Source organism: Barbus barbus, assembly GCF_936440315.1.
Source record: "Barbus barbus genome assembly, chromosome: 28".
NCBI classification, from domain to species: Eukaryota; Metazoa; Chordata; class Actinopteri; order Cypriniformes; family Cyprinidae; genus Barbus; species Barbus barbus.
Window position 1 is genome coordinate 2,867,722 of NC_136756.1, and position 72,089 is coordinate 2,939,810.

General features: G+C 39.1%; 4 protein-coding genes across 4 annotated transcripts in view; all 4 read right to left on the minus strand.

Annotated features, from left to right (window-relative positions):
- Nucleotides 1-3,723, minus strand: part of LOC306847943 (choline dehydrogenase, mitochondrial-like) — a 34,071-nt gene extending 30,348 nt beyond the window's left edge. The window contains exon 1 of the mRNA XM_079382195.1: nt 3,648-3,723. The gene's annotated coding sequence lies outside the window, so the exon portion shown is untranslated. The remainder of the gene's footprint in view (nt 1-3,647) is intronic.
- Nucleotides 3,724-29,529: 25,806 nt separating this feature from the next.
- On the minus strand, nt 29,530-47,228 carry actr8 (actin related protein 8). Its single transcript, XM_079382348.1, has 13 exons — nt 46,950-47,228; nt 45,471-45,641; nt 44,946-45,056; nt 44,767-44,871; nt 43,479-43,652; nt 43,275-43,368; nt 41,603-41,735; nt 36,670-36,823; nt 35,470-35,565; nt 35,242-35,382; nt 32,434-32,695; nt 31,687-31,850; nt 29,530-30,740 (listed from the first exon to the last, which is right to left on the minus strand). Exons 1-13 carry the CDS (start codon nt 47,055-47,057, stop codon nt 30,597-30,599), a joined length of 1,857 nt encoding a protein of 618 aa, XP_079238474.1. The 5' UTR covers nt 47,058-47,228; the 3' UTR covers nt 29,530-30,596.
- Nucleotides 47,229-48,854: 1,626 nt separating this feature from the next.
- Nucleotides 48,855-53,132, minus strand: selenok (selenoprotein K). The gene is made up of 5 exons (XM_079382504.1): nt 52,452-53,132; nt 51,329-51,419; nt 49,494-49,571; nt 49,311-49,403; nt 48,855-49,220 (listed from the first exon to the last, which is right to left on the minus strand). The coding sequence occupies exons 1-4, from the start codon at nt 52,468-52,470 to the stop codon at nt 49,316-49,318; spliced, it is 276 nt and encodes a 91-aa protein (XP_079238630.1). The 5' UTR covers nt 52,471-53,132; the 3' UTR covers nt 48,855-49,220; nt 49,311-49,315.
- A 2,711-nt stretch (nt 53,133-55,843) lies between these two features.
- parapinopsina (parapinopsin a) lies at nt 55,844-59,327 on the minus strand (the record flags this gene model as incomplete). The annotated part of the gene is made up of 4 exons (XM_079382571.1): nt 55,844-56,456; nt 56,881-57,123; nt 58,488-58,816; nt 59,060-59,327. 4 exons carry the CDS (start codon nt 59,325-59,327, stop codon nt 56,331-56,333), a joined length of 966 nt encoding a protein of 321 aa, XP_079238697.1. The 3' UTR covers nt 55,844-56,330.
- Between the last annotated feature and the right edge of the window lie 12,762 nt (nt 59,328-72,089).

The following is a 72,089-nucleotide window of genomic DNA, read 5'->3' on the forward strand; positions in this document are numbered from 1 at the left end:
ACTCAAACCACCCCACCCCCCTCTGAAACCCCATGCAAACCCCTACCTCCTGAACATGGACCACCCCCCACCCCAAACCTTACCACACCAAAGAAAAAACTGTATGGAACTTAATTTTTTTTTTATTTATTTTATTTTTATTTTTTGTGCAATTCAAAGTGTGCTACACACAGGTGAGTGGGCCTGTACAAACCACCTGTAGTAACACACTCTCCTCTATGTGCACTATGGACACTTTACACTATGGACACTCTCCTCTATGTGCACTATGGACACTTTACACTATGGACACTTACTCTTTAGACTATGTGCACTATGGACACTTACACACACTGCTGCGAGTGCACAATCTCACAAAAGACTCAGCAATATATGCATGTTTACATGCTCATGCACTACAAATCATCCTGCACTGTTCCCCAACCAGCTGCTGACTCAAATGTCTCTCTTTGCACATGTACAGTATTTGTGAAGCATTCGTATAGTTTGTATTTTTTATCTTCTATTTTTTAGTTTGTATAGGGTAATATTTATGTGAAGCATTCGTATAGTTGTATTTTTTATCCTTTATTCTTTTAGTTTGTATAGGGTAAATACTTATAGTATACTTATAGTTAAATCTGTCAGTAGGTTAGTTGTGTATAGCTTTATAGTGTTTTTTACTTCATTGTTGTATGTCTGTATTTATGTAGCACCGCGGTCCTGCGAGACACGACATTTCGTTCCACTGTATGTCCCCACATGTAGCAGAATGACAATAAAGCTCAACTTGACTTGAAGACATGATGCATGGATCCGATAGCCTATACACATGCGTTTTCTTTCTCAACTGTTCACATTTACTTAAGAAAAACCTGGATACTCGCCAGGACGGCCATATGTGTGTCATTTTGTGTGTATTTGGCCACTTAAGCTCAACAACAAACTACAAAAAATAACTCTATATGATACTCGCTATAGACTTGGTCGGCATTGCTGGGAACGCCCACAAAAACGTCATATCATTTTATGCCGTAGGGGAAAACAAACCATTCGAATTAATGCGCAGAGACCTTGTTAGGCGCTTGATCTTTATTTTTTGTTATGATTTTGATTGATTTTTGCTTGGTGCAATGCCGAAAAGTTGCTGTGTGGCGTTCTGTACCTCTAAGTAAAAAAACAAAACAATCTGACGCTGTATATACTGCCGAAAAAACAGACGGAGGTAGAAACCTGAGCGGCTAGCACACAACATCAGAACTCTGACAGCAGTTATGGATATACAGCGTATGAAACATATCAAGCTTAATATTCATATTTATATGCACTCCAGATAGGCTAGACTACTTACCCTTCAATGACCTGTCATCAGTCCTGTCCCCCTGCACCGTCCGCAACCCAGTTCTGATGGGGCGTACAGTAACCCTACTTCACATCAAGTAAATGTCACGCCCTGATATTTTGTGATGTAAATGTCATAATCTATTAATCTATTACTATTTTATAGTAAAAGTAGGCTAACCATGTTTTTGGGCGTTTTTATTACCAGTTGTAGCCTATAACCACAGTTTCACTTCAAATACCATGGTTAAACTATGGTTAGTGTTGTAAAACATGTTTAATTTGTTTTTACCATGGTTTACCTATAGTAAGCTATTTTTTGGTTGTAACCATGGTTAATCTTCAGTATTTTCATGGTATATCTTTTTATTTTACGGCGTGTATTTGTGAAAATGATTAAGCTATACGTTTAGCACACACCACATAATGCTGTGCACTTCAAGGCACTTCAGTAGACTTTTAAATTAAAGAATTTAATTAAAAATAATTTTAACATTGACAAAACATAGGTAACATTACAGGCTTTAACTCTAGTCTTTATCACTTTATTAAAATGAAGCAAAAACAAAACGACAAATGTTTACTTTCACAAGCCCTCACGTATAGGCTTGTAGTAAGCTGCCTCTTGCCTGGAGACTCAATTAAGTAACAAAAAGTGTCGGGAAACGACACCTCTGGCCATTCCGTTGGGTCGTTTGGCCAGTCACAGATACCGTACGGACAGTCCCACCCAATACGGCTCAGTTTTATCTTTATTGTTAGACACTTATTTTCATATAGTGGTTTTTATTTAATATTAGATTATAATTAACATTTTTTCCCCATTACTTGTTGGACAATTTCAAGACACACTTTGATAAACTTTGCTGTCATCCATTCAAAACTGCTGAAAATTATACCATTTTAAGCTGAGTGATATTTGTATCTCCCCATTGCAATACTCTACTGGTTTTTTTTTTTTTTTAAGATATTTTGAGATAAAAACTGTGGTTCTTTTATGTGTCACATCACCATATGACATGACATCACACTAAAGGACAGAAATGGTAGTTATTAAAGTATTTCTATTTAACTTTGAACATATCAAAGGAGAAAGAAAGTTTAACTTTAATATAAACAATATCAACATGTTTTTAAACATCAACAAAATTCAGTCTCTTTCAATCAGTGTGTTACTAAAACTCTTCTAGCCCCCCGCTGCGGCACAGCTAAATATGATTGGTATTCAAACTATATTCTTTAAGATGTGAATTACTTTTTTTTTTATACTATACAGCTACACTTTTTAAGGCATTTACTTTCTGCGTTGTTTTCTTAGGATCTCCTCCCTTCTGGTATTGTGAATTTGCACATCATACTTAGTTACTTACAATAGAACACAGCCTCTTGCATCTTCAATGAGTATAATATAATATATCATATAATGATTTGTATAATTAAGAGCACATTGTTTAATTTAGGCAGGGAATTGAAGAACTGAAGACATCAACACAATATATGCTGAGTGGTTAATGATTTATTTCGAATGATTTGATCTGAACTGGAGAAATGTGACTGTGGGTTGAGCAGCAGTCAAACAAACATGACTGGATCAGTTTGATCACAAGGATCCTTACAGGATCAAATAAGAATAAGACTGTGGTGGATAAACTAAAATGACAACATTGCAATTCACTAATTCACATTCAACTCCTATTGCATATTGTGTAATGTTTATCAGAAAACCACATGGACTGTTTAGCAATGAGGTCTTGCTATTGAACAATAAGAAAAACACAGAGGATGCTGTGGGAGTTATTTTGTGGGAGTTTTGTTGTTTGCGATCCAGCAAGGTTTTGATATTCTACAAAGGCCTTGGTCAGACACATAACAAATGCAGCTTTTGTTCTATGTTGGATCCCATGAGCAAATGATAATAAATCCTTCAGGATTGATCGATAGGATTCCAAAAGCGATCCTGCGCAAATTCCTGGGATTGTTTGACTTAATGAGATCCGTATGATTCCCAACAACACGCGTCCAGGCCACCTCCTTCTATGTTATTTATTTCTAAATATTCTGCCATTTGTCGACGGTTTTGAGCCGTTTAGTGCTTGTTTCTTTTTATATGGCACAAAACAGTGACACATTCCACGAGTGCGTTTCCAGCGTCTGAAACTAACGTTACTGTCTGGTGTTGTTTGTTGTGCCACTTTTCCGGTCAAAACAACAGCTTTGAGCTGACAGTACAGCGAAAGCCGCACAATCACAACAGCTCTCGCTGATTTGTATATCGGGAAGTTAGAAACATGCAGTTACAAGTGACCACAGACTGAAAAACATCTTACCGTGTAGTGCTCTTGACGCAGCGCGCGCAGCTGAACTGGAGATGTGTGGAAGGACTCCCACTTCAGGGTCCTGCCGCGCGCTGTGGGCGGAGCCCGGGGCCCTGGACAAATCCTCCAGCTCCTCGTGAATGATTTACTGGGCTATAGGGCCTTACTTTGGAGTAAATAAAACAGGACAGAAACAAACAAAGATAGATATTACTGAATTCTTAATAATGAACTTAATGCATTTTTGTCACATAGAAAGGAACTTGACTGTAAAGCAATGATTTTGAGCTAAAATGCTGAAAATGTACTGCTATTAAATTCTGTCATCATTTCCTCTCTCATGCTGTTCCAAACATGACTTACTTTCTTCTGTGGAACACAAAAGAAGATCATTTGTAGAATATTATCAAACCACGTTGGTTACCCTTGATTTCTACTGTATTCTACTGTTTGTGTACTGTACAGAAAGCTCTTGAAATTTTGAATGACATGATGATGAGTAAATGATGACCATTTTAATTTTTGGGTGAACTCTCCGTTTAAGAACTTTAACATTAGTAAATAGTTAGCATCTAATTTATATAAGACACCATTTAAACATTTAAAAAGAAAGAAGCTATTAAAGCTATTCTGTTAAATTATCCTTTGCCCTAATGACATTTAATATAGTTCATAAAATCCTATTAGTAATAATAGTCTATTAGTAAGATGGTGGTCACAAGTAAAACCATGGTCCTCATTACCATATGGTTTTTAAAATAATAATAACAAACTATGGAATTTGTAATAAAAAAAAAAGTAAACATGTAGAAACTACAAAAACAACTTCTCCAATTCCCCAATATTTAATATAATAACATGAGCCAAAACACAATAGGCTATTTGTACAGTGTTAATGTCTAAATAGGTGCTGAATTGACAAGTAATTATGAATCTGCGTTTTTGGTCAGTTTACATATTCGTGGCTGCATCACTACAGAACCTTTAATGTTCTCATATCACACGACTGTATAACAATTTTGTGTGACATCTGAATTGCGTTTATTATTTTACACCCGTTCTTCAGCGCTGTGGTGGAGGCTCCTCACACTTTTGGAGTAGACTATTTGCTTTTTGCAGTTTTGCATGAGCTGTAATTTTAACATTTATGCTAATATGACTTTGCAGCATAGACTGTAAAAAAATAAATAAAAAACAGTCCTAATATGGGAGAGGCCCCTCGCTTCTGCGATCGGCCCACAGGAGTGTCCCGGTACAGGGCTGCGTTCAGACCCGAAAAAAAAACAGTGCAAAACGTTTATTAAACGGAAACGGTGATGTTTGTAATCTTTGCAAATTTATTAAAAATAAAAAAACAGAAGGAAAAAAAAATAAATCACATGTACATAAGTATTCACAGCCTTGGCTCAAGACTTTGTTGAAGCACCTCTGGCAACAATTACAGCCTAAAGTATTTTTAAGTATGATGCTACAAGCTTGGCACATCTATTTTTGGACAGTTTCTCCCATTCTCCTTTGCAAGACCTCTCAAGCTCCATCATGTTGGATGGGGAGCATCGGTGCGTCTGTGTTCAGATATCTCCATTCACAGAGTTGTCCCGTAGCCACTCCTTTGTTACCTTGGCTATGTGCTTAGGGTTGTTGTCCTGTTGGAAGGTGAACCTTCTGCCTAGTCTGAGAATCATTATCATTAATGCTATCTCAATATTTTGGTGCACTGAGCTTTTTTTTTAATACTCTAACGAGTCCCTTATTCCCTGCCACTGAAAAATACCCCCACAGCATGAGGCTGTTTCCAGCACACTTTACTTTTGGGATGGTGCTTTGCAGGTGATGAGCAGAGCTGGTTTCCTTCAAACATGATGCTTGAAATTGAGGTTTATTAGACCAGAAAATCTTGCCTGAGGTAGTCTGAGCGTTCTTTGGTTGTTTTTTGCAAATGCCAAGTGTGTTTTCATGCGTCTTCACTGAGGAGAGGATTGAGTTTTGCCACATTGTCATAAAGCGCAGTTCGGTGGAGTGTTGCATTGATGCTTGTCCTTCTTTGGGTTTCTCCTATCTCCACGTATCATAGAGGTGGAGGATGATCAGGTTCTTGGTCACCAGTCTAACCAAGGCCCTTCTCCATCAGTTGCTCAGTTTGGCCAGGAGGCCAGCTCTAGGAAGAGTCCTGGTTGTTTCAAACTTCTTCTATTAAGGATAACAGACATGCTTCTGTGAACCTTCAATGCTGCAGAAATTTTTCTGTACCCTTCCCCAGATCTCTGCCTCGATACAATCCTGTCTCGGAGGTCTACAGACAATTCCTTGGACTTGGATGATCAGTGGAAACAGGATGCACCTGAGCTCAATTTTGAGTGTCATGGCAAAGGCTGTGAATACTTACGTATATGTGAATTATTTTGTTTTTTATTTTTAATAAATTAGCAAAGATTTCAAACAAACTTCTTTCACATTGTCAGTATGGGGTATTGTTTTTAGAATTTTGTGGAAAATAATTTAATCCATTTTGGAACAAGGTTGTAACATACAAAATGTGGAAAAGGTGAAGCGCTGTGAATACTTTCCGGATGCACTGTACAGGGGTGTTGTATGTTGGTGGAAAACCAGAGCTTACGTGCTTCATGTGCTTCTCCGTGTGGAGATCTTGATGTGGGCCAGATACTGAATGCCACACAAGTTATATGTTTTATTCTGATGACCTATTCAGTCAGTTTAAAATCTTCTAATGTATACTATGTTATTGTTGTTTTTCCTGCAGTCAGGTTAATAAAACTCAGTTCAATTGCAATTTATATCTGTTGTCTTGGTCACATAATTAAATGCAGTGTTTATAAAAAATTGTACAGCGAATTTGAGTAAAAAGCAACTATTTATATGTTAAGCTGTATTTGTCTCTTCAACCCCATTACCATCTTATTTTTTTAAGTTTATGAAAAAGTAATTTAATGTTTGTTGAACCTAGTCAGAAATGTTCAGAGCAATCATAAGAATACTGATTTTAGTTCAAATTCTGAAGTTAACCCACTTCTCTTGTTCAAAAATGATGAGGTTGCTGTCACAAAAAAATTAAGTTCAGGCTTTAGTTTAGCAAAAGTGTGAGATTTTATGTAACTTTTATATTTGCAAATACTGAATTAGTGCGAGGGACATCTGATTAATAGGAAAATGTTGATTTCATTACAAATACATTTTATGATCATCTTCAGAGAGCTCCCATAGTGTCCATAACGGGGTTGAAGATTAATAGTGAGCATATCTTAAAATAATGACCAATAATAATAGGGATTTTATGCCTGAGGTGGGAAATATGTTTTTTAGGAAGTTAAATATGTCATTAATGCTGTGGGGTGTTCAGAAAAGTAATATTTTTTTGTAAAAAATCTAAAAATGTTTAAGCCCAAATCGTACCGGTTTTGTGGAATGACTCAATTATTGGGATCCGACATTTGCCTCGCATTTTCGAAAAGACAAATATTTCAGGTGAAGGATAACCCATTTCTTACCTCAGAGACTGTGTTATGATCTATATGACCTTATTATTTGTATTGTGAGTATTAGGCTTATCATTATTGCTGATCACTGCTGTTGTGGTATGATATTTTTATATTTACCATTATATAATCAGAGGAGCATAGAAGTGTCACTCCACAATACAATAGCAAAATATATAAATATGTATAGTATTTTTATGTTACATTAATCAGTGTCTAGCACACCTTCCTGAGGAAAGGATATGGACCAGAAAACATTGCAATTACTACATATTTAGACAGACTTCAAGTTCCAGATCTATACTTGTGCTCTTATTATTTCAGTTATTTTGCCTTTAATGTAAAAAAAAAACAAAAAAAAACGTGCAAACAATATACTTGCTCTTGTGAATTTATTTTGATGTTAATTACATTTACTAGTCTCTGCTCATTTGTTGTGTGGTAAATTTATATAGTACTGCTGCAGTACCACAGGATTACCACAGGACACTTTTGTAAGGGATGGCATCACAATGGTACTTATCTTCATATTCATGAATATAACTGGATATGTACAACTTAAATCCTCTTTCCCGTTTGCTGGACGAAGACTTTGAGTTTGCCTGTATAATTTATATTCACTTCTGGTAAATCACATCTTCACCGAACTGACAGTTGACCGGAAATGACTGAGCTGGCTTATCTAAAACACGGAAGTAACCGTGCACAAGGTCAATTGCTATAAATCTTTCTTTATGCTATATTATCACCAAATATTGGATTCAATGTTTTGTGTTTCTATTTGCATCTGATTAATTGTAAGCCTCATTTATCCGAAAGTAGGCACCTCATTTTTTGAGTGAAAAAAAGATTATTTTTTTCACTCAAAAAAAATATTTTTTATGAATAATTTTCACAATATTAGATCAATTATGAAAATTTGCACTGTTTCTCACACTAGTGTGCTTTAATGTTTAATCAGGAAGTTTGCTTTTAAATGCTTTTATTTTTTACAAAATTGCACTTGTCAAAAATGGCCGGCTTCTGGTCGAAGGATGGAAAAAAAGATTATTTTGAAGTCAATGCAGGCCAAAGACAAGGCAGTTTGAGCATTTGTGTGAGAGAGAGAGATAGAGAGAGGGTTATAATATCAGATTCATAAAAGCATATTGCATGCAGTTCAGGGTAGGATGACATAGGTGTAATACTCACAATAGTTTGTATGCATAGGTGTGTGTGTGTGTGTGTGTTCCTGCGTTTTTCAGTCAATTTCTTGACTTTTACCCCCTTACGAACAACCCCCCTTAATAAAGTTAAAAAAATGCCATTACAAAGGTAAAACCAAAATTCCCTGTAAATCACTTTAAGCAGTCAAATATCACCTCGTAATGGGAAGATTAATTTTTGATCAGAATTTTTGATTATTGACTTGAAGGTGCACAAGTGCTCCTAAAAAGAAAAGTAAGTGTAGAGCCCTGATGTATGCCACACTATAATTACTTATAGTAAAGATGTATGTTCTCAGTTAACTTTTCTGGCAATATAAAAGTTACTCAGTAACATGGCCTGTCCTATGTTTGTGTACAATAAAAGTATGTAGAAAATAATTGGACTGTAAAGTGTTTTTAAACTAAATATTGTCCCTTTTTTGGTTTTGCGCATATATTTGCTGATGTATAATTATTTAAAAGACCTAGACTATTTAAAGAGTAAGTAATTAATTGCTAATTTAAAATCATATTATTACATTAACCAGAACCAAAAGTAAATACGTATAATACACATTAAGTGGAACTTTTAATCATTTTATTTTTTTATTTCATTATTTTGGTGTGCCACCCCAAAATTTGCTGTGGCCTCATCTGGCCACCCCTATTAAAATTTTCTGGGGGTGCTGGGAGTATTCACTGTGGATTGGTTCGTGTTTATGGCGTGCGACAGAAAGAGACCAAGATGCTCCAAAAGTGTTGCATGATGTTGTTTTCTTTCATTTTCACGGCATGAAATTTTGTAGTTATTTTGATTGTACACAAATAAAATGATAGAGCATTTAGTTATTTCCCCTGTTGAGGAAAAAAATCCAAGTGAACATAAATTAATACTCAATATTAATCAAATAAACCACTTTAAAATGACTGTTGCATATTTCCTGTGCACTTCAATACTGGTCTGTGCTTGACTGTAGACGCGTTTGTTGCTTATTGATTTAAGCCATCCCAATGTATTGGAACAGTGTGAACTTTGAACTAGGGCAACTCACCTGTTCTAAAGGCTATATACCTTCTTTTTTTGAAACACACACACACAATATCCTGCTCGCACTTGCCCATTTAATGGCAGAGAATGCTCTCTTTTTTCTTTTCTTTTTGAAGCGGATGCAAATCTGTCAGAAAATAACAATTCCGTTCTGAGGGTATATTTGGTGAGAAACAACCGAAATGAGAAGGGTCTGGCTGCAGACTTGCACTTGCACTCTCAGACTCTTGCGCTTCAGCGAGTAGCGCCACTTGCAGTCTTTTTTCTTTTTTATTTTGTTCTATTTATTGATTCATTTTTGTTTGAATCTCTCAACATTTTACAACAGTAGCCAGGTGGTGAAGACAAGAAAAAAGAAACTAAATTACAATGTCACTTGCACTCTCCGCTACAGACGTCACTTGCATTCGACACGAATCGTGCGCGTTGCCAATGGAGACGAGACGCTGTGGTGCTTAAACGATTAAAACTAATTTAGTACAATAACGAACAGGGTCTTGCAAGTCATCTGTAAGAGAAAAAGACAAGACCTGCAGATCCGTGGCCACAGAACAGCAGAATATGAACGCAATGTGCAAAGTTCCTCGTTAAGCGTTTTCCTCCCGTAGAAAACCATAAGCGCAAGTACTGAGAGTGCAAGTACTGAGAGCGCTGAGAGCGCAAGTACTGAGAGCGCAAGTACTGAGAGTACTGAGAGCACAAGTACTGAGAGTGCAAGTACTGAGAGCGCTGAGAGCGCAAGTACTGAGAGAGCAAGTACTGAGAGCGCTGAGAGCGCAAGTACTGAGAGTGCAAGTACTGAGAGCGCTGAGAGCGCAAGTACTGAGAGCGCAAGTACTGAGAGTACTGAGAGCACAAGTACTGAGAGTGCAAGTACTGAGAGCGCTGAGAGCGCAAGTACTGAGAGCGCAAGTACTGAGAGCGCTGAGAGCGCAAGTACTGAGAGTGCAAGTACTGAGAGCGCTGAGAGCGCAAGTACTGAGAGCGCAAGTACTGAGAGTGCAAGTAACTGAGAGCGCAAGTACTGAGAGTGCAAGTACTGAGAGCGCTGAGAGCGCAAGTACTGAGAGCACAAGTACTGAGAGCGCTGAGAGCGCAAGTACTGAGAGAGCAAGTACTGAGAGTGCAAGTACTGAGAGCGCTGAGAGCGCAAGTACTGAGAGAGCAAGTACTGAGAGTGCAAGTACTGAGAGAGCAAGTACTGAGAGCGCAAGTACTGAGAGCGCTGAGAGCGCAAGTACTGAGAGCGCTGAGAGCGCAAGTACTGAGAGCGCTGAGAGTGCAAGTACTGAGAGTGCAAGTACTGAGAGCGCTGAGAGCGCAAGTACTGAGAGAGCAAGTACTGAGAGTGCAAGTACTGAGAGCGCTGAGAGCGCAAGTACTGAGAGAGCAAGTACTGAGAGTGCAAGTACTGAGAGAGCAAGTACTGAGAGCGCAAGTACTGAGAGAGCAAGTACTGAGAGAGCAAGTACTGAGAGCGCAAGTACTGAGAGCGCAAGTACTGAGAGAGCAAGTACTGAGAGTGCAAGTACTGAGAGCGCTGAGAGCGCAAGTACTGAGAGTGCAAGTACTGAGAGTGCAAGTACTGAGAGCGCTGAGAGCGCAAGTACTGAGAGCGCAAGTACTGAGAGTGCAAGTACTGAGAGCGCTGAGAGCGCAAGTACTGAGAGTGCAAGTGCAAGTCTGCAGCCAGACCCTACTGACCGAAATGGCAAGGTTTTACTTTTCTGAAAATCTCGCATTCCTATGTGCCTTTAGAACACAAGTCACTGAAGGATAACAAACTCCCGTCCTCATTCAATAAATGAAGTCGATCAAGAATACATAGCTATTAGATACATCTGTATGCTTACACCATCAGTCACTGTCTTGTGATTGTAGCTTTCAGCCAGGGGAAGATGTCGTCAGATGGCGTCCAACTTTCCTTGGACGTTTCGACCCTGAACCACAACGTCCTCCAGTAGGCGGGTTGGCAGTGATGGCCAGTCACTGCCCATCTTCTCCTGGCTTCCAGCTCAACTCCTCCTGCTTACTCCAGAGCCAACAAGAGGCCCTTTCCACTGCCTCCCCCAACCTGCGAGCAGCTATCTTCCTCTCCCTTTATAATATTATGGATGTAAAAGTACAAGCAAATAATGCCTGTGAAGTAATATGTTAGCGTAGCACACAATCTTATCCAGGTAGTCAGCTTACTGTGTTCTGTAGCATCTCTGCTATGTTGCTAAAACTTATCAGATGTGCTACTATGTTGCTAAAAAATATTTTGGATCTAATGTAATTATTATATAGTGCCGCATGTTTAGCCGATTTTGGCTGAAATGCGGCACTGTCGGCTCAGTCTCGGCATCGGTGAGAAGATAATGGGCCAGAGCCGCGCCGACTCTACAAACACTTCTGGCTGACAGACAGCTTTCTCTATCTGGGCCGATCTCAGCTGAAAGCGGTTGTATATGCGGCAGGTCCACACTCGGTGTAGTTGTGTGTCTCTATCTCTGGCCCGAGTTAGTTTAGTGTATCTATCTCTGGCCCGAGTTAGTTTAGTGTCTCTATCTCTGGCCCGAGTTAGTTCAGTGTCTCTATCTCTGTAGTGTCTCTATCTCTGGCCCGAGTTAGTTTAGTGTCTCTATCTCTGTAGTGTCTCTATCTCTGGCCCAAGTTAGTTTAGTGTCTCTATCTCTGGCCCGAGTTAGTTTAGTGTCTCTCTATCTCTGGCCCGAGTTAGTTTAGTGTCTCTATCTCTGGTCCGAGTTAGTTTAGTGTCTCTATCTCTGGCCCGAGTTAGTTTAGTGTCTCTCTATCTCTGGCCCAAGTTAGTTAAGTGTCTCTATCTCTGGTCCGAGTTAGTTTAGTGTCTCTATCTCTGCCCCGAGTTAGTTTAGTGTTTAAACCTAGTGTTTAGGTTTATTACCTTACAATATATATTTATACATATATTTCAAGGCTGCAATTTGGAAAACCTTTAATGCTGCTGAAATGGAGGTCAAGGGGACTATGAAGAGGTGGCAGATAAAAAGGGTGGACTTCAGGAGGCAGACACACTCTGTGAGTTTAAAAGACCCATCTCTTTACCCTTCCATACACATGAAACACTATCACATTTCTATAATTCAAATTCCTTAAAGTATTTTTATGCTGCACCAATTAGTTTAAGCAGCAACACTTCCCATAATATCTAAAGTACTTGTTAATTTGTAAGAAGAATGATATCAATGCTTATATTAGTCGCTTATTTACTGTCTCACCCTTATCCCTAGGTTACAGTAATCAGCTGATCCAGCCGGTATCCAGACCAGACGGTGGACCTGCTCCTGGGAATGACCACAACACATCCCTGAATATCAGCGGAGACCATGTCAACAAGATGACAGATCCCTGTGAAGACCTCATTGATGGCCCCAGCACAGATCCTCAGCAAAGACTACGAGAACCAGACAAGCCCTCTGCACAGACCCTTTATACCAGCTTCACCTACTGGCATGATGTTTCTTCAAGCAGAAGAAGTTGGATGAAATATTCTGAATGGTATCAATCCACAATCTGACTTGTGATGCAGCCTGGAATAATCACACCATGTTCATTCGTTCATTTTATAATAAAAGCCTTTTTAATGTTTTTAAATGGTTGTATTTGTGTTTCACTGCTGAATTACATTTAGCAGTTTCTGGGCCACATTTGGCCCGGGGACCAAGCCGAGTCTCAGCCGGATCCTGGCTTAAAGTGTCTGGGCCAGACCCGGGCCACATTAAATAATAGAAGTCACAGTATGCGGGCCAGATCTGGGCCACATCAATCAATAAGAGGCATTTTACAGGGCGTGAGCTGCATCTGGGCCAGAGGAAATTGTTTGTGTCTGTTTTCAGTGTGTGGGCCAGTTTTGGGCCGGGGACCCAGCCAGAACTGGGCCAGAAGTGACGCAAGGTTGTGGCCCAGAGGTGGGCCAGACAAATTTTGCTATCTGGGTTGGATGTATTACATTCGTTCCCAAATCTAGAATATTAGTAAATCCAGATTAAACATAGTTTAGTCAAGTGTCAGAGAGTCACAGCCACAGTCGCCGCTGTCAACCTCAATCACTTGTTCACAGTCCCCGCCGTCATCAGCAATCACCAGATCCCTGTCATCTAAGTTTTGATCACCTGCACCTGCGGACCCTCATCAGCACTCCTATAAACTCCACACGCTCTCTGACACTCATCGTCCGGTCTACGGTTCACCATAACGAATGGTACCTGACTCTGTATGTACTTACCGGTGTTTACTTACCTCATAGAATCTCCAGCGAATCTCCAGCGTATGTTCCAGCGATTCCCCTGTGATTCTCCAGCGTCGACTCCCGCTCTCCCAAGCACACGGATTCCACTCCCCGTGAATGATAAGGATATCAGTTCTCACACAGATCTCCATATCAAGACAAATCACAAGATAGTCACCTGCTCCTCACTCTCCTCACTCCGCATTCAAGTCAATAAATATTCCATTGTGTTACTTACCTGTTGTTTCCGGCTCTATTTAATTACATCTTACATATATTATATGAACTCTGTTTTAAATCAGTTCTGTTTTTTCCTCAATATTTTGTTCTCTGATTGTAATCAGTCATACATCTGTATGTGTCTCTTTTCTCATTGGTGAATATATATTTCTTTCTGGAATTCACAAGAAATGGTCATTGTTGGGATTATGGGTGGCATTCACTTCTGAACATATTTCAGAAATGAAACACACCTATAATAGACTAAGTCCACTGTGCTACACAACACAAAGCCTAGGAACTAAGATTCATTTGATGTAAATTATAATTTTAAAACACATTTGGTAGAAAAAGTTGTGTATTTTTTTAAATGGCACTGCATGATTTTGTTAGTAAAAGCAATTGAGGCTTGAATGTATTATATTAGCTAAATATTATCTCGACATCAGTCAGATTGCTTGTTACAAAATGTTTCTTCATTTTGGGTTTTTCATTATCAGATCATTGTAGGATGTCTGGTAGAATTCTGGTAAAACAAGCCTTAGGTTATCATTGGTCCTGTGATAGAGCTAGTTTTGGTGAGGGAGGAAGGGCTGCTCAAGATAACGACTTGCGTCTGGTTTGAGATGACAGAAGGACTGCAGATGAGACAGAGATGAGTTTATGATGTGTTGCTGAGTGTCATCAGATGCTGGGATCGACTTAAGCATCCCAGCAGGGTCGTCAATGATGGGAATGGCATTGTTTTCAGAAAAATGTTCCTGTGGTAAAAACCTAAACGGCAATTTCTGTCATGAAACTCTAGATAGCGTAGGCTGATGGGTTTTTAACATAACTGATGATATTCTCAGTGTTAAATGACTTGGTACAATCTGATTGGTTCATGTTGCCTACGCAGCCAATGAGCTTGTGGCTTTACATTTAAATGGCTGGTTAGTATCCACTCGAGCATTTTGCAGCACGCTAGTTCCTCTGAAAGCCTCCACCTTCCCCAGCTCCACCTGTATAGATCTGCTATTATTCTATATGCTATTTGTGCAGCAGCCGTATGTCTTAAATACTCACAGCACCGTATCGGCTAATATATTGGCAGTAGCAAGTTCTTCTACTTGTTTCGCAGCAGCAGCAACAATCTACAACAACAGCAATAACCAACATATCTATTTCCATGCTAAAATCTTTAGAGATTTATAACGATTTAACTATATTATTCTCACATGGCTACAATGACGTGTGACATTTTACAAAGCAGTTTTGTCTGTGTTTTTAATGAAATTGTAAAATTACACAGTAAATTACTTTACGTTGAAAAGTAACAAGTGATTAAACACTGCAGAATCATGAAAAATGCTTCTCACAATGCAAAGGAAAAGAGAAAATCCTGATCAGACGGCGATTCCAGCTGATCGCATTATCACACCGCACTACTACTATGACTTCAGCAGATGGTTTGCAGTTAAGATGAAGTCTGTTTTATGGGTTCGGACAGTGGACATCTTGCATTACAGCTTTTCATGATGTGTATTGTTTGTGTTGCATGGGAAGCCAGTGTGAATGACAAGGAGTTTGCTGTTTTTTTGAAGATCTATGTTATAAATGAAGCTATAAATTACAAATGTTAATAGTGAAGAATTAATTGGTTAAATATTTTGGTGTTGTACATGAGTGTGAATTTGAACATTGTCTTCTTAGGCAGCATTCGCAGTCTTACTGGCACATGGATATCGCTTCATGTTGGAGAGAATGAATCATATCAAAGATGTCAATACCAGCCTCCATTTACCTCAGAGCAAATCAGCCTGACTGGTCAAGAACAGGTAAAGAAAGGACAGTAATGGTGAACTGAACTACTATTCATCAATGCCTACAACATCACAGACTACATTGTAAAAACAGTCTGTACAAATACAGTAAAAATGCGAACAACTTTGTAGAATAACCCTTTTTGTATTTTTTACAGGTTTTTTTTTTTTACAGCCTAAAACTATTAAACAAAATAAATAAATAAACCAGTAAAACCACCAGCAGCCCTTTTCTGCTGAGCTAGCATAACCACACTGCTAGTAAACTCTGTTCTGATCCTTTAACATATACTGACAGCCACAGCTGTCCACATGATGAATCAGAGCTCATCACAGCTAACTTTTCCACAAGCTGAGGGAAAAACTAATATATGTGACCATATATGTGACCCTGGACCACAAAACCAGTCTTAATTCGCTGGGGTATATTTATAGCAATAGCCAAAAATACATTGTATGGGTCAAAATGATTGATTTTTATTTTATGCCAAAACTCATTAGGACATCATTTACATTTATTCATTTAGCTGACGCTTTTATCCAAAGCGACTTACAATTGCTATATATGTCAGAGGTCGCACGCCTCTGGAGCAACTAGGGGTTAAGTGTCTTGCTCAGGGACACATTGGTGTCTCACAGTGGATTCGAACCCGGGTCTCTCACACCAAAGGCATGTGTCTTATCCACTGCGCCATCACCACCCAATTAAAGATCATGTTCCATGAAGATATTTAGTAAATTTCCTAATGTAAATATATCAAACTTAAATTTTGATTAGTAATATGCATTCCTAAGAACTTCATTTGGACAACTTTAAAGATGATTTTCTCAATATTTAGATTTTTTTGCACTCTCAGATTCCAGATTTTCAAATATTTGTATCTCAGACAAATATTGTCCTATAAATCTGTTAATTCAACAGTATTTTCACATTTAAATGTTCTCTTCGTCCCGTTACAGTTTTTCCACCGTATATTATGGGAACATACTGTTAACCAATCAAAAGTTTTAAAAAGTTTTCTTCTGTTTTACCATTAAAACTAATTTTCTTTTACAGCGTAATTGATTCTGTGTCCTAATCTATTTCTTCTCTTGTTTGAAAGTTATGGTTCAGTTTCACTGTGCCAAATATACCTGTTTGTCCTTCAACCAGTTATGGTGTAAAAGCCTATAATTTACTAACTCCATTAGAAGCAGCAAATGAATATGCAAATGATGCCACAACAGGTTAGAATAGCCACTCATTTCATCTTCTCTGTTCTATGTGGCAAAACTTTTGATCATTTGATCTGTCTTATTAGAGACAGACAGGAATGCCACCAAATCTATGAGCTTCCACCCACTGTGTTTAAAGTTTCATTTGAGATCTACAGTTACTTCCTGAAATATTATGTATTATTCCCTGTCTAGTCAATGTCATATAGTCCTTTGCATTCACTTAACATTGCAAGGCTCCACCCATCTGGCCCAAAGAAGGTTTCCGGTGGTGGATGAAGGTTTCCTGCGTGTTCGGTCTTTCCAGTGTGCAAAGTTCTTCAATTTTAGTTAAACTCTAATCTGACTCCATTTTATCATTTAATCTGACTCCATGTTATTATGACCTCGTATTTAACTTGAAATACAAATTGATTGCTTGTCCATTTCTAATTTATTATTCTGATATTTGATTATTCTAGTTAACTCTTGACTTTATATTTACTCGTTCATTCGGTTGCTCATGTCTTTAACAAGGATGCAACGTAATCTACTAGAGTCAATAATTACAGAGTAAAACAGAATAAGGTCAAATGTAACAATTTATTCTCAGTCAGGTAAATACTGTATGTATTATGTCAATTCCACAGCAATTCAAAAAGATCAAATCATATCAATACAAAACATCGAATTCTCAAAGATAAATCTATGAGTAAAGAATGCATACCTGACTTTATAGTAATACATAGTGTGAGCATTGAGACCCACACTACGGGCTTCTGGTTACAGAATCGCCCTGATCCTTTTGCCAAATTTCTTTAAGTATTTCAGACCAGAATAAACATCCCCCAAACTCGAGACAGGAACTAACAATTTGGATTTGCTTTGATCAAGCCGAGTTAGCACCTTTTTGGGACAGAAGGTAATTTGCATGAAAACCACTAGGTGTTGATCCGCCCTCTACAGTATGCAAAATATCTCTGAACTCTTAGGATCTGTATTCCCTTTTAGTTTACTTCTTATAAGAATGAGACCATTGTACCAGTCACCCTGAGACAATTCAAATGATACCAAACATGACTGTAAATAACACTTGCATTAATGTAGAATATTACATTCTGCTATTGACCATTCTGAGTGAGTTGAGTGAGTGAAGGATGGGGGAAGGAAGGGGATGAAAAGGAGAGGCATTTTCTTGTATTCTCTCTCAGTGGGATGTGGAGACAGATGTCTGTATGTTAATGCACTGTGTGTGTGTGTTGTCCATCTCAGGAGTTCAAAGTGTCTGAGTTTCTGTAATTCTTACAACATACACACGCATTCACTCTCACACCAACGAGTGATTTAGCGTCTTTAGTTCACCTGTGTTGCATATCTTTGGATTGAGGGGAAACCGGAGGACCACATGGCCAGCGTGCAAACTCACTTCTAAGTGTGCTATGTTTATTATAAATGTGAATCATAATCACAATGTTCACTGTGGTTTCAAACATCAGTACAAAATGTCTAAAATAGTGCACTACATATGGGGATGGGGCATTTGAGACAGCTCTGCTGTCAAGGGATGCTTGTGATTGAGGTGGAAAGGTGATGAAGGTGAAAACTGTGCATCTGATGAGTTAAATAACCACAGCACACAGGATTTGTGGAATCATATCTGAACACAAACACGCAATGAAGTTTAATACTCACTGCTAGAGGCTTCATCACACACTGTTCAACGTTTTGGCGACTGACTGTTCTCCATCTGTTTGACTGATTTGCTAGCTGAAGTTCAGTGGAATGCTGACATTTATCCAGTGTGTTATGCGTCGGTGGTTGTGGTGAATAAGGCGCACGACGACGGAGTAAACAAAAGGAGTATTTTTTATTTAGTGGCATCAACACACACTTGACATTATTAACTTAAGAACGGACAAACACTGAAGGGAAACTCAGGACTTATAAAGGGACTAGAACAAAGGCACAAACGAGATAATTAATCAAACACAGGTGATGGGGATGATAGATAATTAACTAATGACTGAGAAAAACCAAATATGGGCAAAACAGGGAACTAAACAGAAACAGAACCGTAACAGATATCGCCCCCCTCCCGGAAGGTGCGTCCCGCACCGTAACAGTAACATCGGGGAGGGGGGGGGCGGGCACCCTGGGGGCTAGAACAGGGCCAGGACAAGGAGACTCGGGAAGCCTCCAGGGCGGATCAGGAGACTCGGGGAGCCATGGCTTGACTGGAGACTCGGGAGGCCATGGCGGGTCAGGAGACTCAGGGAGCCATGGCGGGACTGGAGACTTGGAAGGCCATGGCGGATCAGGAGACTCAGGGAGCCATGGCGGGACTGGAGACTTGGAAGGCCATGGCTGGACAGAACCAGCGGAGACGAAGGAGAGCTGGACGGGACCAGCGTAGACGCAGGAGGGCGCTCTTGTAGCGCGGACACCTGAGGGCGCTCTTGCAGCGCGGACATTAGAGGGTGCACGGGAGGCACGGAGCTGGACGGGACCAGCGGAGACGAAGGAGAGCTGGACGGGACTAGTGGAGACACAGGAGGGCGCTCTTGCAGCGAGGACACTTGAGGGCGCTCTTGCAGAGCAGACTCTTGAGGGCGCTCTTGCAGCGCAGACATTTGAGGACGCACAGGAGGCGCGGAGCTGGACAGAACCAGCGGAGACGAAGGAGAGCTGGACGGGACCAGCGGAGACACAGGAGAGCGCTCTTGCAGCGCGGACACTTGGGGGCGCTCTTGCAGCGCGGATTCAATGGGGCGCTCGGGAAGCGCGGACACTTGAGGGCGCTCGGTAGGCGCGGAGCTGGATGGTGCCAGCGGAGACGAAGGAGAGCTGGGCAGAACCAGCGGAGACGCAGAAGAGCTGGGCAGAACCAGCGGAGACGCAGAAGAGCTGGATGGGACCAGCGGGAACTCAGGAGGGCTGGACGGAACCAGCGGGAACTCAGGAGGGCTGGACGGAACCAGCGGGAACTCAGGAGGGTACTTGCGAGGCGCAGGCACCGGAGGGCACCGGCGAGGAGCAGGCATTGGAGGGCACTGGCGAGGATCAGGTTCTGGAGGGCACTGGCGAGGAGCAGACACTGGAGTCCATGACATTCCCTCAAACTCAATCAGAATTCCCACCGGCACCTGACTTTCCTCCCTCGGCGGCTCGGGGTGAGCCGTAATAGGTGGCGGAACCATCTTCGCCACGGGCGGAACATTCATCGCCGTGTACGGCGGGTTCCATTCTTTCGCTTGTTTCCTCTTTCTTATGTAAATCTCGTGAACGCAAAAGACCACTGAACAATAGGCGAATCAGAACATAACACCGAATGTGACGTTACAGTCGGGATAACTAATATGTACGCCCCCAACATTTGCATATACCCGCCCATGTTCTAGGCTAGCCGCCAGCCGAATCATCAGCAGTTCTGCAGGTATTGTGAAGAAACAAGCGAGGACAACAGCAAAAATGTCAGATCATGGAAATAAATGTTATTTTAGAGGCTGCGCAGTGGATGTGAAGTGTTACATGCACACAAGAAACCCTCGAGACTATTCAAATGCGCATGGGAATTTTTTTGCATGCTTATGCATTACAATTTCTAGTTTTATATAACCTATTTCCTCTGTGCATCACTATGAATAAAACAAGAGCATGGTTGCACATGAATTAACAGAGATCTTTGCTCAGAATTTGGCTTTTCTTATTGTATTCCCTCTAATATCAAGGCATAATGTCCAATTTAACACATCCTCTGTGGCAGTGCAGAAACTGACACGAAATGGGCTGATGACATAAAATTTGCCAAGTTTAAGGGTCTATAAAAAAGACTGGTACTGTAAAAAGTGTTTAAAATTTGGCTTTCATTAGGGCAGTATACAATATTTCAAGGACTCTTTAATGCATATTCTGTGGCAGCCAAGACACCACCATGAAATGAGCTGATGGCACAGTAGGTGGCTCAGTATGCATCGTCCTATATACGAAGTTTAATGTTTTCTTGTGCGCACATGAAAGTCTTTATATTTTTTATTTTGTAAAGGTCCTTGAGGCTATGTAATATGGTGCTAAGTATCTTGTGAGAAGAAACCCAAAATGCTTATAACCTGCATTTCACATAATCAAAACTTGCACATTTGACAATCACTAAAATTAATTAACTAAACTGCCATGAAATCTCACTTCTTGCACAATAAATCTATTTTCATTAAATTCTTAATTTTCTATTATAAAAAAGTAAATAGGGGCAAAAGTCTGGAAACACAAACATTTTTCCAGACTCTTCTTTCTTTTTTCCATACTTTTACAGACCTGGAAACTACTTAAATCAAATTCCATACTTTTCCAAACCATGTAGGAACGCTGTTAAGTAATAATTAATATAGCTTCAACAAAGAGCATGTAATCTTATTTATTTTAAAAGCTTTATATTCTCTATAACGTTTATAGATGTAAATATTTATTTGAATTTAAATTAAAAGTTTAATATTAATCATCAAATATATAATTCTTAATGTGTAATGCCATAATATATAACTGATATAAAATAAATATAATACAAAATTAGCAGCAGATTTGGTCTCAAATGATGTCACTGTGAAGTGCTTTAATTTGGTGCAGGAGATAAAGGTGCAGTCACTTTATTGCATTAAATCACTAATATATCACTTTGCTCAAAAACCAATCCACCTTCAAACTCAAACGTACCCAAGCTGTCACTGAAACTGGTTTTGTGCAACAGGCCTCTGGACACATCCAGCAGAACAATACGAGTACAATACAATACAACACAATGCTTATTTATAGAGCACATTTAAAAACAACCGAAGCTGACCAAAGTGCTGCACAGAGTATGCAAAATAAAAGATTATAAACAATAAAACAAACACTGTTAAATGGATGAGGTTGAGCAAAACAGAATCATTGCACAGCAAGTCAAGGAATATTGTAACCCATGGAAAAGAAATATGTTTTAAGAGTAGACTTAAAAATCGATAAAGTTGAGGCAGATCCAACAACGGAAAAAGCACGATCACCCGTTTTTTAGTCTTGCCCTGGGAACTTGCAGTAAAACACACTGTAAAAAATGATCGTCAATTTAATAGTAAAATGCTACAGTAAACAACTGTTAAATGGTTAACGGTAAGTTCCCCTACTATATATGGTGAAAAACTGTATTGGACATTACAATGGTAGTATACTGTTTTTAGAAGTGAAAAAGAACATACAGCGAATAACCTAGAATTCCCTGTGTTACATTTACATTTGTTTTGTTGTTGTTGTTGAAATAACTGTTTCTTCTTAGTTTTTTCTTATCAGTTGTGTACATTAGGGTTGTATGTTACATCTAATGTTGTTAAATGAATTTTTATTGCATTACTGCAGTTTCATATGTGTTACCATGATGGTGATTAGTGTTTGTGAATGACACTGTGCTCCTTCTATATACGTTTTAATATTTAAAAGCTGCTTGTGATGGGCTTTGGTTCGTCATGTGACTTTCTCATCACCACCTGCTTTTGGTGGTTATCAGTGCATCACAAAGGTACAAAACAGATTTCAGTACTTCAATAGGTTGGTATATTAACATTATATCAGTTAATGAAATTACGGTATTTAAATGTAAATTTAAGTTAAAACCGTAAACCTAAAATGTTGCTACTGTATTTTTTACAGTAAAATTCTGGCAACCACAGCTGCCTTTTGTTACTGTAGATTTTATGTAACTTTTTTTTTTACAGCACAGCATCAGCAGATCTGAGTGATCTTGACTGAGTGTATGGGTGCAACAAATCAGATGGGCACTGTGGAGCCTGATTATGGAGAGATTTATAGACGAACAGTAAAATTTTTAAATCGATTCTATATTTGACTGAAAGCCAGTGCAATGTGATCAAAACTGGTGGGATAGACTCATGTTTACGCTTCCCAGAGGAGCCAGAGCCGCTGAATTCTGAACCAACTGCAGACATGAAACACATGACTGAGGAACACAGATCGAATCCAATCGAGAGTAGTGTGTTGGTATGTTCCTGTGATCTCTCTCTCAGATCAGATCTTCCGGCGTGCTCGTGGCGCGAGGCGTGCTGGGTCCGTGCGAGCGCTGCTGGTCTACCCTGCTGTAGACAGTGTGTTCCAGCGCTCTGTGATGCTGCTGGCTGAACGTCTCCAGAGTCGTGGTGGTGTAAGCGTCGTCATCGACGTGTGGGAGAGAGGAAGTCTAGCAGAACAAGGGCCGCTCCGCTGGCTCAACTCACAGGCCGACCTCGCCAAGAGAATCCTCATCGTCTCACCACCTCCACGCACACAAACTGGTAAGAAAATTGTTTTTAAGCCCCAATGCATTTGGCTCATCCTTAAGAATCAGTGGCACATGCATCAGAATTCAGCACTTTTATTTTTTTAAAGAAATCTTATTTTTGCCACCTCAGGTCTATCTCCTAAACCAGGGGTTCTCAACTCTGGTCCACGAGCTCCACTTTCCTGCAGAGTTTAGCTCAAGCCCTATTCAAACACACCTGAACAAGTTAAGCAAGGTCTTCAGATTACTATAAAGTTACTGGCAGGCGACTTTGATCAAGGTTGGAGATAAACTCTGCTGGAAAGTTGAATCCGAGGGCCAGACTTAAACCATACTAGATGCTGATAGCACCTTTTGTTTTGTGCAAAGAAATCTGAATACTTCTTTCTCTTTCATACTTTCGTCATCGAATACACATTATTGCCAAAAGTATTGGGACACTCCCTTCTAATGAACAGGTTTGACTACTTCAGTAATTTTCATGAGTACAAATCTTAATGTTAAAGCATATAATGATATTCTAGGGAATCGTGTGCCTCTAATTGTATAGCAACAGTTTGGACAGAACCCTTTTCTTTTCTCACCAATGACTTGTACATACACTATATGGACAAAAGTATTGGGACACCCCCTTCTTTAGAACAGAAAAAGGCACTTTCAAAACTGTGGCAACAAAGATGGAAGCATAATTCACGTATTTAAAAACTGTATTTCCATCTCTGTTGCAACAGTTTTGGAAGTGTCTAAAATGACTGTATCCCATATGTACAAGTCATTGGTGTTTGGTGATGTTGGTATTTTTGGCTCAAGGTCTGCATTTAAAGTGACAGCAGAGGTTTCTGCAGACCAGTTAAGCTCTTTTTGAACCTTGCCTTATACACAGAGGCACTGTCATGTTAGAATAGAAAAGGGTCCTGTCTGGAGGTCTTTCTTTCCCTAATTTTAGACTGTATGCTCAAGCCTTTTCCCTCTGCCTTTTAGCAGTTTGGTTTGATCCTGATGGTTCTGTGTCTTGGAGAGAAATTGATGAATCTATTGTTTGTCCTTATAAATTGAAGCATCTTGTTTTTTCCGGAGTTCCGCTTAGGCAGTGTAAATCTCGCTTTGGTCCCATTGTAACCCACCTCCTCTCCACATGGAGGGATGTTGAAAGACGTTCACAACTAGTTACAAAATGGCATAGGCATTCGCCTATTTTCCACAATAATAACCTTTTGTCAGGCAGTACTCCATTTCATTGACTCATAATAAAGTAAACACTCTGGGAGATATCTATGATGATAGTAGTTTAAAATCCTTCCAGAATCTTAAAACTCAATATAATCTGCCAGGCACCTGCCACCTTCCTTCTTTATGTATTAGATCGGCCCTACAGGCGTATGGGGTGCCTTGGAACTCTCTGTCTGTTCACCCTTTACACAAATAGTCCTTCCTTCTGAGGAATCTCCCTCCTCTTCTTCAGTCATCCATCTCTTTCTTCTTAAGCATTCATACAAACCTTTATCTATTACTACTGTTTGGACTAAGGATCTTACTGAGGATGTGCATGTTTTATTTTCCGATCAGGTATGGGGTGTGTTTAAATTGTCTTCTAAAAACCCTAATCACCAAACGATTCATTGGAAATTGCTGCATAGGGTTTACTTGACTCCAATTAAACATTTTTATATGAATCTGCCGTCTTCTCCTAAGTGTAATCTCTGTTCCCAAAGAGTTTTAGGCACGTTTTTGCATTTTTTTGGGAGTGCCCCTCTCTCTCACCTTTTTGGACTCAGCTCTCACAGGACCTATCATATTTGTTGGGTACAGAGATATGTTTGACTCCGCGCCATTTTTTCATGAATGACTTTTGGGACTTCACCTTGTCCATCCAACAAAGATCTTTACTGTTAGCTGCTCTCACAGCAGCAAAAACATTGCTAGTCAACCGCTGGAATCCTCCTCACACAATGGACAGATGAACCTGGACGGTGTATTTGTTGGACATTATCTCGATGGAACTCTCTACTTCTCGTATACATGGATCTAACGTGAAAACTGTTAATTCATGGCATTCAGCTTTTAATGTTGTCTTCTTTTCTAAAATCTTTGCAAAAATTATTTTATTGTTATTTGTTTAGCTATTCATATTAATTAATGTGTTTATTATTATTTATTTATTTTCTAAGTCTACCAAGGGGTGGGTTTTAAATTTGTACAGTTGCTTTTTGTTTTGTACTACTGTTCCAAAAAATAAAACTCAAACAGCTGTTAACAAGAAAAGGGTCCTGTCCAAACTGTTGCTATAAAATTAAAAGCACTCAATTCCCTAGAATATCATTATTTGCTTAAACATTAACCCCGGGTTTCACAGACAAGGCTTAAGCCTAGTCCCTAGACTAAAATGTAAGTCTGAGATGTTTCAACTGAAAGAAACTTGCAATGACTGATCTTAAAATATATCAGTGCCTTTGGTTTGTCTCAATATGCACACCAGTAATGTTTTTCCTAAGCACATTTATACAAATTACTTAAATGTCCTAATTGAACTATGGCCTAATCCTGGCTTAGTCTAAGCCCTGTCTGTGAAACCTGGCCTAAGATTTGTACTCATGGAAGTAGTCAAACCTGTTCATTAGAAGGGGGCGTCCCTATACTTTTGGCAATATACGTAGAGTATGAAATCCTTTTGCCTGGTCGATTTTTTTATACAACATACAGATAGTAAAAGTGTATTTTCATTTGAATAAAAGCCAAACTTGGGTTTCTATTTTTTCCAATTCTAAATCACTTTGTAAAATGTGATTGAGGATATACAGACTGGTTGAAATAACAATGGAAAAGGACTAAATCAGTAACAAGTCGGGGATGCTCAGTTGAGTTTTCTAATTTGTTTGTGTCTCGATCAGTATAAGACAATTATTGATAGACTCATTGTCATATACAGAAAAGATACTGAAAACGCTTGTTTTGCTCAGACTTTAATTCTATACTCCACTTTAAACATTGGCAACACTAAATAACACTAGTAACGCTCTGCACCATCATGCCAACTAACTCTCATTAGAGTATTGGTAGACTGTCTGCTTCTTCTCTGCTAAATCTTTATTGTGTGACATTCTACTGACTATAAGTAACTTTGCAACTATATTAACTACAGTAACTCTCATTAATGCATTAGACTGCTGCTTGACATGCCCTTGCAAACTTGCTTATAGTCAGTATTATGTCTGTTGAGGAACCATCAAATTAAAGTGTATTTTAAGCAGACAGTCAAAATTACTCAGCAGATCTAAGGTGGACTATCAAATAAAGTGCTAACTTTTTTTCTTTGAAAACTTCTCTTTGCAGATGACTTTAAATCCAAACTAATTCCTTGCGTGCCTGATGACACCGTTTCAGCTTCCGCCAGCAATCTTTTTGCCCTGGCCCTCAACCTAGTTACCAGTGCTGCCCATGACCCGCATGGCCGGGACAAGTTCTGGGCCATCAACCTGCACCACGATGAGAAGAGCGTACAGACCGAACTCAGAGGCTGCAGGACGTTTGTTCTGCAGAGAGACTTGAAGAAGCTCCACAGGCAGCTGTTGAGTGGAGCGGTCCAGAGCCCAGCGCTATGAGATGCTTCAGGTCCTTCTACTGCAAAAACACCTTGGAGCAGCTAGAAATAAACGCAGACTTCCCGTCCTGTGCATGTCAGTCTGGCTGAATCCAACAGCCTGGACAAAAATCCTCATCTCTTGTCATAATAAGTCACTTTGTGTTTATTTTTCTTTACATTTGTCCCTAAAGATATGGAACCAGACCTGCTCCTGAGGGGTTCTCCTTCTCCTCCAGCTATGTTCAAGTAAACAGGAACACCTTGATTAGCTGGTTCTGGTGTGTTTATTTTGGTATGATAGCCCTTCTGGAGCAGAGCTGGCTATACCCCATCCTACATTTATGAGTATATAGACAAATAATTTCTGCTACTTGCCATTTAGTTTGAGTTTTATTGATGCAAGTATACTGCACAGATTTTTTCTCAACTTATTACTTCATTTGTTTTCTCTTTTTGGACATCTGTCATTTTCAGGGAGTTACCTCATGAGTTGGGGGTAAAATGAGATGTGACTTAAATTTTTTTAAAGTGTTAATTTTGCTTAAAGGTTTATATATATATATATATATATATATATATATATATATATATATAATATATAAGGATCTATCTACAAGCCCACAATGTGACAAATGTTTCTGAAATTGTTCTTACATAATATACATTTATAACAAAATGAGCAAATGTCTTATAAATAAAAAAAAAATCACCAATAATTCAGTTATTGCACAAATTACAATGAAATTGGGGGGGCTGAGAATTTTTGTTGAGAGTTTAGCGACACAAAATATAACATTCATTTTGAGCATCAGAATCAGATCAGCATCAGAATTATGAAATCTGCTTTTATTTGTATTCTGAGTTTATCTGGTTTGCAGTGACCTCTGCCTGCAGTTCTTGTGCTGCTTTGTTTAGTGTGATGTGTGGACTCTGTCCACTTCACCAAACATATGATCTCCTGCACATATATTGTTAGAAGGCATAATTGATCCATCTCTTCATGGTTTAATAAAGGAACACTGTTCCTTACTTGAGCTGTGCCTATGGAAGCATTCTCACACTGGTATAGAGGAAGCTAATGATGGTCTGCTTACTCAAATAAAACATCCCATAAAGTGCTGACATACCACTCCATGCTAAAGGTCAGGTGGCTAACCACAGCACTTCTGCAAACATATGTGTCACAAATGAACAGCTAAACTCAGCCCGTTTCTTGCTCCCTTTGGATTCTGGATTCACTTGCATTCACACATCCAACTTGTGCTTCTGAAGTGACTTACTCAGGGTCATTTTGGAGAAAGTTACTTTCACAGTGCATGGATAATTATTATGCAAGTCGATTTTCTGTTTGAATATTTTTCACGCTGTAAAAATAATGCATTACAATATTGCATTATTCCATAAAAAGTAACTAATTGCTTTACTTTTTTTTTTTTAATGGAAAGTTGTGCTTTATGTTACTTCTGCGTTACTTTTTTCTAATCTGGGATGGACTTGTTAGTTTTTAAAATATAAAAAGTTTATTTTTGGAAGATGTAAAAGTCAGTTTTGCTTATTGGTGTGGTTGAATTGTATCATCGAAGGTCAGCAGCAAATGTTGACATTTAGTCTAGAACTACAGCCTCCATTATGCTTACACAGCACACACATCACCTCTGCACTTGCTCCTGATTTCTCTCAGCATGGGGACTGTAAATAAATGAGAAAAAGAAAGACTTTTTCTTATTTGAAAAGTAACTAAGATATCTTCTTGTAAATTAAAAAGTAATGCATTACTTAACTAGTTATTTGAAAAAGTCAACTTGCATTACCCCCAACACCGTTCAGGGTACACAATTCATCGGTAGCAAAACAATGTCAAATTAACAAATAGAATTTGTATCAATGTCTCGGAGGACTAACTCCATATAGCTATTATGTGAACTGACTTCCTGTTTGGTGTTGTATGTGCCAGTGTGAACACTAATATAGGAGATCTTTGCCTATAACGGCATGGTTGAATAAATGAAACAAACAGAAACTGTACTATCCATCTAATATGTTTTTAAATGAATAATGTCGCCATCATCTCCAATACCTTCACCGTCTCTGCTCCTCTCTGGTGGAAGACACAGCTCTTCTTCAAGCACCTATTACACACAGCCAGAAGTGGACAGTAACAAAGTACATTTACTTGATTACTGTACTTAAGTACACTTTATCTGTACTTTACTTGAGTATTATTTTTTCTGGACACTTATGACTAACTTCACTACATTTGAAAGACAAATATTGTACTTTTCACTCCACTATATTTCTATCAAGGTCCTTGAAGTAGAAAGTTGTTAGCAGCTTTGAAAGCCAGTGGGTGATTTTTTTCTTCTCTAAAATGTGACTTTTTTTAGACAGTCTATCAGTAATCACTCTTGTAGGGCTACATGAAGTGATTTCACAGCATTTTTTGAACACTGACCAGTTGTAAATGTGATATTTATTTACAATTCAATAATAAGAAGTTAATATTGTGATATTAGACACAGTATTGTCTTATTTTGCTACATTGTGTAAGTGAAATATTAGCTATAAAGCCACAGAAGAACTATTGTGTGTGTCTCCTAACAAAGCACAATACTGTAGGTGTTGGACTTGAAGTAGCAGCACTGCACAGACCGTTCTGTATAAGACATTACATTACCACAAGAGTGATTAGAGAGCGTTTTTGAAATGTCTTTTTTGATGTCAAATCTGTTGCCGTTTTGCTTTTTTGTTAAAGCAGTGTTGCTGTTGTAAAGTTATAGAGCTAGAATTGTGTTGCTGGGTTTAGTTTTTTTCTTTCTTAGTCTGTATTTGCAGCGGTCTCACTGTCCACTCGGTTCTAATGTGGATAAATGGTGCACATAGATATTAGTATTGTAAGTTGCTTCAGAGAAGGTATTGCAAGTATTACATACAACAACAAAACAGTAGATTGACAAAGAAGGAAAATGTACTTTTAGTATTTAAGTACTTTTAAAAGCAAGTACTTCTGTACGTTTGTCTTTACAACATTCACTTGTAATGGAGTAATATTTGACCAGCAGGATCTGTACTTTCCCTCAAGTAATGGAGCTGTGTACTTTATCCACCTCGGCACACAACTATCCTGATAGTCTCTGAATCGCTCCACTGCTCTATAGCAGGTTTACTAATCAAGCAGTCTAATAAACCTGGCATTGAATATTACAAATATCGTTGGCTCTAAATTGCTTACGTTTCTCTCTACTGTAAGTCACTTTAAACGTCTGCTAAATGCAGAAATGTAAACAGTGTCATGGTTTCTCAGCAGTTGCCACATCTATGATGTCTAGAAAGGAGTCATTCTTTTTGAGGGTTCTCATAAAATAACTTACTACATTATGCAACAATGTAATTAATTACCTGATACTGTTTTACTGTAGATTCTAATTAATATTTATAACATTCAACTTACAAGATGTTTTGAGAAAATTAGACCATTATGAACACTACAAATAACTTGCTTTTATTACATTATGAGATGCTACAACACCACCGTTGCTCAGCCAATCCGATTCCAGGACTAGAACTGCTGTATAACACTTTAAAGGAAAAGAACAACTTTTAATATGAATCTTTTAGATTTTAGATTTTTGTAAGAAACTATTTACATCAACTGTTACAGTGCATGGTTTTGTCCTGGTTAGAGTGGAGAAAATTGAAAATATAAAAATGCAGAATTTTTATGAAAAACTGCCACTGTTTTTTCATAAACATCTACTATGATTAATATTATTATATTATTATCCAAAACAAAGTACTTGCAAGATGATTGCATTGTTTATATCATTATACAGCTAGATTGACATGTCCCAAACATAAGAACAAAACATGGCTCGTGTTGTCTGGGATCACCAGACAAAGGCGGCCCGCTCACGGAGCATACGGACACCGAAGCGCTGCCACTCTCGCTGGTGAATCCAGAGCTCCTGCGTGGTGTCCAAACACGCCAGCACGGCTCCACCCTTCCACGCGATCACACGAGAATCCAGGTCCTGCGTGGGAATATTCTGTTAACTATCACAGTGCAGCAAGTCACTTTACACTACAGTCGGTGACTCCTGAGTAACTCTTATTCAAACTTAAATTTGGATGTAAATTTCACACTAGAGGCTACTAGCTAGTAGGTACAGTAAGAAATGTAGTGTAGTTCTTTAGTTTGTCAATGATACAATAAGAAACCATCAGATTTGTAATTTTCGGTTCATCCTACATATAAACTGAAAAAGTTTTAGTTTCTTGCACAGACGACCATTTCACTTCATAAGTTCTGAACATATCATCAGGAGCCATGGGTTTTGATTTTGTGGTTTTGCTAAATATGCCTTTTTTTGGTCTCAAAAATAGGCAGCCACACTGTAAAAAAAAGAAAGTTGGGCAAACTTAAAGGTTTAAGGCAACCAGCTTATTAGACTGCTTGTTTTAAGTTAATACAACAAAAAGTTGAGAAATTTCCTAAAAAATAAGTTGAAAACTCAAAAATCTGCTGAAGCTGGTTGCCTTAAACTTTTAAGTTGGCTCAACCTTTTTTTTTTTTTTACAGTGCACTGACTTGCATTTTACGAATCAATAAGGACCACAGTTTCAGCTCAAAATCTTCATTACTGTTCTACTGAAGAAAAAAAGTCACCTACATCTTAGATTTTTGGGTGAGCTATCCCTTTAAATATGCATGCATATTTATTCTCAATATGAATGGTTTTGGAGCAAATACGATTAGCAAAGTTTTAATTAAATGACATCTGTAAAGAACACTGCATCAGCTCAACTAAGACAAACACGGAATACATTTGAGAAGAAAAGGTCATTGCAATGTGTCTCTTCCTCACAGCGCTTTCTGAAGGATGCCATCATGACCATGAAAGCACTTCAATCACTATATACAAATACACTTTTATTAAGTCATCAATAGCTTTTTAAATTCTGCTCTCACACACATACCTTCGGTCGTGTGATGACATCGACGTTCTCCACCAGACAACGGAAAGATGGAGGCATCTTATTGAGGATGCGATGCTGCAGAAACTCTTGTGCTCCGTGAAACAGCAGGCCACCACCAACTAGCAGAATACAGCTGTACATTTTACGCTTCGTTTCATCTGAGGCTGTGAAAATAGACCCATAAACACATGCTGTAAGGCTTTAGTACCAAAATATAATAAAGAAATGTTTGAAATCAAATATGTGTCTCTGGAGCACAAAAGCAGTCATAAGTAGCACGGGTATATTTGTAGCAATCGCCAACAATACATTGTACGAGTCAAAATAAAAAAAAAAACACGTTGTGAACGCGCTCAGTGGACAGTGTGGCGGATCCAAGGTAAAAAACTATATAAACACTGTTCAGTTTCTTGCACAGACCGATCGTTTCGTATCTTTACACCTTAATGTATCTTCACGAGCCGCAGGGTTTAATTTGGTTTTGTCTGTGTATGTTTTTTTTTCTCTCAAAGCCGTGGGTCCCATTGACTGCCATTATAGGACTGACAGACTGCAACGGTTTGAGTTAAAAATCTTTGTTTGTGTTCTACTGAAGAAACAAAGTCACCTTCATCTTGGATGCCCTTGGGGTAAGCAGATAAACACCAAATTTTCATTTTTGGGTGAACTATCCCTTTAATTAGTGGGTCAGATTTGCCCCCAGGTCTTTGTGAGATTCACCCATGTGTTGGTAAAGTCAGTATTTACCGCAGGAGTCAATGCTGTGTAAGATGGCTTTATCCACACCAAGTGCTTTTCCCTCAAACTGAGTCACGGCCGTCTTCCTGGACAACAGAGCTGACGATGTTTCTTCTGCATCCGCTCCACCGACGAGGCACTCGGCTTGAGCGTGACCCAGCTCCAGATCATGAGTAAGATTTCCCTTCTCTGATGGGTCGCACATGTTGGATTCCCCCTCAAATCCAGCAGGCTTAGGGAATAATTTGCGGTCTGTTGTGGCTTTAGAAGACTGTGTGAGAGAGAAACACAGTGAGATTACACTCCTCCATTCCTCATCTGTTCAGTTTGAACAGGCTGAAAGAAGATAAACATGGTGTTTAAAGGAATAGTTCACACGGAAATTAAAATTTGCTAAAACTTTACTCATCCGTCAAAGTAGCAGCTGAGTTTGTTTCTTCATTAGGTTTGGAGAAATGTAGCATTACATCACTTGAGTCCAAACAGCTGATAAAAACACAAGTAATTCACACCACTCCAGTCCATCAGTTAATATCTTGAGAAGACAAAAGCTGTATTTGTAAGAAACCAATCTATTATTAAAATACTTTTACCTTCAAACGGTCACTTCTGGCTAAAATATGAGTCCATAATGAGTCCACAAAAAAGAAAGTCCATAAAAAATTGTGTACTGCATTACACTCACTGGGACTTGTCACAGCACTTACATGTCGTTGCTCTTCTGTTGGTTTGATTGCTTCTATTATCCTCATTTGTAAATTGCTTTGGATAAATCGTCTGCTAAATGACTAAATGTGAAAAAGTCCATCACCTTTTGTCCTCTCACATCAAAATCCAGCCACAGATTTGTTTAGAGCAGCCTTGGCTTGTACACAGTGCTTGATCAGTGCAGATTTCTCTCCTGATTCAGATGAGACACTTTATTATGGATAAAGGACTTGTATTTTAGCCAGAAGCAACGGTCTGAAAAACAACTTAATGATGAATTTGTTTTTTACAAACACACTGATTTAGTCTTCTCCAGATGTTAACTGATGGACTGGAGTGGTGTGGATTATTGTGATGTTTTTATCAGCTGTTTGGACTCTCATTCTGACGGCACCCATTCGCATCCATTGATGCAGTGACACATTTCTACAGATCTGAACCTCCAAATCAAATCAAATGAATCTCCAAATCAACCCATGAACAAACTCATCTACCTGAAGGCAGATTAAAGTGTAGAGAAAATTTTCAACAAATGTTGAATTTTGATTCTGCAGCTGATTATACTTAGCGATGCTGTTTTTACTAGGGCTGTCAGTCGATCAAAAATTTTAATCTAATTAATTACATGTGTCGATTAATCGCAAATTACATTTGGCTGTGAAAATATCCCCAAAAGATTATTTATTGCTATTTTTGCGTTAAAAGAGAAAGTGTTAAGTAGACATTACAAATAGTATCTTTAGAAAGAAATATTTTATTTGATTCAACAAAATGTATTACACATAAATGTTTAGGCTACAATGGCCTAACATAAACGATAAAACAAAAAAGAAGATCATTTGAGAAACAACAGTCTTCAAAATACCTTCTTTTATGTTCAACAAAAGAAAATAAGTCATTTAGGTTTGAGTAAATGATGACAATTACATTTGTTTGGGTGAACTATTCCTTTAAAGCCCCCCCCCCCACCTTTTAAACTACCAGCAGGTGGTGGTAAATGTCTTTATGAGTCTTTAAATCTATTCGTTCAAACGGCTGATTCATTCATGAATTCAGTAAACGGCTCTCTCTATGATTGAGTCTTTGAATCATTGATTCACCCGATTCGTTCAAAACACGGATTCATTCAGAAACTAAACTCACAGACACTCAACAATTCTACTGTGGCTTTATAGGTAATATTTTTGTTGGCAAAACTGAGCAAAAACAGGCAATATTGGGTTTAAAATATAACACAATATTCACTTCTTATTTACTTACCTGTTGTGTAAAATCACATTTGCACTCGTTATATTCGGGACAAACAGCACTCGTATGATACTGCTCTCGCTGCTTGTGTGATAATGTGATACAAATATGAGACAAAAACCCAGTATCTTGAATTTTAGGGCATTAACTGCATTTATGAAGTTGTTGCCCTGCATCATATTTGTCAACTGTATGAAATGTAAGATGACGTACAGGTCTGGGGGTGGGGCCAGTGCGTTAACTGCGTTAAAATATTTTAATCACATTATTTTTTCATAACTTTTTCATAAATTAACGCGTTAAACTGACAGCCCTAGTTTTTTACAGATTATTTTAGCATTGTTGAGTATAATTCCTATTTTAATGTCTGTCAGACAATCCTCTAATATTGTAAATTGCCTGATAGATACATCCTTTAGGCAAGGGGTCACCAAGTTCGGTCCTGGAGGGCTGGTGTCCTGCAGAGTTTAGCTCCAACCCTAATCAAACACACATGAAGCAGCTAATCAAGCTCTTACTAGGTATACTTCAAGCTTCCTGGCAGGTGTGTTGAGGCAAGTTGGAGCTAAACTCTGCAGGACACCGGCCCTCCAGGATCAAGTTTGATGACCCCTGCTTTAGACTCTCTGGGGTGTAACAGAACTGGTTCATTTGAATCAGACTGTAGTGGTTGCATGTTTGCTGTTGTGCATTAGTGGCCACAGCGCAATGAAATGGCATGCTGCATAAGTATTGTGCTTCTGCACCGCCCAGTGATTTTCTCTTAACACAGGCAAATCAGACTCAAATCCCTCAATCAGCTGAATCATCTAGGTTTTTGGCAGAAGAATACAGACGCTCAGGAACTGTAGAGAGTTGCACCTGGTCTTGTTTGCTCTGTGTGGTCAGGAGGAAGTGCTCATCATGTGGATCCTCTGCGTCTCCTTGAGAGCGATGCAGCAGCGATGTCATCTTCTGCCCCACTATTCCAAACGCAGCAGGGTAGAATAATGTCATGGGTGCCTATAAAACAGAACAATGATCGCAGAAGTCAATTAGCAGACATGCGCTAAACCACCTCTAATGGCACACAATCCGGTCCGTCTCTACCTGGAGCTTCTCATCTCCTAATCGTAACTGATACAGCAGCACTGGAGAATCAGGGAAACATGTGCGAAACTCGTGATCTTGCAGCCCAGAAATATCCTGCAGAAAAATCAATAGTACATCAGATTAGAAAGCATAATATGATGTAAAATAGACATATATACTTATTTATATTTATACAAGACTCAATTCTTTGTGTTTTTTTTCCCTAACTGAACTAGTTTTGGGATTATTTTGTCTTGTGACTTGTGGGCATGTTTGACTGTAGTATAAATATCATTTACATATGACTGTATGTTACTTCTTGCATTAAATACAGCACTTGTAAGCCATTTAAGAGCAAAATGACACCTAGGGGTGGGCCATATGACCACAATCTTATTTCATATAATGAGAAATTTTATTTCACAATAACGATATATAACTCGATATAGCTATTTTTATTTTATTCTTGTTATTAAAATTAAGAAGAAAATTACAAACACAATAGAACAAATAAATAACAAACAGATACAGAAGGCTAGGTTTATTTAACATGTAGTAAGAAATATTACAGAAATTGAATAGTATATAAATAAAAGACTGCATAGTCTTCGCTGTATCAATCAAACATGAACTGATTGTTATTAAAGATCTAAAAATGATTCAGTCAAGTGCAGTGAGTGATTAACATTAATAATGACAGACAGCAACAGCTGAATTAGACTGCTGTCCCTTTAAGACCAACTACACGGATCCAACACACTGATACACATCCGGATTTCACTCAACTGTTTATATTTATTTAACACATAACCGACTGTTTACACGTTAATACTCCACGCGACGGGCATTTTGGCATAATTGTGTGCGTATTTGACCATTCAAGCACTCGGCTTCGGCTGTGTGTCAGTCAGCGCGAGCAGCGGATTGTTGCTTATTGCACAATAAAGATCAACTTGAACTTAACTCTATCAAGTGTGTCCCACTCTTTATTGTCTCATTCATGCATGTTTCCTTATCACTCAAAGGTGTATATAACTTTTAAGTAATATTATGCTATGCAGATATATTTGCATATCGGGGAATACACGATACAGCAAAATCTCTAACGATGGACACTTTATTCCGCTGTAACGATATGTACTGTCATACCGCCCAGCCTTACTAAATACTGACAAAAGGCAGACTAAATGTGTTTAGCGCCATGTGCTGTGCGGTCACCTGATCCAGATGACAGAAGGACTCTTTGAGCTGCTGCAGTAACATACAGTCCAGTTTGTTGCTGAGCTGACATTCTCTATAGGGAAATCCAGCTCTCTGCATGAGCCAGAAAAAACACCGCGTCACATCCGAGCCTCCGTATGCAAGACACAACCTGCACAAGAAAAACACATGCATTCAACAGTGACGGCACAACAGCTCGTAGTATTCTTGATTGTGTTTACTGTGCTGCATGACAGAAGAGATAAGAGACACCAATAAGAGATCGTGAGATCGTTACACATGAAAATATGGGACTAACATCGTTTTCAATAGAAAAATAAGGGGCATATATGTGTGTGTGTGTGTGTATATATATATATATATATATATATATATATATATATATACACACACACACACACACACACACAATCATGGTCAGAATTATTGGCACCCTTGGTAAATATGATCAAAGAAGGCTCTGAAAATAAACCTGCATTATTAATGAATCCTTTTGACCTTTTATAAAAAAAAAAAGAAAAAAAAAAAAGAAATCTAACCTTTCATTGAACTAAAACAATTGAAAAAGGGGGAACATCTGATTATGAAATAAATGTTTTTCTCAAATACACGTTGGACACAATTATTGGTACCCCTAGAAGTTCTTATGAGTAAAATATCTCTGAAGTATATTCCCATTCATATTCACAATTTTGAGCACTCCAGGGTGATTATGAACATGACATTATCCAGCCATGACTTCCTGTTTCACAGAATATATAAATATAAATAGCAGAGAAAATTCTCTTAATCATCCATCAATGAGAAAAAACAAAGAATATATTTCTGATGTGCAGCAAAAGATAATTGAGCTTCACAAATTAGTGAAGTGGCTTTAAGAAAAGAGCTAGAGCAGTGAAAATTCCCATTTCCTCCATCAGGGCAATAATTAAGAATTTCCAATCAACAGAAAATGTTACGAAACTGCCTGGAAGAGGATGTGTGTCTATATCGTCCTAATGAACGGTGAGGAGGAGAGTTTGAGTGGCTAAAGACTCTCCAAGGATCACAGCTGGAGAATTGCAGAAAATGGTTGAGTCTCGTGGTCAGAAAACCTTAAAAAAAAATAGTCAAACAGCATCTTCATCACCACATGTTGTTTGGGAGGATTTCAAGAAAAATTCTCCTAGCTCATCCAAAAACAAACTCCAGCATATTCAGTTATCAGACAGGACTGGCACTTCAAATGGGACTGGCTTCTATGGTCAGATGAAACTAAAAAATGAGCTTTTTAGCAGCAAACACAGATGGCTTTGGTGAACACAGGGATAAAAAGTACCCCATGTGTACAATGAAATATACTGCTGTATTTCTGATGTTGTGGGCCTATATTTCTGCTGGAGATCTCCTGGACATCTTGTTTAGACACATGGCATCATGGATCCTATCAAATACCAACAGATAAAAAATCAATAAGTGACTGACTCTGTTAGAAATCTTATAATGGGTCATGTTTGGATCTTCCAACCGGACAATAATCCAAACACAAACCTCAAAAACAACACAAAAATGGGTCTCTGAGCACAAAACCAAGCTTCTGCTGGCCATTCCAGTCCTCTGACCTGAACCCTGTAGAAAATGAGAGAGGTGAACTGAAGAGAAGAAGCAGCATCATGGAGCTGTGAATCTAAAGGATCTGGAGTGATTCTGGATGAAGGAATGGTCTCTGATCTCTTGTCAGGTGTTCTCTAACCTCATCAGGCATTATAGGAGAACATTTAGAGCTGTTAAACTGACAAATGGAGGTTTCAAGAAGTATTGAATAAAAGGGTGCCGTTAATTGTGTCCAATGTGTATTAGAGAAAAACATTTATTTCATAATGATATTTCCCCAATTTTAAATTCTTATTCTACAATGAAAGCATAGATTTTTGTGAATTTTTTAAATAAAAGATCAAAAGGATTAACAATGCAGATTAATTTTCACAGCCTTCTTTGATCGTATTTACCAAGGGTGCCAATAATTCTGACCATGACTGTATATATATACACGCACATATTTACACGTGTGTGTGCGCACTAAATATAAATATACACTTGTGCTCAAGATTTAGTACTCTCCTGAATAAGGCATTTCATTTTTATAAATTCAGTTATTATTTTGACTTGTGGAGAATCAGTTATGAGCATCTGTAATAAGCATCTGTTATGCTAAATAGCTTATTCAGGACAGTGTTAAAAAATAACATGCAATTTTCATGATCCCTCTTATTTAGTTAAAATGATTAACATGTTTGCATATTCTGCAAGGGGCATGTAAATTTATGAGCTCAACTGTATATATATATTTTGTCTCATATTCATCTTGCGGTGTCTGTTAAACAGATCGTTTCATATGTATTGAGTTATTTATGCCTTTTTAACCTAAATCACAGCAGCATCCATCTGTGAGGAATGTAAGCTGTCAATCATACACAACTCTTAGCCAATCACAGCAGGGGGCGTTTACTTCAGAGTCTACAATCCTCCACGCCTATTCAAAGAGAGCGTTCTGATGAGGGAGGTTAAAAACAGGACAAATCAATAGCTTATTACTTCTAAATTATGATGTTTTTTGATGTAAACATCTTCACAATGGCCGTGGCCTAGTGGATAGAGAGTTTGATTTGTAACCTGAAGGTTGTGGGTTTGAGTCTCAGGTCTGGCAGGGATTGTAGGTGGGGGAGTGAATAACCAACACTCTCTCCTCCTCAATACCACGACTGAGGTGAGACCCTTGAGCAAAGCACCGAACCCCCAACTGCTCCCCGGGTGCTGCAGCGTTGGCTGCCCACTGCTCCAGGTGTATGTTCACTACTGAGTGTACACTTGGATGGGTTAAATGCAGAGCACAAATTCTGAGTATGGTCACCATACTTTGCCCCCCCCCCCCAGAGAACAGTGCAAAATAAAAAAAACAAAAGGCAGTTCATGACCCCTTTTAATACAAATCAACAGCAGAACAGTGACCGTGAATCTGGATTACTGTCCTCAAGAAAACAAACACTGACAGTTCTGTTTGTCAAATCCTTTAACTTCTAAACTACCACCATGAGCTAACCAGCCATCACTATTACATTCAACAATCTGATCAATCCTCTAACACTAATTTGTGTGCATCATCATTCTGTAGTGTTTGTGCTTCAGTGTGTCTTGTTGAGGAGAGGTGTGTTGTTTTGGTTTGAGTTTTACACAAGAAGCACTGTCTTCAGAAAATACAAAACCCTTTAACATACAGTGCCCTCCATAAGTATTGGAGCAGTAAAGACAAAATATCTCTGTTGGCTGTGGAGTCAAGACATTTGCAAATATGATTAAAAGATGAATATGAGACAAAACTACAGAATGTCACATTTTATTATTAGCCGTTTCAATACATACATGTTTTACCAAATAAAAAGAGCAGCACTTTTAGAGTTCATCCCACTCATTGATGAGAGCATAAGTATTGGGACAGTTGAACATAAGGCAGATATAAAAGATTAAAAGCTATTATTTAGTTGCAGATCCCTTGCACACAATCACAGCAGTGAGTCTGTGACCCATAGACATCACCAGACTCTTGCTCTCATCCTTTGAAATACTTTCCCAGCCTTTAATGAAGCCAATTCCAATTGTTGCTTGTTTTGGTGAGTTTCTGCCTTTACTCTCCTCTTCAGCTGGTGTTCAATCAGATTTAAATCTGGAGATTAACTTGGGCAATCTAAGACTTTCCATTTCTTTGCTCTTATAAATTCCTTGACTGAACTGGCAGGGTGTTTTGGGTCATTGTCCTGATGCAATATGAAGCACTTCCCAATGAATCTGGTGGCATTTTCTTGAATATTGGTAGGCAAGATGGTTTTGTACCCTTCCAAACTCATTCTGCTACTGTCATCATACATTAAATCATCAGTAAAGTTGAGAGGGCCTGTTCCAGAGACAGCCATGCATGCCCATGCCATGCCACCACCTCCACCATGCTTTACAGATGAGGCTGTATGCTTGGGATCATTTGCAGTTCCCTTTTCTTCTCCACATTTTTGCTTTCCCATCACTTAGATAAAGGTTCATCTTTGTCTCATCGGTCCATAAACACAGTTCCAAAACTCTTCTGGCTCACCTTTGTGCTTTTTTGCAAACTCTAATCTTGCCTTTCTATGTTTGGTGCTGGTCAGAGGTTTGCATCTTGCTGTGTAGCATCTGTAATTCTGTGTCAAAGTCTCCTGAGGACAGTAGATTGTCAGAGCATCACCCCAGCTTTCTGGAAGTTGTTGCTGATTTTACAGACACGTCTTTTAGGATTCATTTTCACAGCTTTTATGATTTGTCTGTCATCAACTACTGTTGGTTTTTCAGCTGATCAGGTGTTTGTTGCTTGCTGGTGGTTTCCAAACTCTTGATTTCTCCATGCCCTTTGTTTTTTCTAGAGCTCTAATTGACTTCCTCTTTTCTTTTAGCATCCAAATTACTTGCTTTTCTCTCAAAGTCAGCTCCCTCATCTTCATCCTGGTTTGTGTGTGTCATCACTGAATGCAAGATTCAGAATACAGAAGTAATGGATATAACTGATACGACACATTCCCTGCTTTTAATATCTGAAGAATTAATACAACAGGACACAGCTGATCTCTTAGAAAGACCTGTGAGGCAACTGTCCCAATACTTATGCTCACATCAGATAGAGGGATGAACTCTAAAAGTGCTGAACCTCTTAGCTGGTAAAACATCTATGTGTTGAATCACCCAATAATAAAATGTGACATTCTGTAGTTTTGTCTCATATTCATCTTTTAATCATATTTGCAAATGTCTTGAATCCACAGCCAACAGAGCAATTTTGTCTTTACTGTTCCAATACTTTTGGAGGGCACTGTAGTACACAACATAGCGTATAACAAAGCGCATCAGCCCTACAGTGTGTTTTTCTCACCTGGAGCTGCGTTGGGACACGCCGTCCTCGACGCAGCACACACTGGTCTTCTGGTCACCAACATCCACCACACACGCACTACTCAGGCCGCTGCCAAAGGTCACACACACCGACTCCTGATGCACAACAACAGCTGCAGAGGAGATCAAGTTAGGCTGTGTTATAGTGTTGGGCCTTACACCGATTTCATGACTTTCGCACACGGCCCCCACCAGTGTTTTGCCTTTTAAAAAACTATGTAGTTCAGTTGGACTTAAAGTGTCTGCTCCATACAGCAGGAGTTCACTATCATGTATCATAGAGATGACTGACTAGATGATGGCAAAGAATCTGGTATCAAACCAAAAAGGAAAAAAAAACACAGGGTATGTGCAGGATTTTTAAGCTCAAATTTAAGACTCTTTAAGACCCGCACACATAAAATTAATAGCATATGAGCGGGGTAGGGCAATGTCTATAGTAACATATTAAACTGTAAAAAGCATGATTTACAGTTCAGATACAAGTTTTTACAAAAACAAAATGTTTTATAAAATGATACACCTCACATTTCAGCCTTTAACCAGTCAAAAGTATTAATTATTATATTAATTTAAACAATTATTACCAATAAATGTTTAGATTAACTAAATAACAAATTAATTTTACTGCTTAGATTTTTATAATGCATTTTCTCTTTATCGATCTACCAGTTCACGTTTTCAGCTCTACGTGTTTCCAGGGTAAAAACACAGGTCGATTTTCACATTGGTCTGAACAAAAACAACAGGCTTATTGAAAATGCAAATTCATTCTCTGCCAGCAGGTGGCACTTTCGGAACGGCAGAAATAATGGTTTCCCTGGTAACGACAGAACACAAAGCAGCGCAGCACCAGACTTTGAAACACGCAACGCTCATATTCAATAAAATCAGAGCCTTTTGAAGTTTGTCACATTAAGCCATAATCGCAACTTTGGTCTTTCTGTCCCCAAATTTAAGACCTCTTTAAATCATAATTAAGACTTCTTGTACAATTTAAGACTTTTTGATACATTTTTATGCATGCATATTACTAGTAAATGGGCTGTTTATTAGTACTTATTAACACATATTGATGCCTTATTCTGCTTGACATTATTTTAGATCCCTTGATCTTACCTAATACCTAAACTTAACAACAACCTTACTAACTACTAATTAGTAATAAGTAAAGTCTACAGAACCAAGTGTCACTGACAAATATCTTATCTTGTATCATATGCAGTTTAATCAGAAACTCTGTTGTTGTTACAAGTGTATTAATTGGTGGGAAAAAATTCTCACCGTGGCATCCCTAGAACAAGCAAAATGTGTGTGTGTCTGTGTGTGAGTGTGTGTGTGCTTCAGTGCTGAATGAGACCTAAGATGAACTACCACTGACTAAACCCCACAACTGATTCTCATTTCATTGAACCAGAATGCTTTCTGAAGTCTAGTCCAGCTCCCTAACTTTCAGAAGCACTGGACTAGTCAATGGGATCATACAAGTGTGGGCAAGAAGAGCTTTATATTTACATTTTATTTCTGCAATATAACAATTTCTGAAAGCAACAGAACATTACATGGTAAAAATTCCATCAAAAACGGTGAGGAATATGAGGTGTACATGACAACTGTCTCGCCAGCAGGTGCAAATGGTTTCCGTGACATACCTGAGAAGCCCATTTTATCCAGCAGCATATTAACAACTTCCTTCACGTGCTGCCTGTTATAGATGTCTGGGATCAGAAGGATGCATCTGTAATACTAAAAAAAAAATATCAAAAAGTCGTCAAATCATTCAAACGCATGTGAAATTCATTGAAATATGGTGAAATGAAACCAGATCAGCGAGCTGAAGCCTGCTCTTCATGTACCTTCAGATCCTTCAGCATGATTTCTAGAAGTTTCTGTATAGCGTGAGACCAGATGGTCTCCAGGTCCGCCAGCGCAGCGGTGAGAGAGCCGCCCGGCCCGCTGTGGATGTTCAGATGGCCCCTGCAGACGGGCCAGTGGAGGCTGTAGCAGTCTGTAGGGTTCACATACAACGCCTGATCACCAGAGACAGAGAGAGGATTGTTATCGCATGTCAAGCAGGCACGGCTGAGCTTCTGTTCACCATGTTTGATGTGTTCTGTGTATGTGCATTGACCAGTGGTTATATATAAATTAAATTGCTCTTAATTCCTCTGGTGTCTATGCATCTGTATTTCACTCCTTATAATTGGTAGGGCATATATAGCTGTGTATGTGTATGTATTTTAATGTTTGTTATTATTGCTGATGAGCTCACCAAAGCAAATTCCAAACAACTAAGGTGTTTGGCAATAAATAAATAAATCTGCTAAGGCTTGGATTAAGCCTCTCGATGCATATGGATTTCTTTAAGAAGCTCTTCATGAACTTAAGCTTGATTTTAGTTTTGGTTGCGTGGACTAATAATGGAGGGACCGAAATCTCTCAGCTGTCATTAAAAACACCCTCATTTGTATATCAAAGATGAATGAAAATCTTATGGGTTTGAAACAACACGAGGGTTAGTAAATTCGCATTTTTCAGAATTTCCATTTTTGATCTTTTGAATTTTACCTTTAAATTATGATCTTTTACCTTTCAATAATATTATGGCATGTGTACGCCTATTAAAAAAGAATGAAAGATAAAGATCATTTTTAGATAATACACACAATGTTTTTCTACAGCAGAAAGTGTATTCCATTATTGCATACTTTTTTTTTTTTTTAGCATTTAAGTTTTTTATTTTGATTGTTTTTATTTTAAAAATATTTATTTAAAGTAAGGACACAGTTCAGTCACAAATGACATTGTGATTATTTTGTCATATATTTTATGAAGTATTCCTGAAACCTGTTCTTAATGTACCTTCAGATCTTTCAGCAGGATTTCTAGAAGTTAAGTATTCCTGAATTTAACTGTGATATGATATATATTTGAAGAAAACATCTCATTCAGGTGCTGCTGAAACATCCAGACAAAAAGAATAAAGATGCCAAATTAAGTAGTTTAAAGGAGGCTTATTTGTTTTCATTTTACAATTGTATGATTTCATTAATTATTAGCCTTTCTTCAACAAACATCTTGTAAGAAGACGTCACATTTGAGAAAGCAAGAGAGTTATTGATTATTTTATGACTTTTGTCTCACCTCTTCTCCTACCAGATATTCAGGCTGATGTGATGTATTTGTCCAGGTCACTTTGGAGTTTGGGTCCAGCACAGCAGGACGTATTTGTCTGTTGTATAATCTGGCCTGCAAACACACACTCAGAATTCACAAGAAGACCTCACAAGTCCCAATACTGATCCATCTTCTGTATGATGTACCTGCTCTGCAGACACCGGGGTTCTTCTCACACCATTGGACATTTTCTTGGACCAGATCACCTGGTCGACCATTTTTAGCCCATTTTGTCTCTGTTCATTACTGTCTGCTGACTAAAGCATCAGTGAACAACAGATGAGGGACAATACACAGTTCAATCAACCACTGATTGACTACCAGTCAAAAGGTTTTGAACAGTAAGATCTTTTAATGCTTTTTAAAGAAGTCTCTTCTGCTCACCAAGCCTGCCTTTATTTCATCCAAAGTACAGCAAAAACAGTCAAATGTTGAAATACTATTTAAAATAACGGTTTTCTATTTGAATATATTTTAAAATGTAGTTTATTCCTTGGATTTCAAATCATTCTAATATTCTGATTATTGAGAAGAACAGCATTTATCTCAAATTGAAATCAAATAGAAGAGACTTCTTAAAGCTGGTAGTGTGTTTCATTAGCTACATTATTATAAATGTTCAACATAGTAATATTTAGCACCCGTTATGGAGAGGCAGTGAAGTAACTTGCATTTAGTCCTTCTCGTAAGAGGCACTGGTCCTCGTAGCGGCGCTGACCGGGCTGCTTGTGTCTGCGGGCGATGACGTGAGGAACGCTTATAGGTACGGTGTCTGTAGCCCGACCCATCCGCAGGGTTTTTGATCCGGGATGAATCACGACGATGAAGTTAGCTTGAATTTGCTAAAAGTGACAATCAACATTTCAGAAAATAAACAAACAAACAATAAAAAAAAAAACATTCTCCTAAATTAGTGTGTGTTTATTTGAATTCAGAGGTGCTTCTGACTATCTATTCCCATTTTTAATTTTACTAATAAGAGTTCACAAGTAACTAAGTAAAGTGGAGTAGTATAATCGGAGATATGTTCCAGTAGTAAGACTTATTTACACAAAGGTTTCAGTAAAAAACAAAACAGTCGGCAATTCAACCAAAACTTTGATGTGCACATATACAAAATGAGACACTATTTCAGATGTTTACAGTATAATTCAGATTCTCAAATACATTTCAGATATATGACCCTGCAGCACAAAAGCAGTCATCAGTAACATATATCAAAACTTCATTTTTGATTAGTAATATGCATTGCTAAGAACTTCATTTGAACAACTTTAAAGGAGATTTTCTCAATATTTAGATTTTTTTGCACCCTCAGATTCCAGATTTTCTAATATTGTCCGATCCTAACAAACCATACATCAATGGAAAGATTATTTATTCAGCTCTCAGATGATGCATACATCTCAATTTAGAAAAATGAACACTTTATTTTTGTGTTTTGTGCTCCAGGGTTCACATTTAGAGAAGCAAACCAGAACGTGTTTTCATACATAAGTAATGCAAAATAGTTATTATGACCATTATTAATTGGAAATGAAAACAACTATTACTAGAAAGAATTAAATCGCTCCTACGTGAAAAAATACTATAGTAATTTATCGTAACTACTATAGTGGTTTTGAACCATACTATAGTAAAGTACTTCGATTTAATTTGTTGTGGTAATTCTATAGATGAACAACTATAGTAATAAAAAAACTAATTACTTTACCCAATACTGTACTACGTTTTCTACAACTATAGGGTATATTATACTACAAAACACTACAGTTTACTGTAGTAAGAAACTAAAGTATACTACAGTATTTATCAGTTCACTATAGTTAATACTACATTATGCTGTAGCATTCATTAACAAAGTGTTGTACATATATACAGTATAATACAATTTACTATAGTAAGGTTCAAAAACACTATAGTATTTACGATAAATTATTTTTTCATGCGGGCTGTTAGTAAATAGAGTTCATTCTTACTAATATCAAATGAATGCTTACTAGTAAAATAGAAATATGTATTATTACTATTAGCTATATAATAAATTACTAACACTAACACCTGTTTTGATATGGTCACTTCTTGCAAGCACCGAGTGTTGAAATAGCATATATTTTCAGTCTGAGTAGTGTTTGTGATGTAAGAGTCACCTCCTGTAATGGCTCTGGAACAGCAGCAGGAACTATGGGTCTCTTCACTCCGCGCTGCTCCTTCTCTCTGTCTCTTCCATTCTCCGCCTCTCTGTCTGTTTGGGTCATGATGATGATGATGATGATGATGAACTAAATGAATTAAGAGTACATTTATCAACACTCTGCTTGATGCTTGAGACTGTTTAAACTATTTCTCTCAGTCTAATGGCGGTTGGCAGACCAGCTTTAGGGACAGTCCCGCCTCCTACAGGGCTGGAGAGAAAACATGCTTCGTCTGTCTAATGGAGGCTGACTCTTTAGAACTATTAGCGCCACCTACTGGACACGTCATGTACTGCGTCTGCGTTAGTGATGTACTCCGGGTCCTGACAACTGAAATTTACAGTGCAGCGGCTATTTGCGCTACTTTATTTTAATCTGCATTACTTTAACGATATTTTGTTATCTTTGCATTCAGGATCACATGCTGTTTTAGTTTTGTTAGATCTTCGATCATAGCTTTTGATACGATTGACCATAAGATTCTTCTTAATTGCTTGAGTGTTGGGTTGGTGTCCAGAGCACAGCCCTTCAGTGGTTTGCATCGTATTTAAAGGACAGGAAGGTTGCAGTGCATTTAGGAGGCTTTTCTTCCACATTGGCTCCTTTAGTATGTGGTGTTCCTCAGGGGTCGATTTTGGAGCCACTGCTGTTCTTTGTATGCTTCCTTTGGACACAATTTTTCAGAAGTACAGTATTTCATACCATTTTTATGCCAGTTATCTTCATTTTTATGTTCTCATGAGCCTAGATTACTCATGTTCTTTGGACAAAGTACATGAACGCTATACTGACTTTAAGCTCTGGCTCTCTAACAACTTTCTTCATTTAAATGAGAGCAAGTCTGAGGTTCTTATTGTAGGTTCTCCCTTGTCACCTACTTTTGCTGGTCAGCTGGGTTCCCTGTCCTCGAAGCTTGATGATCATGTTCAGAATCTAGGGGTAATTTGAATTCATCACTAAATTTGAATAAACAGATCAGTGCTGCTGTGAAAGGTAGCTTTCATTTTTAGTTTTTATGGTAAAGCACTTTGGTCAAGGCCTGTGGTTTATAAGCTATAATACGTTTGCTTGCTTGCTTACTTTTGTCTGTTAAGCTTAAGATGTTAAGCTTTTTGCTTTTTATAAGATAGTCAAAGTTAAAAATATCTTGAGTTTGCTTTCTTTTACAAACATGCAGCTTTTTACTTCAAAAGATGTTAATTGATGGACTGGATTACTGTTGTGTTTTTATTGGCTGTTTGGACTAGAGTTAGATGAGTTTGGTCTGGAAGAACTTGAATGGTCTGCACAGAGCTTTCAGGATGAACTGAGATTGTGAGCCTGACCTCACAAATACTCTAGTGAATGAATGGGCAAAAATGACCCCCAAAACGTGTGGAAAGCCTTCCCAGAAGCTGTTATACCGTAGTTGCAAAGATGGGAACAACACCATAATAATAATGTCTATGTATTTAGAATGCAACATCACTTAAGTCCCTGTTTGTGTAATAGTCAGGGCTGCGTTGCTCAAAAGCATCATGAGATAAGTTGATTGTAGAGACCATTGGTGGTTACGATGCTTTTGAGAAACATAGCCCAGGTCTCTAAATATTTTTGTTCATATATAGTGAATAAAATAATATTCATGTAATTAATAATTTAATATGCTTTCAAATAATTAGTATTATTCAGTAACCTGAAGAGTACTGACAGAATTTACTGTGTTGTCTGTAATTAATCTTATTCTGGACCAAAGATAAAAAGCTCATTTAAACAGAACAGATTCAGAAAGAGCACTATAAAACATCATTAAAGAAATTACTGACTGTAGAATTATAGAAACCCTCATACAACAGCATCGAGTCTGGACAGAACAAAGGATCATCATTATAATTCACTTTATTGATGCAAAGGGTACATACAACATCCACTACAACATATCTTTCAGAAGATATTGCAAAAAAAAAAGAGTGAGAGAGAAGTTATGTAACATGTATGTGTATGCGTGTGTGTTGGCTTTTTTATGACGGCGGCTGGGGTTTGGCTGCCATGATCAGTCACTCTGGCCCCTCAGACAAGGAATTCCCAGAGTAACGTCAAGAACCTGCGTGACAGCAGTGGCAGCCGTAGGAAGAGGAGTGTGTTGTGCTGAGTGTGCGTCTGCAACGGAGCCCTATCTGAGCAGCATGCAGCCTAACACCAGTGTGTCACACCCCTGTGCGCCTGCATCGGTGTGCAGGCGTTTACCTGCAAAAGACAGACAGGCGGTTTTTACTGACGACCTCCTCTCAGTAAGTTTTTGTCAGGTTTCTCTGCAGGTTCTTCACTCTTACTAACCTTCCTCATCCTCCTCCGCCCATAGGAGGAGGAGTGGGACCAGCACCGTGGTTTACTCTACCCATCCGTCTGCGCCCAGGGAATCCAGGAGGACTGCAAGAACATCAGAGTGTAAACACAGAGAACCTGATCACATCATGACTAAAAATGCAGTGGTTCTGCTGATGTAGGGTTTAGATGTACCCTCTGCCATCGCTGAAGCGAGATGATGTGCTGCCGTGTCCATCTTTAGACAGATCTGGCTGAACGAGAGTCTGGAAGCTGTGGAGACATTATAAAGATCATTAGCTCGGGCAGGTGAATCATCACTAGAACTAGTGCTCCTAGTGATCTGAGCAAACCTCTAACACTAAAGCTGTGTTCAAAACCGCTCCCTATCCACTATATCGTGTGCCAGACACTTTGTAGTGCTGTCTGAATTCTGAGGGAACGACTTCATTCACTACTTTTTTACCCACAATGCATTCTGATTGTGAGTGTACAACTGATGTACACTCGCTGAAGCACTATTTCTCACAATCCAATGCAGAGAACCGGCGAGCTGGAAGAGAGAGCGGGAGCGAACGAGTTTGAAGGAGAGATGCCGTTTACATCTTTCTTATTTCTGCTTTAACGTTTATTTCATACATTATTCATATTAAAATATCTTATAATAATTCGTTACATTTATATAGTGCTTTTCAAGGCACTCAAAGCGCTTTTACATATGAGGGGGGAATCTCCTCAACCACCACCAGTGTGCAGCATCCACCTGGATGATGCGACGGCAGCCATATTGCGCCAGAACGGTTTAACGTCTCATCTGAAGGACGGTGCTTTTTTACAGTATAGTGTCCCCGTCACTATACTGGGGCGTTAGGACCCACACAGACCACAGGGTGAGCACCCCCTGCTGGCCTCACTAACACCTCTTCCAACAGCAACCTAGTTTTCCCAGGAGGTCTCCCATCCAGGTACTGACCAGGCTCAACCCTGCTTAGAATCAGTGGGCAACCAGTCTTGGGCTACAGGGTGGTATGGCTGCTATGTATGCATTAACTCATTAATAATTTCATATTTTACTGATTACTATTAATATTATTTTCTAAAATAAGGTACATGTAATGTAAAAGTACATATGTGATGAAAAGGTTTCTGTGACTGCAGCTCTCTGACGCGCAGCGTATACATCACCGTCCGAATCCGTTCACTCCTTTCTAATATAGTGCACTCAACTGCCATACACTACATAGGGGTTAGTGAATGAGCAAACGATTTCGGACACAGCTTGTGTGTTAAAGTTGAGAGTGTGTTGTCCTGCAGCACTTCTGCTCCAGACATGAACGATTCCTCAAATCAGTGTGAGACAGCGTCTGGCCAGTTGACAGAATGGTCATTTCTTGTAGATCCCTACTTTAAGGCCTTGCAAACGTGTATGTTTGGTTTTCTGTTTAAGCAATGACATGTAGGATTGCATCTGTTCTGAATATTTTATCACCACCTTCTGGTGTAATGATGTAACTTGCATTCATTTATGTGTTAAAGCAATAGTTCACTCAAAAAATAACATTTGCTGAACATTTGACCATGAATAAATAAATAAATAAAAAACTCATCTATATCTTGGATGGCCTGAGTGCAAGTACATTTTCTGAAATTTAGGCAAACTATTCCTTTAATGCCATATCAGCATCAACGGTTATATCTACAGCAAAAATATGAAATTGTAATAACAAGTAATGTTTTAAACCATTGTTTACCAGCAAAAGTGTGTTTATTAATTTAGTTACATTTTAGCTGCACTTTCCAGCTCGTTAGGATTTTTCTTTTTGCAAAGAACTAAAAAAACTTGACATGTAGTGAAAAATATTATATTTTAAACATTTTATAATAAATTACTAAAACTAAAAAAGTATTGTCTCGTTCATTTCATCATGGTGAGACCAGTGAACATGTTGGCAAGGCAATATAAAAACTGAAACTAACGTTACTGTCCCAGCTGGCCAGAGAAAACATACATGCAAACAAAATGAACTTACAACAAGCCGATGAACTCGACGGCTCCCCAGAAGAGATCGCTCAGGAAAGACAAGCTCCACGGCGACCGGCTCCTACTGTCCAGAACCTGACCTGAAGAGAGAGAGGAACATGACACAAACATCACACAACACCATATGTGACCCTGGAGCACAAAACCAGCCGCTGTCGCTGGGGTATATTTGTAGCAATAGCCAAAAATACATTGTATGAGTCAAAATTATTGATTTTTATGCCAAAAATCATTGGGATATTAAGTAAAGATCATGTTCTATGAAGATATTTTGTAAATTTCTTACCGTAAATATATCAAAACTTCATTTTTGACTAGTAATATGCATTGCTAAGAACTTCATTTGAACAACTTTAAAGGAGATTTTCTCAATATTTAGATTTTTTTGCACCCTCAGATTCCAGATTTTCAAATATTGTCCTATCCTAACAAACCATACATCAATGGAAAGATTATTTATTCATGTATAAATCTCAATTTCGAAAAATGGACCCTTATGACTGGTTTTGTGGTCCAGGGTCACATATGAGCTCCAAACACAATATGTGACTTGTACTGCACGAACAATGCTTTTGTTGATATGCCCACTAACTTACTGCGCGAGGCCGCAAAATGACGAATCCTACTATGACCAAAGCGTTATTATAAATATTTAATACATCACGTTCGTAAAGGCAGTGCTCGTATTTACGGATCTACAAACTGACTCGTGAATATATAAGCTGACGACCCAGAAAGATTACGAGAACATCAGCTTCAGTTCATTATTAATATTCGGGAGGAGCTGTATATATTCACCATTACAGCCTTCGCAACATTCCTACCTGATATTCTCATTATAACACAACCACATGTTGGTCTGACCGGATCGTATCGATAATTCATACAAATATAAGGTGTCATATGAAAAATGTGTGTCAGACAACACAGTAATGCTGGATGTAAAACTAACTAGCTCTTGGCTGGCGTAAAGCTAACGCTAAATTACATATTTAGTCATGTATGACCATTTATTGTATATAATAATATAAAATATAATATAATAATGCAAGTTTTTCAGCAAAAATAACATTATTTTTCTTTACAAAACAAGAGTTGTTTTTAGTACTTACCATTTGACACATAAACCATCGTCACTGTTGTTTAACCGGAAATAGGCTTCTTTTCCGGTTCTGCGCACTGGCGTCTGCTCGGTGCTGATGTTTGCGCACGGTTAAGGAAGGACCATTTACCAAAGACATAATAAATAAATAGTATTCATTATGTCTATGATTTAAACTTATTCATATAACAAATCTAGCTAAACCATCATATTTTGCAAAATAATGTTGCTGTAAACTGTACCTTTTGTAATAGATGCTGTTTATTTTATTTGGTATTTAATTTTCCTGTGAAGTCGCAAAAACACGAGCTGTATATGATCAACCTTATTTGCTAAAATGCATATTCATTTGTGTATAGACTGTCTGACAAAAACACATTGTTCATGTAATTTCTTTACGGTTTTAAAGATATTTATAGCCTAAGGGACTGACAAGAAGAAGAAAAAATAAATAAACAACAACAACAAAAACTCCTCAAAATGTTAAGGCCTGCCATTGCTCTACAGTTAGCAGTGCAGAAGAAATAAGACTCAGTTTTAGATAAAGAGACTGCAGATGAACCCTGCACCTGAAGGTAGCCTACATTATCTGCTGAAGCTGGTGAGACATCTGCAGAGCAGGACATATCTGCACCTGTTAAAGGACATGAAAACGAAAAAAGAAAGAAACAGCCAGACCACATCTCTGAGACATTTCCCTGCTGACTTAAAAGATTGTGTTCGGGAGCAGTTTTGGTTCTTAAAAAAGAAAGAGGAACTGAACTAATAATGTGTTGCAGTAGATTACCCATTTTGAGATTTGTTCTGGTTCTGTATGGTTTATGAGGACATAAATGTCTATAATGATATTGGTATTACAACAGAAACATGGTTTAGGAGGACACTTCCTGTGTCTTCGTAAACTAAATGCAAAACTGTTTTTTGAAAATTCAAAAATTGATGTTTCATGGGCATCATAGTTTTTCTACTGTAACTGTATCTTCTATCCCCTTACCCTAAACCTAAACCTACCCACAAAACTTTCTGCATTTTTAGATTTAAAAAAACAAACAAAAATAAAATCTGTATGAATTATAAGATGTTAAAAATGTCCCCACAAGGTCAAACATGACTGGTATTACTATCCTGTTACTGGTATTACTATTCCACATGATACCAAGACACACACACACAGAGGGGGAGGGGGAGGACATGGTCGAAGAGGTTATGCATGGAACAATATTTCAGATGATATTAGAGCAATGTTGGTGGATCATGTGATAAATCATGGCCTGACAACGAGGGAAGCTGGGCAGAGAGTCCACCCACATCTAAGCCGGTTCACTGTTGCATCCATCATAAGGACATTCAGACTGGAAAACAGATATGTCTTCAACTCTCCACTCCAGACTGTATCTACAGTATTTACAGTATCACATGACTGTATCACATGTACTGTATTGCAGGTTGGCTAGTGCTCCTTTTGTAACAAAAAATTGTAATTTTGTGGAACATACAGTACAGTATATTACATAGCAGTGTACCATTGAGATGTTACAGAACTGTAAAAAAGAACCAAACCAATAACAATTTGTGGTTGCATTTTTCTACAGAATGACTAGAAGACCATCTGGGGGTGGTCGGCAACGCCTGTTCACCCAACAGCAGGAACTTGCCGTTGTGGAAATGGTCAGAGCAAACAATGCAATCCGTCTCCACCAGCTACAGGAACAAATACTTGCAGATACACACTGCATTAGCATTAGCACGATCAGACGTGTCTTAGTAAAGCACAAAATCACATTGAAGCAATTGTACAAGGTCCCATTTGGGAGGAACTGTATCAGGGTCAAAGGACAAGAATATGTACAGGTAAGTGTTGCAGTCCTTTACATTTACAATACAGTATTTATGTAATCCAGTACAGTAATAGCCGAATATGTACCATTGTATCAGTACCAGTATAGATACATGCAGAGAGGGACACAGGTACCTGTGTGTTTGTGTGTTGGGGTGGGGGTTCTGTATGTGTAGTACTGTAGTTGTGTGTTTTGAGTAATGCCAGCCATCCATGCTATGTATTTTTTTGTTGCAGAAAATCTTGGACATGGATGGAGCTGCACAGCGTCATGAATTTATTTACATTGACGAGGCTGGTTTCAACCTCAGCAAAACTAGACGACGGGGTCATAATATAATTGGCCAAAGGGTAATTGTGCATGTCCTGGGACAGCGTGGGGGAAACATCACAATGTGTGCCACCATAAGCCTTCGAGGGCTACTACACCATCATGCCAAACTAGGTCCCTACAATACACAACATATACTAACATTTCTCAATGCACTTCATGATGCAGTTGTACAGGACAGATCAGAGCAGCCCAGGTTTGTTGTTGTCTGGGATAATGTTAGATAATGTTCCACCGGGCTGCTCTGGTCCACCAACCATGATCAATTTGCAGTTGTATACTTGCCCCCTCACTCGCCATTTCTAAACCCTATTGAAGATTTTTTTCCGCTTTGAGATGGCGCGTATATGACCGCCAACCACATGCCCGCATGCCTCTTCTACAGGCAATGGAAGAGGCATGCGGAGACATTGAGGTAACGTCAATCCATGGATGGATTCGGCACACAAGGTGTTTTTTCCCCCGTTGCTTAGCAGGAGAAAATATCGCTTGTGACGTTGATGAGATCCTGTGGCCAGACCCAAACAGACGGCAGGATCTGTAATCCCACCCATGCACAATTGGCCTGTTTGTCTGTATTTACAGTAGTGTATTGTTTTATTTTTGTGTTATTTTTGCATTACTGCATTTACTGTACTGTGATGTGCAGTATTGAGTTGATGTCATTTGTAACCTTTCAGTACTTTCATTTTTGTTTGTTGTGAAAACCTTTGTTGGAAAAAAGAACATAAACTGTAAGTGTTGCATTGAGCTTCACAGAATGCTAACTGATGAACTGAATTAAAACAGTGAACATTAAAGACTGCAGTGTTTTATATAAAGTACACTAGTGTGTTGCTGCTAATCTGAAAGTGTAATCATGATGCAAGTGTGTATCATTTTGACATCAGAGTGACATTTTGACGAAGGATTGTTAGGTTTTGATAGCAGAGTTTCAATTCGGCATAGATGTGAATGGTTTATTTACCAGTCTTGTGTGCTTGTGTGTAAAGTTTTGACACAATGAGCCGAAGTTTTGCTAAAAGTGTTCAAGCAATAGGCAAAAACGGTAATATAATCAATGTGAGAACGTGTTCCTAGCCTGTGTCAGCATACTGATAGTGGCACCTGGTGGTCATGTTTGGTATTGTACGTTAATTTTGCTTTTTTATTATGTTAAAGGACATTTATTTATTTAAGAAAATGTTGGGGTTTTTTTACTGAGAAAAAAATACAGAAAAAGAGAGTTATTTTTCAATTCATGATTACATATTTAATTTAAAATTCAGGATACACACAAACACTTGTATTTAATTATACATTGGAAGGGTACTTCATTATGGATAAAAAGCTGATTCCTGACATGTGTTTCTGTGGTGTGGGAGCATCAGAGATGAGCAGAGAATTAATCAGTCCATCATCTAAAGATGCTGTTAATAATCAAGTCTCCATTTAATCAGCTGAATGCACAGACCCTCACAAATCTTCACATATGGTATAATATAATACGATTACACAGCGTTCTAATTGGATTAACACATTAATTTAACTTCAATCATCTGAATGCAGCATACAACCAATATAAATAATGTAGAGATTTTTGCTCATCAAAACAGACACAAGCATGCCAGTAATGGACAAGACAAGTTCAGTTTTGGTGAAAATATTCAGGCAAACATTATTTTTTATGAATTAAAAGGGGCTCATCCTTCATACTGTATGTGTAGTAAGTGATTAAGTGGTTATGAAGGAGAGACCTTGTTGCTCCTGCTGACAGATGATACTGCGGTCTCTTCTTCTGATTCTGCCGGCTCAGCGGGCCACGGGTTTCTGCCACAGAGTAGGAACGGCACAGCATGCTCTCTGAACTGATACAGAAAAAGTGTTTTGGATCATATCAATCAATCATTGATCATATTTGAAGGTTTATTGCAATACTAAGCATGGTTTTGAGGAATCCTCGTGACTGTTTAAGTAAATAATGTAATTGATTTTCACAATGAAATATCCAGGTCATATCTGACTCAAAAATCGAAATTAAGATGTTTCATGTTTCACACAAATGTTTGCTATCAATAATCATGAAACCCTGCTAAATTTTTAGATACAAGATGTTGGTGCTGGTCCGAGTGACACATGACACCACACATTTTGTATGTATCTCTTATCTGATATGCTCATTTCAGCTCATTAACCTCTCTCTCTTAGCAAGCTGATGATCTGAATGAGAATATGCAGTGTTTTGTCTCCCCAAAACCAGGAAATCCACCATCCTAGAAGGCACTGACTCACCTGTCTGTTCATGAATATGTAGATTATGGGGTTGAAAACTGTGCTGCTCTTGGCCAGATACATGGGGACGGTGGCGATCACCGGGTCAATGTAAAGGTTTGGGTCTAAGATCACAGACAGTGCAAATGCAGCATAGGGCAGCCAGGTGAGCAGGAAGGCCATCACCATGACAACCACCATACAGGCCACCTGGGTCTCTGCCCTGGCAGTGCTTCCTCCCTCTGACATTTTCAGTCTGGTCACCTGTAAAAGAAGTACATGCACATCCAAACATGTCTTGGCCAGGTGCAAGATCAAAGAGTATCATCAAAAAATTGAAAAAAGATCTGCACACTGTTAATCTCCCTTTATTAAAAAAAAATAAAAAATAAAATAAAAATGAAAAGTAGTTTTGGTCAAAGACCTTCATCAGGCAAACACACATGTAGGTAAAACAAACATGCAAACCTCCTGAATGCAGAGACAGAACAGTTTAAAATCAAAAGTTTACTTAAACCTGAAGTTGAAAAATATTAAATAGCATTATCTAGTTATTAAATAGCAAAACATACAGACCTTTTTTTAGGGAGCTGTATCCACCTTTTTCCTAACAAGCCTACTGTCTTTTAAAGTGCCCCTATTATGGGTAATGAAAGGTTCATATTTTGGTTTTGGGAGTCCCCAACAACAGGTTGACATGCATGCAAGGTCAAAAAACACTTTCATTGTCTTATAATATGCATTTATTTTTTTAACGACTCCCAAATGATTCACTCAACGATTCATTTTTCCAAACCCCTCCTTTGCCTGACACTAATCTGGAGTGATTGGTCGATTTCATTATTCATTATTTCATTATTCATTATTTTCCTCCTGATTATTTTCATGTTATCTTTGTATTTCGTAGGGTGTTGATGGCGCAGTGGATAAGACACATGCCTTTGGTGTGAGAGACCCGGGTTCGAATCCACTGTGAGACACCAATGTGTCCCTGAGCAAGACACTTAACCCCTAGTTGCTCCAGAGGCATGCGACCTCTGACATATATAGCAACTGTAAGTCGCTTTGGATAAAAGCGTCAGATAAATGAATAAATGTAAATGTATTTCGCTGTAAGTAAATGAAAAAGACAACATTTAATTTACAACGTAAACCATGAACAATTTCCTGGAATGCATTAAGAATCTAAGAATCTTTCATCATTGTTAAAGCAGATAAGGTAGTTATGTAATACAAATGTGATACGTTCACACTTTAGTTTAGGGACCAGTTCGCATTATTAATTATGACATTTGCTTCAATAAACTCTGAATTACTGTTCATGACTAGTTAGTAAGGTAGATGTCAAGTTTTGGTATGGGGTAGGATTAAGGGATCTAACATATAGCCATGCAGAATAAGGCATTAATATGTGCTTTATACGTACTAATATACAGCCAATATGCTGGCAATATGCATGCTAATAAGCAACTCGTTAATAGTGAGAAATTACCCATGATACCATAATGTCACAATTTCAGATACAGGCAAATACAGGTATGTAAAATTACAAATACTTCTGATACTTGCTAATGCTCTATCAGCATGATATCTTCCCTAGTCCTTTGTAGGTTTACTGAGTTTCCTACCTGCCGTAGCGACCACAGGAGGCGAGTGTAGGAGATGACAATGACAGAGAAAGGCAGTGCAAAGCACAGAAGAAAGTAACACATGATGTAGGAGACATTGGCCAAATGTCTGCTGTACCAGTCTGGTGCACAAGATGTCTGCACACCCTCCAGCTCATAGCTACCCCATCCAAAAAGTGGTGGAGTGTTCCACAGGAAAGACCAGACCCAGGTGCTGACAACTCCTGCAACTGCATGTCTTGTCTGGAAGGTGACTGAACCCACTGGTCTGCAGACCACCGTGCATCGTTCAACTGCAATTATTGCAACTGAACACAGACCGGCGATACCTGTTTTTTAAGAGAAAAGCGCCCCTATATCAAGATCAGTGGTTCTGAACTGGTCAGTGCTGGCTGAAAAATGGATCACAGGTATATTCTGATCATGGACATAGACAGCAGGGGAAAACAAAATATATAATTGCAAATGTGAATAAAAATATCCATGTAACTATTTAACCATCTATAATCATCATTCATGGTCAATCAAATTCAATAAAACATAGATAAAAAAGGTTCAAAATAGATACTCACCAAAGAAGGCCACGGCAAAACCTTCTAGCACACATCCCACCCTGCCTAAGCTGAAGTATCCCATGGCATTGGTCACCATGGTTGGCAGCCCACCAAATGTTGCACAACCAAGATCAGCCACAGCTAGGTTAACCAGGGCAAAGTTCAGTGGCTGCCGTAGCTGCCTGTGCTTCAACGTCACCACAATTACAGTCATGTTCAATATGATGCCAAAAACTGAGAAGAAACCAATAATAACTGCCAGAATAGAGTAACCCATCTTTGGCATGATGGTATCATTCACTGCACTGGTTGGAATAAGGCTTTCTGATGCAATAATGGCCATCTTAGTTGACTCCACTTTGAACTGAACTTCATACAAGTAGAGAACTCTGGCATAGAAACTGTTAGCTTTAGCCAGAGACGTAAAGAGTCTCTGTCTGAAGAGGGTTGCAAAGGCTCTTCTGCCCTTTTTATGTCTGAATATGGCCTGCTGGCTTACAGGGGAAATCCTTAGATCCGGATTGTGAATGGAATAATTCTGTCAGATTATGCTCCTGGAAATCTATGATGGCACTCAGCTTGATTGCAGAATCAAACCATCTTCCTACCTTCTTGACTGATGAGGTCACAGTTAAAGACATTTCACCAAAGTTCATTTTCTAGTATGAAAAACAAATCTAACCTTTCTTTCATAGATTAAAATCAATGGGTAAACTACGTCCATGGAAAGGCCTGTGGGGGCCAGATCCTCTATTCAGAGTAGTTCGCCCACCTTCTGAATCATAACAGTTAGTATACTGGTTACTGTAGTGTTTCATAATAATTTATGCTTTGTGAATTACTCTTTAATGTGATGGCCTGTTCCCATGGTGTTTCCCTGCATTCAGTCCAAGATGCAGAAATAGGCTCCAGCATTTCTGTGTGTTGCTTTGCTGTAGGCCTATACATTTATAGGGTAACACTATACAATAAGATTTCATTAATATATTATTAACTAACATGAGTGAAAAATGGACAATACATTTATTACAGTGTTTATTGATCTTTGTTAATGAAAATACAGTCGATCATTGGTAGTTCACATTAGTTCACAGTGCATCAACTAATGTTAACAAACAAAACGTTTGATTTTAATAATGCATTAGTAAATGCTGAAATTAACATTAAGATTAAAAAATGCTGCAGAAGTATTGTTTATTCTTAGTTCATGTCAACTACACTAGTGAACTAATGTTAATTAATGGACCTTATTGTTAAGTGTTACCCTTTGTATAAATGTGTCTGTATAGCCTACAATAAAGCCACTATACCAATTACCAATAGGAAATAGGAGGTTTCTGGCCGACAGCAAAAATGTATTTTGCCTATGTCACAATATGCGGTAAATCCGGCCCTGTACATGATACTGATTTTTGTTGCCAAATTGGTTTGAACAGTTGTTGAATAAACAATTAACCTGAACTATTATGCCTGTCTACTACTATAACCTGTCTATCCGCTTGACTGACAGTTTTATTGATCACTGAGAGAGCATTGATTTGATGTATGATGTTGGTTTAGTATAAAAATTAATAAAAAAAAAAAAAAAGCTTATATGTAGTAAACTACTTTTGCCATGTTACTGTAGCTTAGCTTGCTGCAGGGCTGTAGCATTAGTGTAGTGAAGTTTAATGAAGAGTAACTGTTAGCTTAGCTCACTACATTTTCCAAGTAGCTTGCCCAACACTGTCCAATGCCAGACAAGGTGGCATAAGCTCAGAATCTTCCGACTGAACTAGCAGCGCAACAGACCTGAGCAGTGAACACGGCAGCCTATGCCATGTCTTGTTCCCGTCTCTCAGGGAACCGAGGTTACGACAGTAACTGGAGACATTACCTCTCGAGAACGGTCACTTCGACATGGAGTCAGAAGCTAATACTTATGGGGACTACAGGGACTAAAATTCTCCATCGCTATGACGGATTTCTGTTAATTGTAGTGAGTCTACGATGGATTTCCGTCAATTGCAGGGTTCCAGCTTGTACTTAATGTCTTCAATTCACTTTTCATAATTTTAAGGCTGTAAATAGGCTTACATTTCTCAAATAGTGTTAAAGTTTTCTATTGCTACGACGGATTTCTGTCAATTGGAAAAAATGAAGGGAAAAGAAACATGTAGCGCATTGTTGTTGTTGCTCTGCCGGCACAACAAAAATCACCCCTGCCACGGCTGCAGCTTCTCTCTGACAACATAGTACCGCAGCTTACATCATTCACAGCCGGGTTATTAGCCGAGAATACAGTGCAGAACTTGAATTTCGGCACGGGATTGCAGCTATTAATAATAATTCTATTAATTTCCACAGGTTCCGATGGAATGTATCACATTTGCACGTGCTTTTGAGTCTTGAGAACTCACTCGCATGCTCTCATTTTCTGTGCGCCCACAGATCGCGATAAGGAGAGTGACAGCTTTTAATAATTGTTAAAGGAGTTTGCAGATGTGATATTGATTTAATACAACAGATCAATAAACAAGTACTTAATGATTTTGCTCTATATCATCAACGAAAATAGTTCCAAATAAAGTAACAGAGCTAAAGTAATAGACGAGGTCGCTGCCTCCGGCGTGAAAGCAGAAAGCTCCACCACCTGCACTCTGAACAGTGTCGAGAGCGATTTAGGCACATAGCCCAATCTCGGCTTGAGCGTGAAGTTACAATCACCTGGTTCAAACTGCATGCAGTCAGTTTGGGGACTCACCATGGTTTCAGCATATCCAAGCACCTGTGAATGACCACAACGCGGGCATGGCCAGTCTTCCAAGCACTTCTCGGCACCTGTGCTTTCAGTCATAACTGGAGGGGGTGCATAAAAAGTAGACCGAGGTGGCATACTATGGCAGCCGCCACCATCTGCCCCAAGAGCCTCTGAAACTCTTTCAGTGTCATGGAGTGGCCCAGACTGAAGGAATTCAGAGTGGATAACAAGTCCCGTATACTCTCTTGACCCAGATGCGCTCTCATCGAGACTGAGTCTAACTGCACCCGCAGATACATGATCGATTGGCTGGGGCACAGCACGCTCTTCTGTGTGTTCACGCAGAGACCTAAACTCTCTAGATGAAGCAACAGAGCGTGTTTGTGGCTGTTGAGCACATCCTCCGAATGGGCCAAAATCAGCCAATCATCCAAATAATTCAAGATGCGCATTCTGCTCGCTCTCAGAGGGGAAAGCACCGCATCCACTCATTTTGTAAACGTGCGCAGCGCCAGAGCTAGCCCAAATGGCATCACCGTGAACTGATACGCTGTTCGAACGTGAATCTCAGGAAGCATCTGTGACGAGGGGTGATCTGGATATGAAAATAAGAATCCTTCAGGTCCATTGAGATAAACCAGTTTTCAGGCCAAATCTGCGCGAGGATCTGCTTCAGCGTAGTCATTTTGAAAGCGCGTTTGTATAATGTGCGGTTGATGGGTCTCAGGTCTAAAATCGGACGGAGACCACCACCCTTCTTTGGAATGACAAAGTAGCAGCTGTAGAAACCGTTCTCTCTCTCGCTCGGCAGGACTGCTTCTATTGTTCGCTTCGCGAGGAGGTTGAGAACCTTTCGCCTCAGCACTGGTTTGTTGGGTGCCGGTACTGTCGACATCACCACACCATTGAACTGGGGTGGTCTGCATCTGAACTGGAGCGTGTAGCCATTCTCTATTACATTCCATACCCAATCCAAAATACTCAGAATGGATTGCCATGCGCTCGGAAAATGGCACAGAGGACGGAGCGCTTCGTCCTCTGTATTTCAAGCAACACTGCAGAGTGTCTGAGTCGTGTTCGGAATACCCACAGAACGAACGGGAGCAATGTGTTGTAGCGAGGGTCGTGCATTGCCGGTTAACGGGAAGAGCAAGCCTACCACTGAATGTGTGAGTGTCACATGCTATAGGGATTTAATGCAGGCAGGAGGCTCTGGGTTCGGCGCTGATGAAGCGGAAGCAGAGGGAGCTCGTTTCGATGGCTGGTTGGATGCAGATGACGATCTGTTTCGTGCTGGAGGCTGCGTCGCAGCTCGGCATGACAGAAAGTGACTCATTGCTTTGGAGCATTTCTGTGCTTCAGAGAAACGCTCCGCGATAGTCTCCATGGTGTCTCCAAAGAGGCCGGAGGGAGATAAAGGAGCATTGAGCAGCAGTCTCCTCTCCGTGTCCTTCAGCTTGGTGAGTGTCAGCCACAGATGTCGGTGGAGCACTACAATATAGCCCATGCTCCGCCCGATCGCCTGGGCCGTCTTCTTAGTGGCTTTTAATGCAAAATCCATTGCTGTGCATAGATCCTTGAACGCCTCGAAATCCGCACCGCCCTCGTCTACAGATTTCAGAAGCTGTGCCTGAAAGACTTGGAGCACTGCCATCATGTGCAGTGCTGAGATTGCTTCTCCCGAGGCAGCGTATGCTTTGTCCGCGGTCAGATGCCAGGGCCTCGACGACAGAGCAGCATCTGCCTTCAGAGAGGCTGACGAGGGGCAGAGGTGCGCGGTGATAGATTCCTTGTCAGGCGGAATGCGCGTATATATCCCCGGGCTTCCGCTTTGTGGACTTTGGTGAATGTCTCTGATACACCAGCGTGGGTGCGAGCCGACTGGGGAGCAGCCCACGCCTTAATGACCTCGTCGTGCAGGTCAGGGAGGAATGAGGCTCGCTTTCTTGGAGCGGCGGCTCGGCAGCACGAATGAAGGTAGTACGAATCCAGTTTGCTCTTAGCTGGTTCGTTGGGGGATTTCCATTCCAGACCGAGATCGCTCACGGCCTTGGTGAGAATCCAGACGAGCTCATCTTGAAATGTGCCGTGTCCCTCCAATTCAGAGTGCTCCTCTGGAGAGTGGGCCCAATCTTTCTCAGATGCCGTCAGGAACATTGCCTCATCGAGCCAAAAAGAAATAATTTCCGAAGCACCCGACGTGGGTCGAAGACTCTCTTCAGCTAAACACATCCGAGAGTGGGGGGGGGGGAGTTCACGCTCTCATGCGCGTGCGGCTGTCGTCCCACCGGCGGCTTGCTGGTGGCAGTGGGACGCTGCCGAGAGAAATCACAGAGGGCGATATTCCTTCTGGCCCTAAGCACCCACACTGAGTACTCTTCGCAGTGCGGGCAGCCTGACCGTTGAGTGCTGCTTCTGCATGGGCGAGACCCTGGCACAGAATGCAGAACTCATGGGTGTCCGGGGCCTGTGACCCAAACACAGCGTGCAAACCTTGGATATGCTGGAGAGCCAAGAGGGAAACCGGTCTTCTTCCATCTTCTCCACAGCTGTCTTGAGTAGGATACGTGAAAGAGGAAGATTATAAGCTTATACCACCAAGACGGTGCGTTATATAGTGGTGGAGGCCATGCCCCCACTCACTGTCTTGTCTGGCATTGGCCAATGATTGATAATCTATCAGTTTAAATGCTTCAGTTTGTTTTCTATTCTATTCTATTCTATTCTATTCTATTCTATTCTATTCTATTCTATTCTATTCTATCAGTTTAAATGCTTCAGTTTGTTTTGATATTATATTATATTAGGCCTATATTATAAACCTAATTATTTAATTAATCTTGTTTTTTAATGTTCTCTTATGTTCATCAAGGCTGCATTTATTTAAAAAAAAAAAACATACAGAAAAAAAATTATATTGTGAAAAATTATTGCAATTTCTAATATTGGTTTCCGATTTTAATACCTATACTTTAAAATATTATTTATTTCTGTGAAGCAAAGCTGAAGTTTCAGCATCATTACTCCAGTCTTCAGTGTCCCATGATCCTTCAGAAATCATTCTAATATGCTGATATATTATCAGTGTTCCTGATCTAATATGCCGATTTACATCTGGGAAACTTGTGCTGCTTAAACCAACAACCTGTATGTTAGACCCTGTTCCTTCTAAGCTCCTAAAAGAGGTGCTTCCAGAAGTAATAGATCCTCTTCTGAATATTATTAACTCATCATTGTCATTAAAATATGTCCCCAAAACCTTCAAACTGGCTGTTATTAAGCCTCTCATTAAAAAACAAAACTTGACCCCAAATAATTAATTAATTAGAGACCAATCTCGAATCTCCCTTTTCTGTCAAAGATACTAGAAAAGGTAGTATCATCACAACTATGTTCTTTCTTAGAGAAAAATGCTATATGTGAGGATTTCCAGTCAGGTTTTAGACCATATCATAGTACTGAGACTGCTCTCATTAGAGTTGACACTATCGACCACAACATTCTTTTAAATAGACTAGAAAATTATGTTGGCATTAGAGGAAAATTATGTTGGCATTAGAATGGTTCAAATTGTACTTATCTGACCGCCATCAGGTCGTGGCAGTAAATAAAGAGGTAGTATGTACAGTATGGAGTACTTCAAGGCTCAGTACTAGGCCCCTTACTTTTCACGCTTTACATGTTACCCTTGGGAGATATTAGGAAACATGATATTAGCTTTCACTGTTATGCTGATGATCTATACTCAGCTCTATATTTCTTCGCTACCTGATTAAACATACCAATATGCAAAACTAGTGGAATGTATAGTTGATATCAAAAACTGGATGACTAGCAATTTCTTCCTGCTAAATTCTGAAAAAACAGAGGTGTTAATTATCGGACCAAAAACTTTTGCATGTAATAACCTAGATCACTGTCTAATACTGTCAGACTCCCCTCCTCTCGTGCTCATATTTGGTTAGTTCCTGTTCCTGTCCTCATTTTGCTAATTAGTTCATTAGTTCCCAGCCCTGTGTTATTAATTATCTAGATTAGCTTCTGTTTATAAGCCCTGTGTTTCCCTGTCTTCAGGTCAGCTGTTAATTGTCTTTGTGTGCATCAATCAATGATCTCAATGTTCCTGTGTTACGTGGAATTTGGTTTTGAATAAAAGACTCCTCGCTCCTTACTCCTGGTGACCGTGACAAATGCTTGATGGCTGCTCTGTAAATTCTTTGTCATTAGTTAGGAACCTAGATGTACTTTTTGATAACAATCTTTCCTTGAAAAAAACATGTTTCTAGGGTTTGTAAAACTGCATTTTTCTATCTTAAAAATATATCTAAATTATATGTCAAATGCAGAAACATTAATTCATGCGTTCATGACCTCGAGGCTAGATTATTGTAATAACACTCTGTCAGTTTAAATCTAGATTAAATACCCATCTGTTTAACCTGGTTTACACATAATACACTATCGCATTTCTATATTGTTAGGCTGCATTAATTAGGTCAACCGGAACCGAGAACACTTCCCAAAACACCTGATGTACTTGTTACATCGTTAGAAGAATGGCATCTACACTAATATTAGTCTGTTTCTTTCTCATTCCGAGGTCACCGTAGCCACCCATATCCAGACTGTATCCAGATCAGTTGGTCACTGCAGTCACCCGGATCCTGTCCGTATCCAGATCACATGGTGGATCAGCACTTAGAGATGACCTCTACAGCCCTAAACGCCGACGGAGACCAGGACAACTAGATGCAGAGACTGATCCCCAGTGAAGACCCTGTCTCCTAGACAGCCTAAGAAATTTGTTTTATCCCCTTTTTGACGCTGACTGTGATAACACTCCAGCAATTCAAAATGCATTAATGTTCCCAAAGGTGCATGAAACATATGTGACAAAAATTTTAAACAAATAATTCAGTATCTATTTTTAACAAATATATTTTAATACAGATACTACTACCACTATTATTGTTACCATTACCATTATTGTTATTGTTATTATTTTGTTTTAATGTTCAGACATATAATGAGAAGCAACCAAAAAAAAAAAAAACAGTAATTTTAAAGTTAATGTTAAAAGAAATTAAACATTTACATATGTGGTTGCTGGATTTTATACACGTACCATGCAGTGCCTCAGTTTCTATTGAAAGGTGTTATTCATTTTAAAGGGAAAAGGAGGCACAATCCCTACACCCAAACTGAATTCCTTGCCTACCTTAAAGAGTCTGATGCAGCCCTCCAAACCTTTCTCAACAACCATCATCAGCAAATGATTAAGTGCCATCAGGCAGAGGCAGAAGCTGCAGCAGCAAAGTTAAGGGTGGAAGAAAATTTTAATAATCAGTTTTTAAAGTTGTTTGGACTAGGGGTCGACCGATTATCGACCTGGCCGATTATTGGCACCGATATTAAGCATTTTTATGATAATCGGCATCGGTCATTTTCAAAACCGATGTGCCGAAAAAATTATTTAATTTTGAAACGCGCTATTTGGCTCTGATGCAGCCTGTCGGAACTCACCACTCTGTGGCCTAGAGCAGTCTCCGCCGACCACGCATCTGATTTGTTGAGAGTCAGGAGTCCGACCAATCAACGTGGAAGACTAAAGGCGCACTCACACCGAAAGCGCTTGCTAACTGGTGCTGCTTCATCACGCATAGTTATCTCTCAAAGGCAGCAGCAGACGTTGCTCAAGTTGCAATAAATTACAATCCACTACACTGAAGTTGTAAAAACCTCAATATTATCTATTTATGATTTCCGAGATGGGGGAAACGCAGGGGGAATCGCGGAATCCAGTCATATCCATATTCCATGGAATTTACTGTATAACGCGGAGTCACGGAATTAACGTTAGTCAAAGTTTGGATGAATTAATCAAAAGTAGGTCAGTACACTTAAATCGACTCATGATATGGACTATCTGTAAACATTAAGCTGCAAAAAGACTATTTAAATATGAATTCTGCATGTTCGGCGTGTCTCTGTATATGTGAAAGGCACAGACGCGCGGTTTTGACACACACACACACACACACACACACACACACACACACACTGGAGTGCGCGACGCTCGCGGTGTATTCCGCATCTGCCATGTCACTAAATGAGGACATAAATATATGAACATCATCCCCAGAACTGCTCTGAGAGTTACTTCATGAGCATTTGACTGTTTCGTTTGAGTAAAACGATCGTCATATCATAAATAGGCTACAGAAACTTAAGAGGTCCTCATGCCAACCCGTCAAAATAAAAGTTCGGTTTATTTACTAATGCTACTACAATTATTACAACTTTTGTTTAAAAGAACAATCACACAATACGCTATTTCTTACATGTTTTAATTTTAATAGTAAACCCAATTGTTTGCCAAAAAATAGAGTTCAACTCTCATTTGATTAAAAGATAAATTAAATTAATGTTTTATGCCTTCATTTGCACTGCTCTGTAAATGAAAACTAATGGAAATTACTGTCACATAGGCCAAGACTAAAATACTGTCACATAGGCCAAGATTAAATTACTGTCACATAGGCCAAGATTAAGTTACTGTCACATAGGCCAAGACTAAGATACTGTCACATAGGCCAAGATTAAATTACTGTCACATAGGCCAAGATTAGGATGACGGAAATTGGGACATTTCAATAGGCTATTGAACCAAGTGAGCCTATAACAGGCTATTAGTGTTATAGTTTCATTAAAATAGTTGCGGTCTTCTTCACAACTTCTACAATGGAGCTATGAAGACAATTAAATTATTTACACTTATTATATACATTGCGCTTTTTAAATTAATCAACTGATGTGCATTAGATGATGAATTGAATAGTCCCCTCTTGTAGGTTATGATTTAGTCAACCGAAAATAATTAATGAAGAATTATGAGAGGTTATGCTATTACACATACATTTCTAACATGTAAATTATTGAAGCCAAATACTTACATTTCCCCAAGCTGTTTAGCTGTAGTATTTAGTATTCATAGGCTTAATCATGAAGCATGCAGTGGCCCCACTTTTAACTCTCTCTTTATATATTACCCTTATTGTAGATGGATGCATGGGGGAAGACAAGAGTAAGAAGTGCAACCAACACTAGGGAAGGCGTTTTTGTCAGAGCCCTTGTTATTCTTAATTTTGACATTCATTTTAATTTTTACACCAGACATATATATCGGTTCAATATATCGGTTATCGGTCTACTTGGTCTGTAATAATCGGTATCGGCATCGGCCCTGAAAAACACATATCGGTCGACCCCTAGTTTGGACAATTCATTCAGATTCTGGGGCAGAATCATTCTGTAACCCCTGCTGACCCACTAGATGTAGACTGAATGTACAATTGTTCCTACTTAACAGTGATGTTTGCAAATTATTATTATTTTTTTTAGTTTATTTATTTACAGGGGCTATGCACATTAATAAACATAAATGTAAACGTGCCAGAATTAGCCCAAAAGGCTATTTTTCATCTGTAGACCCTGAAGGTCACCCTAAAAACAGAGACAGAGCATCACACATATACACATCATTGTAAAAATGCAAATGTAAAGAGATTACATACAGGAAGACAATTTTCTTTGCTTTTATTAATTATTTTAATGGAAAATGTACAATGAGAAGATATTATTGTACATACTGTAAGACAATTCACTTATTGCTCTTATTTATTTATTTTATGGAAAGTGTACAACATTGTGCATAACAATATTTTTTTGTTTGTTTCTTCAATAGTGTGATGTTTTGTATTTTCATATCTTTCATATTGTTTCAGTGTTTTTGTATTATATTTTATTTTTCATACATCTCTTTTTGTTTTTCATACATTGTGACTAAAGTTTCTCAACAGACCAGCACGCACAACATCTGCTTCAGGGATGAATCTCTCTCTCTCTGGAAGAGGTGTGGAAGGCTGTTTATATTGGGGCACATCAAAGGCATTCATCCATTCTGGTCGGCACACTTCATTGTGTTGCTCGCACAGATTATGCAGAATACAACATGCTACAACCATCTCTCTGGCCAAATCCAAATCGCAGTTATTACATTTCAAAAGGCAACGCCACTTTCCTTTGAGTCTGCCAAATGCCGTTTCAACCATCACTCTGGCACTGAACATCTCTTGTTGTTCTGTCAGTCTTCATGTGTCTGTAAAAGGTTTCACTAGCCATGGCTGAGCAGGCTAAGCAGCATCCCCAATAATGTAATAGCCTAGATTCTCCACCTCTAATACGTCTTGTGTGTGCAGGAAAAAATGTCTGTGTGTTTAAGAGGTCCCACAGTTTGGACAGTCGAAGTACACTGGCATCATGTAGGCTTTCTGGTCAGCCAACACAAATATTCCAAAACTGCCCCTTTCCATCTACAACAGCCTGTAGGATAATAGAGTGCGAACCCTTGAGATTCACTTAATCATTATGGTGTTCCCTTGGTGTGATTATTAGTATATGTTGTGACGAGTCGGCTGCCTCCCCCCTTTCTATCATCACCACCCCGTCCCGTATTCGCCACCCTTCACCAGGCTCCCGACGGGAGTGGGTGTGCGAGAGAGGAGGAGCGCTGGATAGCTGATGAGGTGCACCTGATGTGAATGGAGCCTCATCACCGCCGCTGTTTAAATGCCGAGCGCGCCTCTCCTCGGGAGACCGGTCTCTTCCCCGTGCATGCACGCTGGTGTCCTCGTGGGTCCAGGAAGGGTGCGTCGAGGAGGAGGACTGCCGCACCCGTGAGATGGCTGACGGGCCAGGATGCCGGGCCGTCGAACCCCCCAGAAGCGCCGGGAACCCAGGAGTTGGAAGAAGCCGCGCAAGAGACGCCGCCGCCACCACTCGCTCCCGGCCCCGAGAGGGGAGCGCGTGCGGCCACCGGACTCCGCCCCTTCCCTGGACCCTTCCCTTCTGAACACTACCCTCCTGCACAAGCCCCGCAGCACAACAAGGACACCAGATTCCCCGTTTATTTGGACACTTTTTCCCCTTTGGACACTTTATTTGACCTTTTATTGTTTAATAAAAATCTTTCCGAGGCTTGACGCCACACCCACTGTGTCTGTCGTTTGCTCCTCCCGCCACAATGTGAACCATCAATTGCACCCACACACTGTGGCAGCCCCCATCGTCTTTTAAAATATGCCACCATCTCTGCAAGGTTCTCTGCAGATGGGATAGGGGTGAGTTCAGCCAGCAAGATGTCTGCAACTGCTACGCAGAATTCCTTTGTGCAATGCCGTACAGTTGTTATGCCAACTCCAAAAAGATGTGAAATTGTCCTGTATTCTAAATTTGGTTTCAATTTCCAGAGAGCGATGGCTATTCTTTTATGTTGAGGGACAGAGAGACGGAATTCTTTTTCCATAGCAGGGCGTAATCTTTAACAAAGGTATTTAAATGTGTTCTTAGACATGCGAAAGTTGTCAATCCATTGCCGATCTGAAAACCGTGGAACACATTTTTCCCCACCAGTCATTTCTCCGGCAGTGGGTCCATACTGTGGGTGGGCATCTTGTGTTTTGCTACATGCAAAACACCTGGGGAAAACATCAAAGTGCATACATTAACCACTGCTAATGATATTTAAATCAGTATTATGCAGTCAGAATTATGCAGTACATTATTTTTTAGTAATCTTGTACTCAAATCTAACTTAAAGTTGCAGCAGGAGTTTTAGCCTGATACCACTGAAAGCGAACGTTCCACCCTCCTTGCAAATCGCCCTCCAAAGCCACGCCTCCTGAATGCATGAACGCACACACAGACCAGATGACCAGAGACAACATTACTGTACTACATCATGTCATTCACCAGTGAGAAAACTTTATAGTACAGTTAGTAAAAGTACTACAAAACCAGGAAGGAAGATCAGGTTTTTGATGTTTGCCTGCCATTCTCACTCTGTCTGCACAGCGTGTGTGAACGTGCTGATGACGTATCCTGTCTGTGTGAACAGGGTGTGTAGAGGTATGCAAATACATACGTTTACAGGGAGGCAGGAAAGACAACAAAAATGCTCAGAACGACCGCTTTGATTGGACGAACATTTCTTGGTCCTATGCCTTCCACAGAATATATAAACACATTTACATACATTTAGACCACTTAACTTAATGACTGCTATCGGGATGTGAAGACTTTCAACCAGCATAACAAAACATGTTTCTGAAGACAATCACCTATTGCACCTTTACATTGTTATTAGAAATGTATTCTATAGGAAGTGAAGTACCTGATTTTAGTAAAATTTTACAATAAGATTTGTTTTGTTCAAAATAATAATTGCACTAAGAATCTTGAAGTACAATA

Coding starts and splice junctions, on each gene's coding strand:
- actr8 (XM_079382348.1), bottom strand. CDS start 47,057: ATGACCCAAACAGACAGAGAGGCGGAGAATGGAAGAGACAGAGAGAAG. Junction 45,642..46,949: donor TTCCAGAGCCATTACAGGAG/GTGACTCTTACA, acceptor TGTCACTTTTAG/CAAATTCAAGCTAACTTCAT. Junction 35,383..35,469: donor TAGGAGATGAGAAGCTCCAG/GTAGAGACGGAC, acceptor TCTGTTTTATAG/GCACCCATGACATTATTCTA.
- selenok (XM_079382504.1), bottom strand. Junction 49,572..51,328: donor GTCGAGTTCATCGGCTTGTT/GTAAGTTCATTT, acceptor ATGTCTCCACAG/CTTCCAGACTCTCGTTCAGC. Junction 49,404..49,493: donor CGCTTCAGCGATGGCAGAGG/GTACATCTAAAC, acceptor ATGTTCTTGCAG/TCCTCCTGGATTCCCTGGGC.